General features: G+C 35.3%; 1 pseudogene; it reads left to right on the top strand.

Moving 5' to 3' along the window:
• Positions 1 to 25,356: 25,356 nt before the first annotated feature.
• LOC140502415 (ornithine decarboxylase pseudogene) lies at positions 25,357 to 26,590 on the top strand (annotated as a pseudogene).
• The last annotated feature ends 45,499 nt before the right edge of the window (positions 26,591 to 72,089 follow it).

Consider the following 72,089-nt stretch of genomic DNA (forward strand, 5'->3'; position numbering starts at 1 on the left):
CTAGAACCAGAGGGCAAAATAGAAATTGAAAGAAGCCACTGATCACATCCAGAAAGAGATCCCAAAATGAAAACTGCCAGGAATACTGTTGTCACATTCCAGATGTCCTAAGTCAAATAGAAATACTGGGACCAGCCAGAAAGAACAACTCAAGTATGGTGGAGCCACAGTCAGGATAACGTAAGATTTAGTCTTTTCTATATTAAAGGAAAGGAGGGCTTGCAATATGATATTCTAGACGCCAAAGGAGCTAGAATCAAAGAAGAATCACCTACCCAGCAAGATGTTATGTAATCCTTTGGGGGGGGGGCTGTGGAAATTCATTGAAATAGAGTACTTTCAAGCATTCTTAATGTAAAGACCAGAGTTGAATAAAGAAAAATGATTTTCAAATGTAAGACTCAAGGTCTTGTAAAAGGTAAATAGGAAAAGGGAAATCATAAGGGATTTAATTAGGTTAAACTGTTTATCTTCCTACATGGGGAGATGACATTTGTAACTCATAAGACTTTTGCCATTATGAGAATAGTTAGAAAGAATATATTTGCATATGCATATGTATATATATACATACATATGCATATGCGTATATATGCATATATATACACAATATATATAAAGTATAAATATATATGCAGAAAGTATATACATATATATGTAAAAAGTATATATATATATACAGAAAGTATACATATATATTTTTGTATATATATATGTATATATACATATATATATATACAGAAAATACATGTGTAAGTTGAATAGGAAGGAATGATATCTAAAAAAATAAAATTAGTGCATGAGAGTGGAATATACTGGGAGAAAGAAGAAGCGAGAAGTAATATCAGATAAATTATAACTATAATAAATGGAATAAATTGTAATAAAATAGCAAAAAGGTCAAGAAAAAGCTTTTATAGTTTAGGGAAAGGAGAGGAGGTGAAGGGTACTGAGTGAACCTTAATCTCATCAAAATTGGCTCTGGAGGTAAAAATATACACACACCACTGGATCTAGAAATCTATCTTCTCCTTCAGAAATGTAGGAAGGGAAGGGGTTAAGAGAAGGAAGTGGCTGATAAAAGGGTAGTTTAGGGCAGGGATAGTCAGAAGTACCACACTTTTGAAGAGGAACAGGATGAAAAGAGAAAAAAAGAATAACTAGGGGCATAGGATGGAGGGGAATATAGTTAGCAGTAGTAACTATGAAAAAAAAAATTGTGGCAAGTTTCTTTGGTAAAGGCATCATTTTCAAGCATATATAGAACTGAGTCAAATTTATAAAAATGAGAGTGATTCCCCAACTTACAAGTGATCACAATATAAGGTCAGTTTTCAGGTGAAGTAATCAAAGCTATCTATAGCCATATGAAAAAAATACTCTAACTCACTATTGGTTGCAGAAATGAAAATTAAAAGAATTCTGAGGTACTACCTCATACCTATTAGATTGGCTAATAGGACAGAAAAAGAAAATGACAAATTTTGAAGGGCATGTGAGGAAAATGATACATTAATGCACTTTTGGAGTTGTGAATTGATTCAACCACTCTTTAGAGCAATTTAGAACTATATTCAAACGGCTATAAAGCCAGGTATATCCTTTGACTTACCAATACCATGACGAGACCTGTATCAAAAAAGAGTTAAAAAACAAAAAACAGCAATAAAAAGTATTTATAAATATAAAAACGTTTAAAGCAGGTCATTTCTAGGGACAAAGAATTAGAATTTGAGGGGATGGCCATCAATTAGGGAATGGCTGAACAAGTTATGATATGTGATTATCATGGAATACTATTGCACTATAAGAAATGATGAGCAGAACGCAGTCAGAAAAACCTGGAAAGACTTGAATCAACTGATGCAAAGTTGATTATATATATATATATATATATATATATATATATATATATATATATATATATATGTATATGTATATGTATATACATATATGTATATATATGTATATGTATATACATATATATGTATATATATGTATATGTATATATGTATATATTATATATATACATATATACACATATATACAGGTATGTATGTATGTACAAAGTAACAGCATTATTATAAGTTGATCAGCTGTGAAATTCTTGACTATTCACAGCAATTGTCTCAACAAATAGAATCAAGAAAATTCTGAAGGACTTATAATGAAAAATATGATCCATCTCCAGAGAAAGAACTGATGTTAGAATACAGATTGAAGTATATATTTTAAAATTTTTTTTGAGTTGTTTTCGTCCATGTTTTCTTTCAGAAAATGACTTATGAATATATTTTCTCTGACTACATATGTATAATCTGTATCAAACTGCTCACCTTCTCAATGGGTATGTGTAAGTGTGTGGTGGGGAAGCAGGAAGGGAAAGAATTTGGAGCTCAAAATTTTAATACATTTTTTTATTTTCAATTTTCAACATTCATTTCCACAAAAGTTTGAATTCCAGATTTTCCACATGTCTCCCTCTTCTCCTCACCTGAGGACAGCAGGTATTCTGGTTGCCCTTTTCTCTAATCTGATTTTCTTCTACCACCCCTTTCCCTATTCCCTTCCTGTCTATTTTCCTATAGGGTAAGGAAGATTTCTGTACCCCATTGCTTATATATCTTATTTCCTAGCTCCATGTGGAAACAACCTCAAACATTGATTTTTAAAGCTTTGGGTTCCACATTCTCTCTCTTCCCCCCTCTCCACCAACTCTCACTGAGAAGACCAGAAATTTGATATAGGTTATACATGTGTGGTCATGCAAAAAAACCCTGCATAACAGTAATATTGTGAAAGACTAACTATATTTTCCTTTATCCTGTCCTGTATTCCATTGCCTACTACTGAGAAAGGTCTCATGAGTTACAAATATCACCTTTACATGTAGGAATATAAAGAGTTAAACTTTAATAAGTCTCTTATGGTTTCTCCTTACTGTTTACCATTTTGGGGTTCTCTTGACTCTTGTATTTGAAAGTCAAATTTTCTATTCAGCTCTAGTCTCCTCAGTAAGAATATTTGAAAGTCCCCTATTTCACTGAAGTTCCATTTTTTTCCCCTGAAGTAATAGATTCAGTTTTTCTGGTGGGTGTTTCTTGGCTTTAATCCTATCTCCTTTGACCTATGGAATATGGTGGGCTAAGAGATCACTTAGTATTGAAGCTACTAAATCTTGTGTTATCCTGATTGTTTTTCTATAGTACTTGAATTATTTCTTTCTGGCTGCTTGTAATATTTTCTCCTTGACCTGGAAACCCTGGAATTTGACTACAATATTCCTAGAAGTTTTCCTTTTGGGATCTCTTTCAGGAGGTCATCAGTGGATTCTTTTCATTTTTATTTTACTTTTTCGTTGTAGAATATCAGGGCAATTTTCCTTGGTAATTTCTTGAGAGATGATATCTAGGCTCTTTTTTTTGATCACGGCTTTCAGGTAGTCCAATAATTTTCAAATTATTTCTCCTGGATCCATTTTGATTTTTTAAATTTCTTGATTTCTCATAAAGTTCTTAGTTTTCATTAGCTCCATTGTAATCTTTAAAGAGTTATTTTCTTCAGTGAGCTTGTGGACTTCTTTTTCCATTTGGAGCATTCTGATTTTTAGGGTATTCTCCTCAGTGATTTTTTGGAACTCTTTTCTATGTGGCTTAGTCTAATGTTAAAGGTGTTATTTTCTTCAGAATTTTTTTGGGATTTCCTTTAGCAAGTTATTAATTAATTTCTCATGATTTTCTTGTGTCACTCTCATTTCATTTCCCAATTTTTCCTTTCCTTCTTTTATTTGATTTCCAAAATGCCTTTTGATCTCTCCCATTGCCTGACACCAATTCATATTTTTCTAGAGGCTTTGGATGCAGGAGCTTTTACTTTCTTGTCTTCTTCTGGCTATATGTTTTGATCTTTCTCATTACCAATGACATAAGAAAATGTATCTTCACTGAGAAAGTAATAATCAATAGTCTGTTTCTTTTGCCCCCTGTTTGCTCATTTCCCCAGCCAATTACTTGACTTTTGAGGTTTGTTAAGTGGAGGTCTCCAGAAGCAGCCTCCACTTCAGCAGAGGCTGCAGTTACCCTGGTGCTGGGTCTTTGGCAGACCACAGTCTCCTCTCAGGTAGATGAGAGCTGCTTCCCACTGACATTTGAAGTTATCTTTATTGTTTATGGGTTGACAAATCTGGAATCTGAAGCAGCCACCTGGGATTCAGTCCCCTAAGCTCTGCCTACCTTGGCGCAATCCATGCTGAATTGCGTTCCACTATCAGCTAAGTGTGATAGACCCTTCCTGTCAACCTTCCAGAGCATCTGAGACTGACAATTTGCTTTATCCAGTCATTTTTAAAATTTGTTTATTTATTTATTTAAGTTTTCAACATTCATTTCCACAAAATTTTGAGTTACAAATTTTCTCCCCATCTCTCCCCTCCCCCACTCCAAAATGCCAAGCATTCTAATTACTCCTATCACCAATCTGCTCTCCCTTCTAAGATCCCTCCCTTCCTTTATCCCCATCTTCTCTTTTGTCCTTTAGGGAAAGATAAATTTCTATACAACATTACCTGTACTTCTTATTTCCTAGTTGTATGCAAGAACAATACTCAACAATTGTTCCTAAAATTTTGAGTTCCAACTTCTCTTCCTCCCTCCCTCCCCACCCATCCCCACTGGGAAGGCAAGCAATTCAATATAGGCCATATCTGTGTAGTTTTGCAAATGACTTCCATAATAGTCGTGTAGTGTAAGACTAACTATATTTCCCTCCATTCTATCCTGCCTCCCATTTCCTCTACTCTCTCTTTTGACCCTATCCCTCCCCAAGAGTGTTGATTTCTGTTTGCTCCCTCATCCCATTGCCCTCCCTTCCATCATCCCCCCCCCCACTCTGCTTATCCCCTTCTCCCCCACTTTCCTGTGTTGTAAGATAGGTTTTCATACCAAAAGGAGTGTGTATTTCATTCCTTCCTTTAGTCGAATGTGATGACAGTGAGCTTCATGTTTTTTCTCTCACCTCCCCCCTTTTCCCCTCCACTGAAAAGTCTTTTACTTTCCTCTTTTATGAGAGATAATTTGTCTCATTCCATTTCTCCCTTTCTCCTCCTAATATATTTCTCTCTCACCCCTTAATTTCACTTTTTAAGGTATGATCCCATCCTATTCAACTCTCCCTGTGCTCTCTATCTCTCTGTCTCTCTCTGTCTTTCTTTCTGTTTCTCTGTGTGTGTGTGTGTTTATGTGTGTGAGTGTGTGTAATCCCACCAACTACCCAGATACTGAAAAAAGTTTCAAGAGTTACAAATATTGTCTTTCCATGTAGGAATGTAAACAGTTCAACTTTAGTAATTCCCTTATGATTTCTCTTTCCTGTTTACCTTTTCATGCTTCTCTTGATTCTTGTGTTTGAAGGTCAAATTTTCTTTTCAGCTCTGGTCTTCTCATCAAGAATGCTTGAAAGTCCTCTATTTCATTGAAAGACCATTTTTTTCCCCTGAAGCATTATACTCAGTTTTGCTGGGTAGGTGATTCTTGGTTTTAGTCCTAGTTCCTTTGACTTCTGGAATGTTATATTCCACACCCTTCAATCCCTTAATGTGGAAGCTGCTAGATCTTGTGTTATCCTGATTGTATTTCCACAATACTTGAATTGTTTCTTTCTAACTGCTTGCAATAATTTCTTCTTGACCTGGAAACTCTGGAATTTAGCCACAATGTTCCTAGGAGTGTCTTTTTTTGGATCTCTTTCAGGAGGTGATTGATGGATTCTTTCAATGCCCTCTGGTTCTAGAATATCAGGGCAGTTTTCCTTGATAATTTCATGAAAGATGATATCTAGGCTCTTTTTTTGATCATGGCTGTCAGGTAGTCCCATAATTTTTAAATTGTCACTCCTGAATCTGTTCTCCAAGTCAGTTGTTTTTCCAATGAGATATTTCACACTATCTTCCATTTTTTCATTCTTTTGGTTTTGTGTTGTGATTTCTTGGTTTCTCATAAAGTCATTAGCCTCCATCTGTTCCATTCTAAGTTTTAAAGATCTATTTTCTTCAGTGAGCTTTTGAAACTCCTTTTCCATTTGACTAATTCTGCTTTTTAAAGCATTCTTTTCCTCATTGGCTTTTTGAACCTCTTTTGTCAATTGAGTTATCCTATTTTTAAAGGTATTATTTTCTTCAGCAGTTTTATGGGTCTCTTTTAGCAAGGTGTCTCAGTCCCACCTTTCTTAGAACTTGAGGCTTTGCATATTGTGGCCTCTAGTTCTTTCAGCTAGACGGTAGAATTCATAGCTTACCTGCTGCTGAGCTGGCTCACATGCCAAAGCAGACGCCAGGTGAAGTCTCTCTGCGTTTCCCTGGAGCTACTTGAATTAAGTGTGGGGTAGGAGTGGTCAGGCCACAGGAGGTCTCTTCTTCTGAGCACAGGTAGGCCCAGTGGTTGGTGAACTACTGCTTGGATTAATGTCTTTCCTATTACCCTGGCAGTGCTGAGGCAAGCCTGGGGTCCTGGTGTTGATGATTGCGGGTCTGCAACCCCCTGAGGACCAGGATCTCCTCTCGGTTCTCTTAGGTATGTCTATCTGGGACAACTCCAGTACTGCGCTTGTCCCCTTCAGCCACAACAAGAGGGAACCCCCCTTCCCCCCCTTTGCGATTTTCCTACCCTCATTGTCTAAGAGACTATTTGTCCTTTAGCTGATCCCACTGTCCCAGGATTTTTCTTGGGGAAATATTCTATGGGTTTTTTAAGGTCAACAAGGGGAGGGGTAGAGCATTTATCTATTGCTCTACCACCTTGGCTCCCAGAAGTTCAAGTAGGTGACTTACAGACATTCAGTCTGAGTGCTGATATTCTCAAGAGCAGCTGCTGCAGTTACCTGTGGCTCTGTGACTCTCTCTCCTAAAAATGAATGTTAAAAAAGTTCTTACATTTCACTGGGGAATTTTTTAAAAATAAATAAATAATATATTAGTAAAAAAAAAAAATGAAACTTGATTTCAAGAGCAACATCATTCTGAGGCCATTTAAGGAAGAAAATTGTAGACCAGCAACAAACTGAAGAGACATTGAAATATTTTTGTTTTATAATAAACTTTTTTTCACTGTCAAGAGATGCAAAATCAACACATGTGGAGTGTTATCTCACAGTCCTAGATATGTTTATCAGAAAATGTAAGTGTAAAATAAAGAGAAACGCAGGTGGCACTAGAGAGAGATTAAAAAAAAAAGAAAAACAGCTTGATTAAACCAAGTCAAGATATATGTTATTCACATAGGAAGTCAAACAATTGTGAGGATGGTAAGAGATCCATTCACAGGTTTTCTGAAGGGGAGGAAGAGACCAAAAGTCTGGAAAAACTCAGACTGCATTAATAAGAAAAAGTTTGTGATGAAAACATAAAAAATTACTGACCTACATGACATTTTTATTTATATATTTTTATGGTAATAATTTCACATCTATGTAAGGCATAGTCAATAACAGTATTCAGAGGAAAGTGACAGACTCAGAAATGATATTCCACATTAGATCACATCATTACCATTCTACAGTGGACATTAATATTACATATGTATACCATAAAATATCCCACTGCCCTTGCTGTTTTGAGTATTAAAAAAAAACAAAAATAAAAATTATGCACTTGATTGGGAAGCCAAATTGTCGCCATAAAAGGTTTCTTTTACCAAGACTTCTTTTACCCAACTATAGATTGAATCATTTAACATTTGCCAAAGATGTAAGAAAAGAGATAAACATTAATAATCCCTCAGATCATAATTATCAGGCAAAACATAAAGTAGTGATATGTAATGGATCATGAATAAAGATGTTTACTATGACCTATGGATGGTAAGGTCCTCCAGACAGTCCAATTTTCAGATTATATTAAACTAGTTGCATCAATTCCTGTAACATTAAAGCTCCTGAAGAGGGTTTTAAGTACTCAAAATAATTTGCCCAGATCATTTGCATTTCAAGGAAGAAAAGAAAAAAAAAACAAAGCTAATTAGATAAGGATTGTCTATTATATAGATTATGACATACATTTTAATAGAAAACATAGGGAAAAGAAGGAGGAGAAGAAAAAGAAGATGAAGAAGAAGAGGAGGATAAGGAGAAGGAGGAAAAAGAGGAGACAGATAGCAAATGGGTAACAAATTAACCCAGAAATAGACATGATGAGGAAAGTACATGGTTTGCCTTTAGAAACTGGAATTTCTTTTAATGACTCCAAAGTCTTTCAAAAGTGCACCATTTCTAATCCACTCTACTAGTGGTATTAAAAAACTGACTGATATGGGAGGAAAAGGCTCCAATGAATTTTAAAAAAAGCTTCACACAGGGAAAAACAGAAGGATTCAGGGTGTGCATGGGTTGTTTGCAACCCACAACTATTGATAAATTTCAAAAAAAAAATAAAAATAAAGGGTATCTATACGGAAAGGTATTTTAAAGGAGACAACGGGGTGGTCACATTGTGGTGTTATGTAATAACAGATTAACAAGCTAAGCCCAGCTCCCCATGGTTATTCTCATAATATCAGTAGAGCATTAGGTAGGACTCTGAAGACTGCCTGGATACTCTATAGTAAAGTTATAGGAAGTTATGGACAAGAGTTGAACAGGCATAAATTGGTTAATGACCTGCGTTGCTTAAATAGCAATCAAATAGATTAAATGTGTTGTATATTTGAGAATTAAAGATATCTCATCAGTCAGTCAGTTGTAGGGTAAGGAAATTTTTGGTCCTAGTATTTGACAAAAATCTATTAAGTCATAAAAGGAGTTGTCATCTATATTGTTGGGGGTACCCACAGAGATGACATAAAGAATGCATGATTTATTGTAATATTAAACATATACTGTTAGATTGCACTCCCCCAAAATGGAAGATATCATATTAAAGATATAGAGATAAAACTAATCTTAGAGATCTTCTAGTGCAACTCATATTTTTTATTAATTTATTATTTTTTGGTTTTCAACGTTCATTTTCATAAAATTTTGAGTTTGAAATTTTCTCCCCATCTCTCACTCCCACCTCAAAGACACTGTGCATTTTGATTTCCCCTTCTCCCAATCTGCCCTCCCTTCTATCACACCTATTCCTTCTCTTGTCCTCTTCCCCTCTTGTAGGACAAGATGGATTTTTATACCTCATTGCCTGTATGTCTTATTTCCCAGTTGCATGTAAAAACAATTTTAAACATTCATTTTTAAAACACTGAGTTCCAACTTCTCTCCTTTTCTCCATCCCTACCCATCCCCACTGAGAAGGTGAGCAATTTGACATAGGTTATACATCATGCAAAACAATTGCATAAAAGTCATGAAGTGAAAGAATAGCTATGTTTCCCTTCATCTTATCCTGTCCTCCTTTTATTCTATTCTGTCTTTTGACCCTGTCCCTCCTCATAACCTTCCTTCCCCACTTATCCCCACACTCCTACTTTCCTGTAATGTAAGACAGATTTTTATACCAAATTGAGTGTGCATTTTATTCCCTCCTCAAGCCAAATCTCATAAGAATAAGGTTCACTCTTTCCCTCTCATCTCCCCACTCTTTCCCTCCATTGAAAAAGATTTTTCTTGCCTCTTTTATGTGAGAGATAATTTATGCCATTACATTTCTCCTTTTCTCCTCCTAATATATGCTTCTTTCATCCCTTATTTTGATTTTTTAGATGCCATTCCTTCATATTCAACTCACTCCATGCTCTCTGTCTATATGTCTATAATCTCTCCAACTACCCTAATACTGAGGAAAGTTTCAAGAGTTACAAATATTATCTTCCCATGTTGGAATGTAAACAGCTCAATTTCAGTAAGTCCCTTATGATTTCTCTTTCCTATTTATCTTTTCATGCTTCTCTTATTTCTTGTGTTTGAAAGCCAAATTTTCTGGTCTTTTCATCAAGACTGCCTGAAAGTCCTCTATTTTGTTGAATGACCATTTTTTTTTCTTCTGAAGGATTATATTCAGTTTTGCTGGGTAGGTGATTCTTGATTTTAATTCTAGCTCCTTTGACCTCTGGAATATCATATTTAGAGCCCTGCAATCCCGAAGCTGCAAGTTCTTGTGTTATCCTGATTGATTTTCCGCAATACTCAAATTTCTTTCTGTCTGCTTGCAACATTTTCTCCTGAACCTGGGAGCACTGGAATTTGGCTACAATGTTCCTGGGAGTTTTCCTTTTAGCATCTCTTTCAGGAGATCGTTGGTGGATTTCTTAAATATCTATTTTATCCTCTGGTTCTAGACTATTAGGGTGGTTTTCCTTGCTAATTCCTTGAAAGATGATGTCTATGCTCTTTTTTGATCATGGTTTTCAGGTAGTCCAATAGTTTTTAAGTTGTCTCTCCTGAATCTATTTTCCAAGTCAGTTGTTTTCCCAATGGGATATTTCACATTGTCTGCTTTGTTTCATTCCTTTGACTTTGTTTTATAATTTCTTGATTTTTCAGAAACTCATTAGCTTCCATCTGTTCCATCGTATTCCTTAAGGAATTATTTTCTTCAGTGAGATTTTGGACTTTCTTTTTCCTCTGACTGATTCTGCTTTTTAAGACATTCTTCTCTTCATTGACTTTTTGGATCACTTTTGCCATTGGGTTAGTCTGTTTTTTAAGGTTTTCATGATTTTCTTGTATCACTCTCATTTCTCTTCCCAATTTTTTCTCTACTTCTCTTATTTGATTTTCAAAATCCTTTTTGAGCTCTTCCATGACCTGAAACTAATTCATATTTTTCATGGAGACTTTGGATGCAGGACCTTTGATTTTGTTGTCTTCTTCTGTTAGTATATATTGGTCTTCCTTCCAAAGTAAGATTCTATGGTCTGCTCCTTTTTCTGGTTTTTGCTCATTTCCCCAGCCGTTTAATTGACTTTTAAGTTCTTTGTCAAGGTAGTTCTCTGCTTCCAGGGAGGGTGAGGGGTTATACTGTTAGCTGCTGGTTTCCCCCCACAATCTGTAGCCCTGGAGGTCCAGAAATAGCCACTGTTGCTGCCTCTGCTGTGGCTGCTGAGGGTTCCTCCACCCCCTCCACTGCCCTGGGGATGGGGCCTGATCACTCTACTCTCACTCAGATCTGATATGTTTTTTTCTACTAATTTACCATTTTTCCCTCAGTGTTCTGGGGTTGTGAAGTCTGGAGATTGCCACAGGTCCCACAGATTCAGTCCCACTGAGGCCTGCAGGTCACATCTGTGCTGGTATAGCCCACACAGAACTGTGCTCTCCTCCCAGCACAGTGTGATAGAAACTTCCTATTGACCTTCCAGGCTGTCTTGCTCTAGAGATTTTCTTCACTCCATCATTCTGTGGGTTCTGCAGTTCCCGAATTTGTTTAGAGTCATTTTTACAGGTATTTGACTGTGTTAGAAGGAGAACTCTAGCACATCTGTGCTCCTACTTCACTATCTTTGCTTCCCAGCCCAACTCATACTTTTTAAGGTTGAGGAAACGAAGGCCCAGTACTATAAAACATGGTTCCAAGGTTAGGTTGCAAATTTTCAACAGAGCTATGACTAGAATTCCAGTTTCCCAACTCCCAGGCACTTTCTTTTATACTATTCTTTTGTTTCCTCCCTTCCCTACTGCAGCAAGCTATTATGATATAGAAGCACCTCAGTGATATCTTTGTTTTACAATAAAAATTCTTCTGTAGGAGAATTGAGTATAGCAGGGAATTCTTCCTTCTTTCACAAGGCCCAACTGGAAAACTTATCATAACAATCTTGGCTAGACTCTACTTTTATCCAGTCTAATTCTTTAACTGACCAGAGTTTGAGGTTGTTCACTGGTCCTTGTTTCATGGGTTGTTATGACCCAAAGATTATCAGCAGGTGGCCAACGTTTTGGTGATGAGTCTCTCTAAATAGCTGTTTTTTAAATTAGAACGTAGATCTGGGTATCCATGCAATATTAAAAAATATTTAGGAATATCGCTGGCATATTAGATTGAACTTTGCTGAGGATTCATGATAGAATATGAACATGAAGAGCATGGGATGAAATGATATAGATTAGACAGTTGACTTGCATCAGACAAACCCTGAAATAGGAAGTCTATGAATTTGCAAAATTTGGAAAGTCAAACAGACACAGAAACAGTGTAATAAAAAGGTTCTCTTCAATGATTACTGGAATGAGTCCATGGTTGATTTTGTTTCCTTTTGCTTTGTTTTTCTCTTCTGAAAGTATCTACAGAATCATTGATTATTGCCATGTTATATTCACTCTTGCTTTAATTTAGATTTTTTTTTGTTTTTTAGAGACACTAACGAAATATGTGACACAATCTACAAAGTAACTAGGTGGTATAATGGATAGAGTCTTGGAAATTAAGAAATCTTGTGATCAAATTCTCTCTCAGACATGGGCTGTGTGACCTTGGACAAGCCAGTTCACTTTGCATAGCCTCAGTTTTCTTATCTATGAAATGATAGCATTAGTACCTACTTTGCAGGATTGTTGTAAGGAATAAATGGCTTAATTTATACTTTACAAACTTTATATCATTGTAGAAATGCTAGGTAACTAGTAATACTACTGCTAATTTTCAGATTCTATTCAAATTTACCATCAGAGAGAACTTGTGTTAATAAAAACTAACATTTTTTATTTAAGTGTACTTTTCCAGAATTGTCTGACCTGTGAGAATTATGATTTCCTCTTGGCATTAAACATACCACTTTTTGATTATTTCTGTCATCCTATCAGTCATACTGTGAGATGTATTTTCAGAGAAAGAAAAACTAACTGATCCTTTCAAAGAAAATAACTACCATCAATATCTTTATAAACCCATGACACCAAGCCATAAGTATCAGGTCTAACTAATTACAAAGGGAACAGACCATCATCCTAGGGGAGAAATGCTCACTTGAAGAAAATATTTGTTGAAAAATATTGCAGAAATAAATACATCTTTGTATCCTATAGCATTCACTGTTTGTTGACTGACTGACTTCAATTTCTGTGAAAGAACTGCCCCTCTCTATATCCCAGTATATTCAATAGCCTTTATTTTTTTAAAATTAATTGATTTATTTTTAATTTTCAACACTCACTTTCAAAAGATTTTAAGTTCCAAATTTTCTCCCCATCTCTCCCATCCACCTACCCATTCTGATTACCCCTTCCCCTAATCTGCCCTCCCCTCCATCACAACTCTCCTCACTTTTATTCCCCTCCCCTCCTCATTCTTCTAGGGCAAGATAGATCTCTATACCCCATTGCCTGTATGTCTTATTTCTCAGCTACATGCAAAAATAATTACCAAAATTAGTTTTTTTTAAAATTTAAGTTCCAACCTTTCTCCCTTCCTCTCTCCCCAGTCATCCCCACCAAGAAGACAAAAAAAATTGTTATAGGTTATACATGTGTAGTCATGCAAAACACTTCCATAACAGTCATGTTGTGAAAGACTAACTATATTTCCCTCCATTCTATCCTGTTCCCCATTTATTCTATTGTCTCTTTTGATTCTGTCCCTTCTTATAAGTGTTTACTTCTAATTAACCCATCCTCCCATTTGCCCTCCCTTCTATCATACCCCCATACCTTGCTAATCCCTCCTGCTTTCCTATAGCTTAAGACAGATATTCATACCAAATTGAGTGTGCACTTTATTCCCTCCTTAAGACAAATCTGATGAGAATAAGGTTCACTCTTTCCCTCTCACCTCTCCACTCTTCCCCTCTATTAAAAAAGTTTTTTCTTGCCCCTTTTATGTGAGAGATAATTTACACCATTCTATTTCTCCTTTTCTCCATCTCCTAATATATGCCTCTTACACCTCTTAATTTAATTATTTTAGGTACTATCCCTTCATATTCAACTCACTCTATGCCCTCTGTCTATATATGTATATAATCCCTCCAACTACCTTAATACTGAGAAAATTCTCAAGAGTTAAAAATGTTATCTTTCCATGTAGGAATGTAAACAATTCAACTTTAGTAAATCTCTTATGATTTTTCTTTCTTATTTACTATTTTATGCTTCTCTTGATTCTTGTGTTTGAAAGTCAGATTTTCTATTCAGTTCTGATCTTTTCATCAAGACTGCTTGAAAGTCCTCTATTTCACTGAATGACCATTTTCCCCCTGAAGTATTGTATTCAGTTTTGCTGGGTAGGTGATTCTTAGTTTTAATCGTGGTTCCTTTGACTTCTGGAATATCATATCCTAAACCCTTTAATCCCTAAATGAAGAAGCTACTAGATCTTGTGTTACAGAGTGGCCAGGCCCCATCTCCAGGGTGGTGGAGGGGGAGAGGAGCACTCAGCAGCCACGGCAGCAGCAGGTGAAGCAGTACCTGCTCTAGGCCTACACGTTGCAAGGGGATTGAGTGGCTGACAATATGCCCCCCCTCCCAAACCTCATTGGAAGCAGATAATTATCTTGGCAAAGAGCTTAAAAGTCAAATAATTGCCTTGGGAAATAAGCAAAAACCGGAAAAAAGAATCAGACTATATAAGGTCTTACTTCGGTGACAAGGAAGACCAAAATATACAAACAGAAGACAACAAAGTCAAAACTCCTGTATCTAAAACCTCCAAGAACAATATGAATTGGTCTCAGGTCATGGAAGAGCTCAAAAAGGATTTCTACTTCCACAATACTCGAATTGTTTCTTTCTGGTTGCTTGCAATGTTTTTTCCTTGACTTGGGAACTCTGGAATTTGGCTGCAACATTCCTAGTAGTTTTCTTTTTAGAATCTTTTTCAGGAAGTGATCAATTGATTTTTTCAATGTCTATTTCAATCTCTGGTTCTAGACTATCAGGGTAGTTTTTCTTGACAAATTCTTGAAAGATGATGTCTAGGCTTTTCTTTTCATCATGGCTTTCAGGTAGTCCAATCATTTTTAAATTGTCTCTCCTGAATCTGTTTCCCAGGTCTATGTTTTTTCCCATGAGATATTTCTCATTGCTTGCTGTTTTATCACTCCTTTCGTTTTATTTTGTAATTTCTTGATTTTTTTCCCCTAAAATTATTAGCATCCATCTTCTTCATTCTAATCTTTAAGGAATTATTTTCTTCAGTGAGTGTTTGGACCTCCTTTTCCATCTGACTAATTCTGCTTTTTAAGGCCTTCTTCTCCTCGTAGACTTTTTGGATCTATTTTGCCATTTGAGTTAGTCTATTTTTAAGGTATTATTTTCTTCAACATTTTTGGGTCCCCTTTAGCAAGCAGTGGATTTGTTTTTCATAATTTTCTTGCTCACTCTCATTTCTCTTCCCAATTTTTTCTCTATTCTCCTACTTGATTTGCAAAATCCTTTTTGAGCTCTTCCATGACCTGAGACCAATTCATATTGTTCTTGGAGGCTTTAGATACAGGAGTTTTGACTTTGTTGTCTTCTGTTTGTATATTTTGGTCTTCCTTGTCATCGAAGTAAGACTCTTTATAGTCTGATTCTTTTTTCCAGTTTTTGCTCATTTCCCAAGGTAATTATTTGACTTTTAAGCTCTTTGCCAAGATAATTTTCTGCTTCCAATGAGGTTTGGGAGGGGGGGCATATTGTAGCCACTCAATCCCCTTGCAACGTGTAGGCCTAGAGCAGGTACTGCTTCACTTGCTGCTGCCGTGGCTGCTGAGTGCTCCTCTCCCCCTCCACCACCCTGGAGATGGGGCCTGTCCACTCTATCCTCTCGCACATTTCAGGCAGGTTTTTTCTACTGACCTTCCAATTTGTCCTCAGTGTTGTGAGTTTGTGAAGTTTGGAAACTGCCACAAGTACCAGAGATTCAGTCTCCGCAGGCCTGCTCAGGTCCTGTCTATGGTGGGATGGCCCAACTTGAACTGTGCTCTGCTCCCAGTGCAGCACAATAGACACTTCCCACTCACCTTCCAAGCTGTCTTGGGCTGGAGCATTTCACCATTCCGTGGGTTCTGCAGTCCCAGAATTTTTTTAGAGTCATTTTTTACAGATATTTGACTGGGTTAGAGAGGAGAGTTCTAGCATGTCAGTGCTTTTATTCAACCATCTTGACTCCACCCTCCCTCAACAGCCTTTTCAATGAGTATGTTTGAGCTGAAGATAAACTCTACAAAATCTGGCAAGATCCTTACTGTTTTCAGGCAAATACTAATTGTTAGTATTTATATAACTCTTTAAGGTTTGCATAGTGCTTTCTGTATATGATCTCATTTGATCTGCACAATCATATGTTAAATGCTTTCATTACATACGCTTTACAGATGAAAAACTGAAACTGAGAGTGATCAACTTTTACAAAAGTAGCAAGTTCCTGAGGCTAAATTCAAAATTCAAACCTTCTTGACTCTTTAGTTAGAATTCCATGCAATATATCATTAGTGTTCTCATATCAAGAAATGTTTATAAACTCTCACTAAATAAAATATGTATGGGATGTATTTTATAAGCTATAAAAGAGATGCTGTTGTAATCTTTAAAAATTTTTCACTTTCTAAAGCTGTAACTATGTGCAACTAAAAAGTATACACATACACAACATGTATAGGCATATATATGTGTGTATGCATGTGCATACACACATATATAATTATAGTATGTATGAATATGTGTATATATATATTCACACACATATATACACACATATATACATATATTATATATATATACACACATATGCATACACACTTTTTTTTGGTCTTGATCTTGTGGGACTTGGTTGTTGTACATAATCAATCAGTCTGTCCATCAAATAAACAGCATTTTATTTTTGCTTTTTAATAAAGTGACTAGCATGTGCCTAGCATTGCTATATATAAACCAGGAGATAAAAATGAAATTCAAGTCATAACTCTGATTTTCAAGAAACTTAATAATCCCTATAAGAAAACAAGACAAATTCATATGGAAAGGATTAAGGTGAAATTGAATGTTATAATGTGTTGCAATTGAGTTGAACGTAACAAGGTCAAGTCTTTATTATAGTTAGTAGTACTGCCTGACAGTATAGTAGGGGTTTAGAGAAGAGAGATATTTTTATGGTCCAGAGTAGTTGGAGAATGCTGTGAGAAGGTGACTTTTGATCTAAAACTTAAAAATATTGTTCAGTTTTAAAGTTCGTAATTGTTTATATGGGAAGGTTACTGTTGAGATAGGCTCAGAGTCTAATTATTTAAATCTCTAGGGATTTTAAATGAATGCATTTGTTAAAATTTCAATATCATAATACTATTAATATTTATAAAGAAAACAGGCAAAACAAAGTTATTCAAATCTTGGGGTAAGACTAATATCTTCTTTTCTAAGGCATATAAACTGTGGAACATTAATGTGACATTGTTCTTTGAATTTTATCATTCACAACCACATAATAGCTAAAAGAAAGATAAAATTATATGAGAATTTTTTCTAATTCTAACACTTAACTGATCACATTCTAGTCTTTTTATTATACAATAGAACATTATTGAGGAAAAGAATATTCTTAATGACTGTTTCATTATTGTATCTTTTCATGAAAAAATACTAAAAACCAAACTTACTTTTTTTAAAATTATGTCTTTATTTTCTACATTTTATTATGATGTTCCTCTGAAACACATGATGCTTTTTGCACTCTGAATTATATTGCATGATGTACATATCAACATTTGACTTAAAGGAGAAGCACATGAGAGTAGGATTTTTTTACATGTCCTTGTATTTTCTTTCCAATAAATTAGGACTATACTATGGACTCAGTGAGCACACAAATATTAACTGATGAAAACTGTTATTGACTTTCTTAGTGCTATACTTACTGGTAGACATAGTTGATTTATAATCATAAATAAAGATAAAAGTCACTGGGGACCAAGTCTTACAGAATTCTAAAATTTCAAATCCCAGTTTAAATAATTCATAGTGAAACAGCAAAGGAAGATAAGAGTTTATTAATAATAGATGAACATATTAGAAGAAAAACTGGGAAACATTGAGAATGAACCACTGAATATGTGATTATCTTGAGAAGTTGTACATCTCAGAAATACAAAGTATTACCATAACATAATGAAACTGATTTTTGTGGGTTTACCTTATTCCTTTAGAGTGCTATTTTCTGTTAAATTTAATAAGCATTTACACACATATTTATACATATATATGTATGCACATACACATATGTGAATAAGGCATTTGAAATAGGTCCTTCCAAATTTCCATGATTACATGGGAAGGATGAGGTCTGTTGCTCCTTTTTATTTTTGAGTAAAGATAAAGTTTTGGGTGCCTCTGTTTTAAATAAAAATCTGAAGGTCAAGCCTATCTCTGACTGCCAACCTGTCAGTGACTGTAATGGCAAGCAAAGCAGGATTTTTTGCTGTTTTTGTTTTAGTATAATCAGTTGCCTATGATTGAATCTTGACTTTATCAACCAAGAGTCTTTATTAGGAGTAAAGTAGTTGAGGGAGTGTTGGTGCATGATTTTCTGTTTGCAGATGATTGTGCACTCAATGAAGCCTCTGAACCTGAGATGCAATAAGGTATGCATCAATTCTCTGCTGCCTGTCCTAATTTTGACCTAATAATTAACACCGAGAAAACACAGGAGCTCCATCAGCTACCACCACACCATCCATACATGGAATCATTGGTTACAACAAATGAAGAAGTTTTGAATGCTGTGGATAAGTTAATTTACCTTGGTAGTGTACTTTCCATGGATATACACATTGACAATGAGGTTGATGCACACATTGCCAGAGCTAGCTCAGTATTTGGGAGACTCTGAAGAAAGTTTGGGAGAAAAGAGGTATTAGACTGACTACCAAACTTTAAGTCTACAGAACCATTATGCTGACTTCATTGTTGTATGGCTGTGAAACATGGACAGTCTACCAGCGCCATGCCAGGAAACTGAATCGCTTCCACTTGAACTGTCTTAGACAGATTCTGAGGATCACCTGGCAGGATAAGGTATCAGACAGTGAGGTTCTTGCTCTAATTAAACTGCTAAGCATTCAAACTATGCTTCAGAGAGTGCAACTCTGATGGACTGACCACACTTTTCGAATGCCAAATATACTCTTGCCAAAAAGACTATTTTATGGAGAACTCTCATGGGGCAGGGAAACACATGGTGGTCAGAAGAAGCAATACAAGGACATCCTCAAGGTCTCTCTCAATAACTTTGAATTTGATTTTATGATATGGGAGTCATTGGCATATGACCGCTCGCATGGCATGTCCACATCAGAAAGGGTGCTGTGCTCTATGAGCAAAGCAAAATTGAAATAGCACAAAGTAAACATAGAATGTGCAAATTTGGAGTATCCACCCCAAATATTCACACGGCCTATCTGTGTCCAATCTGTGATAGAGCATTCCAGAACTCATCTTGGTCTGATCAATCATAGTCATACACATTGAAACTTCACTTTATCTTGGTGATGTCATTTTGGTCCTCTTCAAGAAGGAAGAACAACAATCAACCAAACAACCAGGACTAAAGTACATAAACATTGAGCTTATTTAATTAGAAACATTATATGTATTTGTATTGTTAACTATTTTAATGTGTTTAGAGATCTTCCTCAAGCATTAATGGGCCTGGGAAGATTTATTGGAAGGCCCATACCTTTTGTTAATGAGGCACTTGTTCTCAAGGGTCTTGAAGCTCTTTGGCCCTAAAAAGTGTATGAAAACTCTCAGGTGCAGTTTTGCTTTGGGGCTTAGGTTTGGAAGAAGGTTTGTGTGCCAGATGATACTCTGGGAAACTGCTAAGCAGCACCCTGGACTTTGAAAACCGAGAAGTTGGTGCTTCCCTCTCTGGTAACTATGTATGTATGTAATGGTCAGACAATTGGAAGCCTGTCTGTTGGTTTTTATTTCTCCATATTTTCTCTATTTGTGGAATAGGTAGGATACTTGGTAGCGTTGGAAATGTAAAAGATTTGTCTAGAAGCATTTGGTTGAACTAATTAAAGTGATTGTTGACCCTCCAAAAGTTGCCTTTCCTTTTATAAATGCAGATCTAAGAACCTGTCGTAGCACCCTCCCCTCCCCCCGCAACTTACAGGGTTCTTACAGATACAGTGACTCAACTAAAACAAGACTATGTCTTGAGTTCCACTGCCCACCACCAAAAAATAGATATCAATAAGATCCCATGATGATACCTCTCTAAAAGACATAGAAAAAAAATATCCTTTTCTGCACCAGTGTCCTAGGCAAGGCAAACAATATGTATAATGAAAGAATGAGGAATAGATTGTGTTAAGTTATAAGGGTTATCATTTTTTATGTTTTTGATACTGCCAGGCAATCATCATATGAATAAATCAGTGTTTTATTATAAGGTATAATCAGTGTTATTATAAAATATAAGCTTATGTAGGGGAGCCAGAAAAGCGAAAGGTTTATCCAGCAATGAGTAGAACCTGTTTGCTGATTCATTTTTTGTTTTTTCTTTCAGAAGAATTAGAAGATGATGCTTCTGCTGATAGACTGAGTTGTCCTGCCTATGAAATTCTTAAAACAACATCTCAGAAGTCATATACCATTTCCAAGTGAAGTAAGTGATTAAAAGAGGTACCTGATCACTTATAGACCTATGGAGTTATGTGCTTGACATACAGTGGAATTATTGCATTCATCCATCAAACATTCCTAGGGTTCTACTGTCAGAAACCAAATGTTGTGTTCTGTCTATGGCAGATATTTTACTTCAAATCCTTGAGGCATCTTAGGCTTCCTACATTTTATAATCTTCCATTTATTTCATGTATTTTTATATTGACAAATTCAAAGACTTTCTTCATATGATCTTTGTTTTATGAAAACTTAATAGTCATCTTAATGATTGACTGTTCCAGCCCAGTCATTCTACATATGAATAAAATCAGTCCCAGAGAGGGAGAGTTAATGAAAACTTATCAAGTGTTAAGTAGATTCAAACCACAATTGTCTGGCTCCAAATTCAGTACTCTTTTTACTTAAAACATACTGCCCATCTTCTAGGGTACTGAAGGTGTATACCTCACATGGCTTGCTGTATTTCTCTCTAGCTACTTAATACCCTGTATCACTGGTAGCCTTACATTTCTTAGGGATTGAATAGCAGTCAGCATGAATGATTTGTGTGTGACAGAGTAAATATGTCTTCTCCCTTGAACAGGTACTAACCCTAGACCTATTTTCCTTCAGTTATTCTTTGTATAAGATGTAGAAAATCAGGTTTACCACATTACTCACTTTGAGGCCTATAAATCCTCTAGCAGAAGCAAAACTATGGCTTCCATTTGCATTTCTGAGAATGTCCTTGGTTTTATGGCACTTTGCACTTTCCTGCTCCCATGCACAAGGAAGTCTGGAAGGATAGTTGAAAGAGTGTCATATCAACAGATATAAATTTCTCTGCATTTCTAACTACATCTATATCATCTGCAAAAGTAACAAACTCTTCTTTAAAGAACAGCTGCGCAACTGTTCAGAATGCTGTCTTTTCTACTTCTAAATACCTTCAAGCATAACCTGTACTTAGGGTTCTGGATAGTTTATTGTTTTGATTTTTTCCACATGCTTATCAAGTCAAACCCATATTTAGTTCCTTCTGGACTTCTAGGTGACAGAAATTGTATTCACCTTTTCCTTTTGCTGTATTTGGATCCCTGTAGAACATCAGAAATTTTAGTTTTAGACCTGTCACTTCTTTGCTATCTTTGATTTTCATGAATTATGAGAAATATCACTTATCATGGGATTAGAGATTTGGAGTTGGGTGATAACTTAGAGTTTATCTATTCTAACCCCACTACTTTAAAATGATGAAACTGAAGGCCAGAGAGTTAAATATCTTGAATAAGAGAATACAGGTAGCATGTGACAGAATCTAGATTTAGACTTAGATCCTCTAATTCCAAATTCAGAATTCTTTCCAATTTATCTTAGAGAAAGAGCAGCAAAATTTACAAAGATGACATAATTCAAGAAGAAAATAAATTTCATGTTTTAGATAAAATAAAAATTTGAAACATATTTTTGCATTACTATACATACCTACATCTATCTCTATCTATACATAGTAGGAATTGACATCTCAAATATGTCATAAAGGAGAGTCTAAGAATTAGAATGGTTTTAAAAGAAGTTTTATTATATTGCTGAGTCTGGCAGTGGGAAAAGAAAACAGAGCACTCTCTACCAATTTCTGTAATGCTACTTTTAAAAAACTGAGCATGGTTTATGCTCTATTTTCTATACATTGTATTGTAAATGTTTGCATTGCTTCTAGCATTTGTCTTGGTCAAGAAAGTCTAGAGTGATGAAAGGATATTGCCACTGGTGACTAGTGTCTGCAGAGTGCTTTGGCGAGCAGTTGATAAGAAAGACACGGGGCAGCCAGGAATGTAAGAGAGCAATTCATTTATTCATCTGAGAGTCAGGGTATTTAAAGGCTGTAACCACAGTCATGTGTAGGCTGAGCTTATCCCATTACTTCACCATCCCATGACTCATCCACATCCTCCTGCCTTGGGCTAATTCCTGTGTTCCCAGGCCCAATTGCAACTTTCTGCAAGAACATTAGCATCTGCAAGAACATCAGGTTCCAGAGTCATGGAGAATTTTTGCCAGGGTTGTGTAAGCACAAGTCCCAGGGGAGCAGGCTTCACCTATGCTATGGCTTTGATCACAGGATTTGCACTCCCCTTAGCCCTCTACAAGATATAGTGAAGATCTCATTTGGAAGCTGACTTCCCAGAGAAGAGTTCCACTTGCTTTATTAAAGATTATCAGAAAAATCAGATTTCCTGTGAGACTTAGCTTAACTCATCAGATGTTAAGAGGGCCCTTATATTCACACTCTTATATATGCTGCATTTAATGCTGTGGTCTTTGACAATCAAATAGAAACTAAAGATGTGATATCCTGTTCCTTTATCTATGTCTTTCCCTGTATCTCAAATGGAAGGCATTATTTATATTATATTTCATTTTTTAAGCCAAGTTTGTGGACTTGGCTGTTCAAGTGAGAATATAGGAAAAGTTACTACTTACAATTGAGTTGATGCTTTCTGAGTCCTCTTATAGGAACTGAACTCCAGTAATGCACACACTCTTACCCTACTGTCCTGCAAAGCTTGACACATCTCTACAAAGAAATCTATTTCACCTATTTTCCTTGACTAAGCCTATATCCCCACCTCCCCTCCCCCCACCCCCAGATTATTGGGAAATGTATAGTACTGTCATAGGTCACATAGAATTTTAAAACTGAAAGACCAGAAGAGATTTGAACTACCTTAAGAATCACTGTTTCCTAAGTTTGAAAATGTGGTCATAGAGAAATCATTAAAATGATATATTAAAGTTTTCCTTTTTAAGAAAAGAAGAAGAAAGTGAGAAAAACAAAAAAAAAGGAAGGAAGAGAGAGAGAAACCAAGAAAGAAAGAAAGAGAAAAGGAAAGAGAGAAAGAGAGAGAGAGAGAGAGAGGGAGGGAGGGAGACAGAGAAAGAGTAGGGAAAAAATGAGTTAATTTAACAAACTTCTAGTAACCCTGAATTGTTTTAATTTTCTATGAAGGAAAAAAAACAGTTAAAAATAAGATTTCATAATATCTATATAATTGCCTGTGAAAAATTTCATGAGAGTACTTCACAATATTTTATCCATCTGTACCCCATTCCCACACCCCACAAAAAGGCACAAAATGCTTATTACGAAAGTTTGATGTTTTATGGTAACTTTATAATTACCAGAAATGATAAACCATTGAAACTGGCACAATGATTGACTTTCTACATGAGTGTATGTGAGATATCTTGTCTTAGAAAGAAAAATGAATTCTTATTCTCCTTTGCTACTCAAATTTTGCTCAGTTAAACATCTATATTTTCAAGAAAACATAATTTATTTGATATATCATTACTTCAGAAAATAAATTATTTAATCTTAAAATTTTATTACAAACAGAAGTAATCAACAAAACAATCATTTAAATTTAGAAGAACAACATAAAAGGAGGTCATGCATAAAATCAGTTTTTCTATAACTTTATTTTCTCAGGTTTATGTTAACTTCAACAAAATATTAAATTTCTATTTACTTCTCTTTTTCTTCATTGTTTTCATATTTTCTTCTTGCTATTTTTTGTAACCATAAGTAATATATACATTCTTTCTTCATTTTGACTATAATTAATGACTACACCATTTTTTAAAAAAGACTAAAATTTCCTTAAAAAAATTCTAGCTCTTAAAAGTTGACAACTGAGAGAAGATATTTTCCTTTAGGATTACCACATTGTTTTGTCATGAGTTCAAAATAAAAATACCATTTTTCAAATGGAAAATTTAATTTGCCTTTAATGGTTTATTCATATTATTACAATTCTGATTTACATTTCATTTGATTATGTAGGAATGATTATTCATTCATTCTTTATCCTTTAGAAAAGTTAAGTACTATGATTTTTAAGCATGATTTCAATGAGGTAGTAGATTAAGTTCCATGGTAAATACAGATGTTATGTCATACTTTCTTGGCACGCTGTGTCACTTAGATCCTAAATATAATCCTACTTCTACACTTCAAAGACTTTTTTATTTCTTTTGTATGATCCACTATGACAGACTGAAATATCCCTGTATAACTCAGTAGATGGTCTTTCTGAGGTGGTTTGGCTATAGAAATTCATGACCCACTAGCAAAGATTCTAGGGACGAGTCTCTAAGAGCTTAACTGCATTAGTGCTCAGATAAAAGCATGAAGCACATTGTCAGGGCTCTGTCTGCTACACAGATCTGTCAAAATTAATACTCTATTGATATATAGTCTTTGAGAATCCAGGGCCAGTTCATACCATAATGAGGTATCAGATGAGGGGGAAAGGGTAATCCATGAAATTAACATAGAAAGTTACAGTAAGATGTAGCTCACACATGTTTTATTTTCTATCCCTGTGTCAAGTACCCAGGACTCCATGCTTTCAACAGATATAAACAGCAAATGTATGGCAAGGTGAGAAATTAGGCCAGGTCTCATTGAAAGTTAGTAATTCTCAAGCATATGTGACTAGATGAAGCATATAAAGGGAATTTAAAAAGATCATCTGGCTAGGAGGCAGACAAATGAGGGCAGAGTTTGGAGGGGAAAGACACTGTAGCTGTTGAATTCCATTTATCCTGAGCATCTCTAAGGGGTCTATCCATTCTGTCCATGACCTTTAAGAGAATTTCCAGAGCAATAACTGCACCAAAGGCACAATTGTAGCCTTGTATTTGAAAAAAGTTTGTCTTCCTGAAGAACCACCTTAGGTATAAAGCTGGAAATAGCTTGCTTTTAAATTCCATATCAGTTTTCTATTTTGTTGCACTTTAGAGGGACACCAAGAAAAATTTACTGCTAAGGATTCATGAAATTTTTCTTCTAATGATAAAGATGACTTCTATATTGCTGACTTTGGTGATCTCCCAAAGAAGCATCTGATATGGTACAAAGTTTTTCCTCAAGTAACTACTTTTTATACTATTAAATGTAATGATGACAGAGCTATAGTGAAGACACTTGCTGCTAATGGGAGCAGGATTTGATTGCTCTAGCAAGGCTTAATTACAATTAGTACAGAGTCTTGGGGTGCCTCCAGAGAGGATAATCTATGAGAAAACATGTAAACAAGTGTTACAAATTAAGTATGCTGCCAATAATGGTGTACAAATAATGACTTTTGAGAGTAAAATAGAGTTAATGAAAGTTGCAAAAGCTCATTCAAAGGCAAAGCTGGTACTGAGGATTGTCACTGATGACTCCAAAGCTGTCTGCCATCTAAGGATTAAATTTAGTCCATGCTCAAAACTAGTATGCTACTCTTTGAGTGGGCAAAGGAACTGAATATTGGTGTTATTGAAGTCAATTTCCACATGGGAAGTGGTTGTACTGGTCCAGAAACCTTTATCTAATCAGTTTCTGATGCCCAATATGTCTTTCATCTGCAGGTGGATTTTGGTTTCAACATATATCTTCTTGATATTATTGTTGGTAAGAGGTAAAGCTTAAGTTTGAAGAGATCTCAAATGTAACCAAAACAGCACTGGACAAGGATTTTCCTTCTGACTCTGGAGTGAGGATCATAGCTGAACTAAACAAATCCTATGTTGCATAAGCTTTCACACTTGCAATTAACATCATTGCCAAAAATTTTGTATTAAGGGAACAGATAGGTTCTGATGAGGAAGATGAGGCAAATGACCAAAATTTTATGTACTGAATGATGGAGTATAAGGATCGTTTAATTGCATCCTGTTTGAACATACACATGTTAAATGTATTCTCCAAAAGAGACCCGAAGTATCGAGAAGTATTACTTTTCTAGCATATGGAGACCAAAATGATCAAATTGATGAATGCTGGGATTTACAGAGAAAGCATGTGAAAGACATGTATATTGCTGCTTTTCCTTCTACTTTCAATGGATTCCAGAGGCTCGCTATCTATAGTCTGATGTCTGGGCTGGCATGGCAATGCATGCAACAAATCAAGAACCAAGGTTTTCCAGCAGAAGTAGAGGATCAGGATATCAACACTTTGCCGTTGTCTTATGCTTGGGAAAGTGGAATGGAACATATCTTAAGAAACTGTACTTCAGCTAGTATTAATATATAGATGCTATTTGAAGCCATTAATAGCAAGTTTAACTTGAATTAGAGCATTTGGGGAGATCATTAACTTAATTATTGCTAGAGTTTCTAAAAATGTTTTAGGAATAGAGTTAGTTCAAATGCAACAATATGGAAGACTAAGAGATGGGGTCACTCTTACCTGTATTCCTATGGAAACTATTTGAATCTTTGTTTTATATGTACTTTTTTTCACTTTTCAAGTGTACTTCTAAAGATTGCCACTCACTTGCTAAGCAAGCATTTGTAACTTATCCAACTGCACAATAGAGTTGAGGTTAAAGGTATTGTAATCTGTTTTAAAATAAAAGTATATTGAAATAAAAAATGAATTAAAGCCATTTGTTAAGTAGTTACTGTGTGGCAGGCACACAGGTGGTTTTCTTTGCATTAGAAAGAAGAGAATGAATGGTATGGCTAAACCTTCAATCACAGAGATTTTCAAAAAACCTGAAGGTTCTTCAAAAAAGCTGTCAAACTATAAAACTTTCTCATTCATTTTCATGTGCTGTTTTATCATTATGGATAAACTAATACATCATTTTCTCTGTCCATGAATACTTTACTATTTTCTCTGAGGAAAAATCTATTCCCATAAATGTAAGTTTGTCTGATATTATAAAATGATGTCATTTCTAAAGTCCTGTCAAGACAAGGTAAGGTTTCTATTAATCATAACTCAGTTTTTGCTATATTATTTTGTAACTCCATACTTCATGACTAATAAGTTATTATAATTTTTAATCGTGGTATAATATGCAAACAATGTACACAGTAATGATGATCTCACATTATTCCTCCTTTTGGATGACACAGTTTATTCTTTGAAATGACTGAAGACACCATCTCTCTCTGTATTGAATGACAACCTAAAGTTGGCACTGGTGTCTAACCATTGTTTGTATTATGCATCAGACCACTGGTTGGTTGTTCAAACTGTCATTTGCTACAATAAATTTTGTGGGTCTCTCAGATCAAGGAGGTTTTAAAAATATGTAATTCTCAGGTGTACATTGAATCTTCTTTGAGAAGAATATTCAAACCTACTTTAACTAATTGAATGTCTTTTAGAAGCTATTAAACCCAGGAAGTGAATTAGACAGTCTTTCAAATTACCACTGGGAATAATATATTAAAAAAATCTTCTTCTGTGTAGCATTTTGTTTTTCTTTGTTTCAGCTACACTCTCTGCCAAAGGTTCTCATTTATGATGTACCTCGATTTTTGGAATGCCAATGTGCAAGGTTACCCATACTATCTTTGCCCCCATCACTACCTGTCCAAAGCTATATGACAATTCTTGAATTTTCTTGACAGCCTTAACTACACACTTCCTTTGATGCAAGCACTTAAGTGTGACTAACTGTCAGGCTTTTGAACTGAAGTCAAACACTATTTTTTTCCTACTTTGCTTCTGAAAATAAGGTTACTGAAATAGAAGTAAAAGCAGCAGACATATAACAAAGTTGTTTTTGTAAGTAACATAGGTTTAGATTTCCAAAACTGCCATACACAAAACTCTAATGATAACATCAAGATAGGAGTGAAAAAAAAAAAAAGACAAGCCCCAAGTATCTTTCACTGCAGAAAACTGTTTGGTCTTTAGAAAAGAAATAATGACAATTTTTACCCTCAGGATATAAAACATGATTTATATTGCTTTCACAAGTTCCTTTTTTTCAGTTATCTCATCCAACTAATTACAACATATTACATCAAATCCTTAAATCACATTTGACAGTTTAACTTTTTTTAACCCACAAGTTGAACTCTTGGAGGTTAAATATCCTTTATTCTGTTTCATTTTTGCTTGACTATAAGCTCTTTGGGGGCCAGTATTATATTATTTTTCATGAGATACATAGATTTAATGACAGAACAGTCTTAGAGGTCATTGATTCCAACTTCCTCACTTTATAGATGGAGATTTTGTAGTTTTACTGTCTGTTACAGTGAATTGCATAAAAAAGTTTCTTTAAAGAATACATACACACAAACACATACACACACACACACACATAGACACACATGTTTAAATTAAATTGAGTGGAATTTTGTGAGTCATGTATCAGTACAGAATTTAGATGCCTCACTAAGAATTTGCTGTTAAGTTAGCTGACTGAGGCCTAGAATCCTCTTGAATTTTCATTCAAAAAATATGTTTTTAACTATGGGGTGAGACAGGGCTTTCTATTCAGAGGTAGGTGAATATTTTTATGATTTACATATCTGCCAAGAAGATGAACTTTAGATAGTATGAAGACATTATAATAAAATGAACCTACTAGAATACTAATAATTAACCAATGTCTCCTATGTGCTAGGCACTGTACACTGTGTTAGGATAGAGGACAGAATGATCCCTAGTTTTGGATCAGGCAATTTTGGTTAAAAAATTTGCTTCAATACTGGCTATCAGTAAATCTTTCAACAAACTGCTTCACCTCTCTGAGTCTCTGCTCATTTATACAAAGAGGGTGTTGGACAACATAGATGTTAAGATCACTTCGCCTTTCAAATCCTGTGATTCTATAATCCTAGGAAATCAAAACTCATGCTTAGAAAAAAAAATCTAAGTTCTATTTATTGTTATTATTACTACTGATAATCATAATGTACAGAATAGCTCAATTTTTATGCCTTTTTGCATTTTGAATATGTATTGAATTGATTGTGCTCAAATATTCAAACAGATTTTATTTATCTATTTAGATTTTCCCTCCAATATGCAAATTATGTTTTGTTTTTTTTAATCCAATCCTGTGAGACTAAATCATGTCTTCCCAAAAGGTCATCATAAAAGGACCCTTCAGTATTCTTGTGACCTTCTTTCCTTTTTTATGACAGTTTCTTAACAATGAAACACAAGCTATGTGACCAGTCATCTTTTGGATCATTCATTTTCCTGGTGACAGACTTTAGTCTCTTGGTCCTGTCTGCCTGCCTTTCGGGAATCTGTCTCAATGTCCTATTGCTGTATGATCTAAATGCAAAACAATGCCATGATGTGGATATTCTGCCCAGTGATGTGAACATCAAGCAACCTATTCAATCCTGCCTGCTCACTGTCAGCAAATCTTTTCCCTATCTTCTTTCTTGGTCTAACCAAGTTCTTTCAGTTGCTCCACATGACATTGATAATAGCTAACTTATAGACTGTCCATTGGTTATCTCTTGCTCTCCATCAGTGATTGGTTTACTTTTATCTAGTCATATATTTCTCTGATGATATTCTTTAAGATTGCTTTTTTCATAGCTGCTCCTTATTTATGATATAATATTTTCTTAGTAACTTAGGCTGAAATTTATCCCCTTAGTCCTAATCCATTCTTCTCACACTAAAATTTAGGTCATGAAAAAGCTCCCTAGATCTCACTTGTTGTCTTGCACAGTATAAAAATTTGAGGTGTTAGATTCTATATCACAGAGCAAGTAGAAGAAGAAAATACTAAATTTGCAATAGTTTTCTAGTACTGATCAATTGAAAAAGCATGGAAAAAATGTAAATTACAAAATATTCTAAAACATAGAAAGTTTTATTAATTTCAGGTGCATACTGTAATTTGCCTTAGATGAAGTATTTCTAGTAGTTCTGACTCATTAAAGAGATAAGAAAGATACATAAATTAAGAAAGAGTTTATAGTTACATTATAATTACCTTGTTTAAGTGCAAATAAGACTTCTCAAGTCCTTGAAAAGGACTTCTTTTCTCTTCCTAAAATACCATGTAAAAACAATACTTATTTGAATGACCACGAATTTTTGAATTACTAAAATATGAAGGAATAAAATTTTATTCTTTTTAAATGCCCACTGTTTGCCATCCATTGTATTTATGGTTTGAGGAAGATCTAAAGACAAACATGGCATAGTTTCTAGGCCTTAGTTATAGGGGAAGTAAGATTTATATACAGATAAAGATAATCTGTTTTGGGATATAATACATGTATAAGAGGAATGTGTGACAAGATGAGAAGAAATCAATTTTAATCTGGAGAACTATCATTCCTGCTAAATTTCTTTCAAGTTTTAATTGCTCAGTTCTAGTCCTCACTTCTGAATCACAAAATCATGAAAAACAACAAAGACAAAATATTACACAAAAGAGCTAAGTACATTTCTGTTCTCTATTTGAATTGCTTTCCCCCATGAAATTGGAGAAAACCAGTAGTCAGTAGAACATTCATTTATTAAATGTTTATTGATTGAACACCAATTATGCATAAGGTTCTTTGTTAAACCCAGGGACTATACAGTTAAAAATTGTAGCCTTGCCCACAGGGAACTTCTGATCAAATAAGAACTTAAGAAAGTTTTGAACTATTATTCAAGGACAATACACTAAAAGGAAAAGAAATAGTCAAATGAAACTAAATGCAAATGTGACAAGAGAAGGATCACTTTCAACTATAAGAATCTGAGAAGGCACAGAAACAAATATTTAGAGTTGGAAGGAGTCTTTAGCAAGTTAGCTAGTCTAATTGTCTTATTTTGCAGATAAGAAAACTGAGTTCTCAAGAAGTTAATTGACTAAGCCAAGTTACATGGTAGCAGAGCAGAGCAAAGCCTAACCCACAAACTGAAATTTCAGATCCAGAATTCCTTGGTTTTGCAATACTTCATATAGAAGGTGCTACCTCAAATAGTGAAGGGGCAAGATGAGATTAGGATTTATCTACTCATTTGATTTGCCTAAAATATGGACTAATATGAAATAAGACTGGAGAATTCAGTGGAACCAGAATGTTAAGGTATAAAATGTTAGGCTAATGAGCTGATATTTTTTCACTATAGGAAATAAAATGTCATTGAAGGATTTTTTGTGGAGAGATAATGACATAGTGAGATCTTTGCATTTTAGCAAATATTTTTCACTAATTAATAAAACTAATTGATTAATAATTCAGAGTTAGACGATGTCTACTTTATGTCTGACACTATGCTATATGTTGGGAGGAACAAAGAAAGGCAAAGGATATTTCTTGTCCTCAATGAGTTTATAATCTAATCAGAGAAGACAATACATAAAAATTGCTGAAAGAGGGAAAAATAGGGTACTCTGGAGCATGATGGAAATCTTGAATTCCAGGGTGGGAAATGATCTGAAGAGGTGTGAAGTACAGAGCTGATTTTGTCTTGCAGAATGAAGAATTTCTGCAGATCATGATGTCTAGGAGAGTATCTAGGTAAGAAATAATGAACTAGTCCCCTGAGTGCTCTCTCAAATAGAGGATCTAGGAGAAAGTCCCAGAAGTCAACTCTCCTCACCAATTAGCCTCCAACTGCAGAGGAGGTGTTGATGAGGTCTGAGTTTCAGAGATGATTTCATCTTGCAGAGTAATGAATTTCTGGAAATCATGAGAGTGGTCAGATGGGTAATAATGTGTGCAAGAAGTTTATGGGAAAAAGAGATTGTGAGGGCAAAGACTGGAGACATGGTTACCATCAAGGAAGATATTTCAATAGTCTGAATAAGAGATAATGAGTAATTCAAGTGGGTCAAAAAGGTGGTAATTGAAAAGGAAAAAGGAAAGATGTCAAAGATGCAGAGTAGGGAAAATTGTTAAGTACTGGTAACTGAATGGATATGAGGATGAGTTAGACCAGGGCTTCTTTATATTTTGATTCTGTGTATGTCATAGATCTCTTGGGAAGTCTGATGAATCTCTTTTTAAAATATTTTTTAAAAGTTATAATGAAGGAAATGCTTAATTTCAGGTAAAGGTTGATGAAAATAAAGATGCAATTTCCCCCCTCATCCAAATTGTCAGACTTTCTGAAACCCATCCATAAACCTTAGGTTAAGAACCCCTAAGCTATAGGAAAGTCAAACTATGAAGTTTCAAGCCTGAATGATTGGGAGTCCTTCTATCAAAAGAAATAAAGATACTGAGGGAAAAGTCCTTCTATCGAAAGAAATCAACATATTGGGAGAAAAAGGTCTGACTTTGGAGTTACCATAAGTTCAATGTTGGATGTGTTCAATCTGAAATGCTGGTGAGGCATACATTTGAATACATCTAGCAGAAAGAGCTCAGGAGACAAATTGATGTTTGATATGTGTAGGAGTTATTAGCATAGTAATCACTGAAATCATAAAAGTGGATGAGATCATCTAGAAAGAGAAGTTAAAAAGATAAGAAGGTCAAACATGAAGCTTTGGGGTATATCTAGAATTATGGAGTAAGAAAAGGATAATGAATCCCAGCAAGATATTGAGCAGGAGTAAAATAAGTAGGAGGATATTCAGAAGAGAAGCTTGTCAAAGAAGCCAAAGGAGAAGAATACCACACAAAAGGGCATATCAAGTGTCAGATATTATGAGAAGCTCAAGGAAGATGACAGCTGAGAAAAAGACATTAGACTTTATACCCTTAGCAGCCTTGGAAAGAACAGTTTCAACGAAAAGCTAAAAGTGAAGGTCAGAATATATAGGGATAAGGGCTAATGATAAGGGAATGGGTTTAGGGAGCATAGATTACGTTCTCTCAAATTCAGCAATGTAAGGGAATAAGAAATAAAGGTACAATAGCTTGAGAGGTAAAAAAGTAGAGGGTATTTGGAGGAGTTGTATGTAAGTGTACATATTGTTTTTTTTAAAATAGTAATACTTGAGTATACCCAAGGGAAGAGTTAGCAGAAAGGGAAAAGGATTGAATATGAGGAAGAGAGGGCACAGGCAAGAGCATAAAGTACAACCAAAGGAGAAAATACACAATCAAGGGAGTAAATATAGCTCAAGAGGGGAAGGAAAGACACTGCAAGTAGTAAACTTCAGCAAGGAGGGTCAAGTTATCATTTAGACAATAGCAATGAAGAAAGGGTAGAAGAAGGGAGAGAAATGATTTGAGATATGATAGAAAGGGATAGGAGAACATAGGTGGCATAGTGGATAGAATGCCAGGTCTGGAGTTGGAAAAACCTAAGCTCAAGTTTGGACTCAGATACTTACTATGTGACCTTGGACAAATTACTTAACCGTTTACCTCAGTTTCCTCATCTGTAATATGAGTTGGGGAAGGAAATTCAAACTACTCTAGTATCTTTGTCAAGAAAACCACAAATGAGGTCACAAAATGTCATTCATGGCTGAAATGAGTCAACAACAATGGAAGGAGGAATAAATAAGTTTGTAACTGATAAACTTAATTTTTTCATTCAGTTAAAAATTAACATCATCTGTTCAGATAAGAGCATGGGGATAGTACATCAGTCAATCAACAAACATGTTGACTACTACATATCAAACTTTCATTTAAGGTATAAAGAAAGGCAAAAGACCACCCCTGCTCTCAAGGAGCTAACAATCTAATAGTGGAAGACCACACTTAAAAGGAAATAAATAGTGAGGGGAGCAGGTCATTATGAAATCCAGAAGAATGCAGCTTGGTGGGAAATGATTGGAAGGATGGACAAAGGACCCTCCAGAATTCTCCTTTCCACCATCCACCCTCTCCAGTCAGAAGACAGAGAAGAATAGGGGCAAAAGGTACTGTCTATATGGAGGTTCCAGGCTCTGTGTAATCTTGTAAGATGATGAGTTTCCTGACAGCATGATCAAATACAGAGTATAGAAGACATAAAAATGGTTGTCATCCAGTAACTGGTCCAAGTTTTAATAAGCATATTTTTTATAGTTGACTATCAAGTCAGCTTTCTAAACTTCTTTCCATAGGAATAAAAAAGTCGTATGTAGGTTTTAAGTTAAGGTTGAGATTAGTTAGGAAGCAAGAGCAGAAAGATAAGGAAACAAGAGTGAGAGGCAGTGCGAAATTATAATAGGGAATACTGTGGTTAAGGTTATCAATAGAGTGTACCCAAATTGGACTGAGGATGATAAACTTTGAAGACTAAGAAAAGATTAAGAGACAAGAAAAATCAATTAAGTCACAGATGAAATTTAGGAGGGTTACAACAATGGGAAAGGTGAAAAGATAGGTGATTGACATCAAACGAGAGAATTTTAGAGTTTGTATGTATATGATGACTAAAACTGAATAAAGATTCACACTATGCAAATTGGAAGATTGGTCAAATAAAAACAAGAGGGTCATTCATGTGAATATTGATTGAACTCTTTAAAAATAATAACTATTGTTGGATGGATTATGAAATTGTAGGCCAACTGAAATGAATTAAACCTCACATCCTATTGGGAAGAAAGAGCCAAATGATTAGGAAAGATAGAGAGAGAGCTGAAAATTAGCAACAAGGAGAAAAAAAATAGGTAGAATAATTCAAGAATTGATTCTTCTGTGGGTTTGTGGATCAGAATATGTTTGTTTTCTACATTTTAGCATGACAAAGGTGTGTTAACTTCTAAATAAAGACAACTGAGAAGGCCCCACAAATGAGGAAATTTCACTTATGGTGTACCCAATGACGAAATTCTAAATTCTCATTCTTTTTTTTAAAAAATCTATTTATTTATTTTTCATTTTCAACATTCGTTTTTATAAGATTATGAGATCCAAATTTACCCCCTTTCTACTCTACCCCTCTCCAAACAGCATACATTTTGATATAGGCTACACATGTACAATCATATTAGACATATTCCCACATTAGTCATGTTGTAAAAGGAGAATCAGAACAAAAGAGAAAAAAATATGAGGAAGAAAAAGAAAGAGGGCAAGTAGTATACTTTGATCTACATTCAGACTCCATTGTTCTTTCTCTGGATATAGATAGCATTTTCCATCATGAAACTTTAGGAATTGTCTTAGAGCACTGTATTGCCAAGAAGAGCTAAGTCTATAAGTCAGTCATCAAGCAATGTGGCATTACTGTGTACAGTGTTCTCAGCATCAGTTCATGCCAGTCTTGCCGGATTTTTCTGAAGTCTAACTGCTTACCATTTCTTAAGAACTACTATAAATATTTTTGGACATGTGGGTCCTTTTCCCTTTTTTATAATCTCTTTGGGATACAAACCTAGTAATGGTATTGCTGGGTTAAAAAGCATGCACATTACTCTCTAGAGTAGTTGGATCATTTCAAAATTCCACCAACAATGCATTAATATTCCATTTTCCCCACATCTCCAATATTTATAATTTTCCCTTATTGTCATATTAACCAGTCTGATAAGTGGTGCCTCAGAGTTTTTTTTTTTAAATTTGCATTTCTCTAATCAACAATGATTTAGAGAATTTTTTCCCGTGATGATAGATAGCTTTAATTTCTTCATCTGAAAACTGTCTGTTCATATCCTTTAACCACTTATCAATTGAGGAGTGACTTGTATTTTTGTAAGTTTGACTAAGTTCTCCATATATTTTAGAAATGAGTCCTTTATCTGGGATACTGACTAGAGAATTTCTACTTCTCTTATAATCTTGGTTGAATTGACATTGTTTGTGGAAAAACATGTTAATTTAATGTAATCCTAAATTCTCAATTCTATAGTTTACCACAACAGTTAGTCACAAAAATTGTTGAAGAGAGGTACTAAAATGAAGATAACAGTCAAAGAGAAGGTTATCCTCAAACAAGTATGTGATAAAACAGTCCAGATTCAAAAATTTATTGACAAAGTAGAATGATAGAATTTTCTGGATTTTGGGTGCTAGAAGAAGGTCCTCAATCTATGGTTGCCATTTCCTATGTAGGTAATGCACATCTGCTATTGTCTGAAACTTTCAGTATTAAAGAGTTGCCTGGGGCAATAATAGTTTAATTGATTTGCTCCAGGGTAATAGTCAGTACCTATCAGCAGAGAATCCTTTCTCTGAAGTTGATTCCCTATCCATTTCTCCATGTTGCTACAAGCGTCAAAAAGAATAAGAAGTCTAAGAAGAAAAAAAATAAAGTTCTTCACTTTGATTCAAGAAGACAAAATCACAAGTGAAATACAAGATAGAGGTGATATTGTGTCAGGTTAGGTCAACAAATTTCTACTAGGTTCTTGGAGCTATGTTAATTGCTGAGGATACAAATAGAAGAAAGATACTTCAAAACAACAACGTAAAGCTTTCCTACTCTCAAGGGGTTCACAAAATAATGGGAGAGATAAAATGCAAACTATGAAAAACACGTTTATATGTATGATGAGATATTCATGAGATGAAAGGCATTACCATTAAGAAGAACCAAGAAAGGGTATTTGTAGGGGAGAGCTTTGGGTTGGGACTTCAGGGAAATTGAGGAAGCCAGGAAGTATAGGTGAGGAGGGAGAGATTTTCAGGAATAGAAATCATCAATAATTAAAATTTTTAAAGTTGAGAGAGGGAATATAATGTACGAGGAATGAAAGAAAGTCAATATTACTGTTTATCAGAGTATATGATGGGGGAGGAGGGTATAAGATGACTGGGAAAGGGAGGTAAAATCAAGATGGTGGAGCAGGAAGAAGAAGTACAGATTACCACTCTCACCAAAACTCCTCCACAAAGATTTAGTCAATGTACTAGACTGAAATCTAGTCAGAGAAGCCATGAAAACATCACAGCTCATCACTTTTACAGGTCAGAGAGGTAGGGGGAGATAGGTAGAGAATTCTGTAGACACTGGGAGCTGGTTAGGAGAGGACCATACCTCCTACACAATGCTTAGAGACAGAAAGCTAGCCAGCCAAGACTCAGCACCAGGGCAACAAACACATTAATCTGAAGAAATTCTATAGTAAAGGGTGGCTTAGTCACCTACTATCCCATCCCCCGAAGGACTGAAAAGGACATCTTATAAATAAAATTAATAGAGAGAAGCAATTATTAGTAGGCTGTAAAAATGTTATGAGCAAGAAACAAATCTGGAAGTAAACAGTAATTATATGGGTCTGATGTTAACAGCAAAGTATGGACTTGGTTGTAGATTCCAGACCAGAATGGAAGAAAAGCAGGGCAGGAGTCCCAGATCAAAGTTAGCCTGGGTTTCATTTATTCTGAAACTGCAGAATCTTCTAATAGGATAATAGTGACTCAGTCCATTAGCAATCCATTGAAACACATAATGAGAAACAGATGAACAGATTCAGGTGTGGGTCAGAAACTTGCAGATCTTAGACCAGGAGTACAGCAAAGAAATCTCATCCCAATCACATCACTTTGGGAACACTAAAGGCTTTTAGCCTCTTAACCTAAGACGTGAAAAAGATAGAAAGATGTAAAAGGAGAGATGTTCAAGACAGATATTTCTACTAGAAGTACTTGGAGCCTAGCACAAACGTAAGAACTAAAATTAAGAAGTAAATTAGAAAAAAGAACAAATAAAAAGCAATCCCAACATAAATTAGTATTATATTGGCAGATTCTCAAGGTATAAATTCAGAAGAAAAGTATGGCTAGAACACAACTCTAAACAAAGCCTCAAAGGAAAATTTAATTTGAACCCAAGTCCAATAAGAATTCCTGCAAGAGTCAAAGTAAGATTATTTTTTAGTTAGTGAAAAATGTATTTGACAAAAAAAATGAGAGCAGTTCAGAAACAAATGGAAGAAGAAATGGTGGCTACAGAAGAAAATTATTTTTAAAAAGTTAATAGCTTTTAAAAAGTTGTACAAAATCTTTTCCAAAAAAAAATGTCTGAAAATTAGAATGGGCCACATAGAAACTAATGATTTCATGAAATATCAAGTAATTTTAAAACCAAGGCAAAAAATGGAACAAAGAGAAGAAAACGTGAGGTAGTTCATATTAAAAAACAAAAAAAAAACCCTGCTGACCTGTAGAACAGACTTAGAAGAGATGATTTAAAAATCATAACCTGATGGGTATGACCCAAAAAAGGGTCTAGCTATCATTCTTCAAAAAAACAAAGCAAAACAAGGGGCAGAGCCACGATGGTGGAGTAAAAAGACACACATACAAAAGGTCTCCACACACAGCCCAAAAAATACCTGTACAGAGGAACTCTCAACAAATTTTGGAGCAGCAGAAGTGGAAAACAACAGAGTGGAGGAGATTTCCAGCCCAGGGTGACCTGAAAGGCCCACAGGAAACATCTGTTGCACCAGATGCGGAGTGGAGCCTAGCCCAGCCTTAGCGGTGCAGCTCTTGAACAGCCCTTAAGGGTGGAATCTCCACTTGCGGAATCCCCAGTCCCAGTAGCAGCAGTTTGCAGATCCCTCAACCTACAGGTGCCAAGGGTCAGTGATGGGGTTTTTACAGCTGACCAGGAAGGGAGAAGGGCTTTCCATAGCTCCAGCCTAAGGCAGCCACCACAGAGGCCATATAGGCAGGTGGCCACATTGGTAGGCACAGCAACCAGACCATTACTAGAGCATAAAAACCTCTGGGGGCATTGAAGAGCTGAGTCTTGCCTCAGCCCTGTGTGGAGGCCCTAAGGGAGTTGGTCTTTGTCTCACACTGAATGGCAGCCCTGCCCACCTAGTTTATCTGAAAATCAGCCCCCAGTGCTGACTTGGCAAAACTGGAGGCCAGGTGGCTGTGGAGAGGTAACTGCTAAGATTCTGGGCACAAAAATCCCTCTCCACTTCCAGACTAGTACATGCTTGATAGTGCCACCTTGGAGGAACTGAGATTGCACAGATTCCCAGAGTATACCCTACTCTTGACAAAGGACCCAAAAGTCTACTAACTGATTGGGAAAATGCCCAAAATAGGGGAAAAAAATAAGACTATAGAAGGTTACTTTCTTGGTGAACAGATATTTTCTCCCATCTTTTCAGATGAGGAAGAACAATGCTTACCATCAGGGAAAGACATAAAAGTCAAGGCTTCTGTATCCCAAACATCCAAAATAAATATTCAATGGGCTCAGGACATGGAAGAGCTCAAAATGGATTTTGAAAATCAAGTAAGAGAGGAGGAGGAAAAAGAACAGGGAAGAGAAATGAGAGAGATGAAAGAAAAACATGAAAAGCAGGTCAACACCTTGCTAAAGGAGACCCAAAAAAATGCTGAAGGAAATAACACCTTGAAAAATAGGCTAACTCAACTGGCAAAAGAGGTTCCAAAAGCCAATGAGGAGAAGAATGCTTTAAAAAGCAGAATTAACCAAATGGAAAAGGAGGTTCAAAAGCTCACTGAAGAAAATAGTTCTTTCAAAATTAGAATGGAACAGATGGAGGGTAATGACTTTATAAGAAACCAAGAAATCACAAAACAAAACCAAAAGAATGAAAAAATGGAAGATAATGTGAAATATCTCATTGGAAAACCAACTGACCTGGAAAATAGATCCAGGAGAGACAATTTAAAAATTATGGGACTACCTGAAAGCCTTGATCAAAAAAAGACCCTAGGCATCATCTTTCATGAAATTATCAAGGAAAACTGCCCTGATATTCTAGAACCAGGGAGCAAAATAAATATTGAAAGAATCCACCAATCACTGCCTGAAAGAGATCCAAAAAGAGAAACTCCAAGGAACAGTGTGGCCAAATTCCAGAGTTCCCAGGTCAAGGAAAAAGTATTGCAAGCAGTTAGAAAGAAAACAATTCAAGTATGGTGGAAATACAATCAAGATAACACAAGATCTAACAGCTTCTACATTAAGGGATCAAAGGGTGTGGAATATGATATTCCAGAAGTCAAAGGAACTAGGACTAAAACCAAGAATCACTTACCCAGCAAAACTGAGTATAATACTTCAGGGGAAAAAATGGTCTTTCAGTGAAATAGAGGACTTGCAAGCATTCTTGATGAAAAGACCAGAGCTGAAAAGGAAATTTGACTTTGAGACATAAGAATCAAGAGAAGCATCAAAAGGTAAATAGCAAAGAGAAGTCATATGGGACTTACTAAAGTTGAACTATTTACATTCCTATAGGGAAAGACAATATTTGTAACTCTGGAAACTTTTTTCAGTAACTGGGTAGTTGGTGGGATTACACACACACACACACACACACACACATGCACACTCACACACACAGAAAGAGAGACAGAGCACAGGGTGAATTGAATGGGATGGGATCATATCTTAAAATAATGAAATTAAGCAGTGAGAGAGAAATATATTGGGAGGAGAAAGGGAGAAATGGAATGGGGCAAATTACCTCTCATAAAAGAGGTAAGTAAAAGACTTTTCAGTGGAGGGAAAAAGGGGGGAGATGAGAGAGAAAACATGAAGCTTACTCTCATCACATTCAACTAAAGGAAGGAATAAAATGCACACTCATTTTGGTATGAAAACCTATCTGGCAATACAGGATAATGGGGGAGAAGGGGATAAGCAAGGTGGAGGGGATAATGGAAGGGAGGGCAGTGGGAGGAGGGAGCACTCTTGGGGAAGGATAGGATCAAAAGAGAGAATAGAAGAAATGGGGGGCAAGATAGGATGCAGGGAAATATAGTTAGTCTTATACAACAGAACTATTATGGAAGTTATATGCAAAACTACACAGATATGGCCTATATTAAATTGCTTGCCTTCCCAAAGGGAATGGTTGGGGAGGGAGGGATGAAGAGAAGCCAGAACTTAAAGTTTTAGGAACAACTCTTGAGTATTGTTCTTGCAACTAGGAAATAAGAAATACAGGCAATAGAGTATAGAAATTTATCTTGCCCTTCAGGACAAAAGAGAAGATGGGGATAAGGGACAGAAGGGATGTTAGAAGGCAGGATAGGTTGGGGATAGGGGTAATTAGAATGCTGGGCATTGTGGGGTGGGGGGAGGGGAGAAATGGGGAGAAAGTTTGCAACCCAAGATTTTGTGGCAACGAATGTTGAAACTTAAATAAATAAATTTACAAAAAAACAAAAACAAAAACAAAAAAATCCAAACCACAACAAACAAACTATAAAAGGAAATTTATCAAATCTCTCAGAACTGGAGGGCAAAATACAAATTAAAAGAAGAATCCATCATTCATATTGTGAAAGAAGCTCCAAAATGAAAATACCTAATGTTATAGCCAAAATCCAGAGCTCAGAAGGGAAAAAAACCAAACAAACAAACAAAGAAAAATACATTACATGCAGCCTGAAATAAAGAATTCAAGTGCTGAGGAACTGCAGGCAGAATCACACAAGATTTATCAGCCACCATGTTAAAGAAACACAGAGCATGTAATGATATTCCAGAAGGCAAAGGAACTAGACTCAGCAAAGAATAACTTACCCAGTAAAACCGATTAAAATACTAAGGGCTAAGGGGAGGAACAGAAGAAAAAGAGAGAATTGTCAAGTACTCTAGAGGAGAATAAAAGAACTGAGAAGGAAATTTGATATATAAATGGAAGAGTCAAGAGAAGCATAAAAAGAATACAGAGGTAAACACGAGTAAGTAGTCATAAGGAGTCATAAGGAGAAACATTAAGTGTTTCTATTCAAATATAGATAAATGATAGGTGTAGCACCTCAAACTCTATCATCATTAGGAGTTGTACAGAGAGTCTATTTAAACAAAGGATGAGGTAATAATGTTAATGCTTTGGTAATTTTTGAAGAATGAAAAGGGAAGGGAAGAGTAATGTTTTGGGGGAAGGGAGAAGAGAGAGAAAGAATGAAGAAAGTTATCTTACATAAATGGAATGCACAAATAAACAAAAAGGAGGAAGAAGGTAGTGAGGAAGGAAGAGAACCAAATTACCAGTACCAAAAATGCAAATAAAACTTTAAATTCATGACTAATGAATAATTAATAGCAATTTTGAAAGATATTTCACCCAACTAAATACCAACAAAACTTACGATCTAAATGAAATGAATGAATATTTAGAAAAAAAAATCCCTGATAAGAACAGGAAAATGAAGTACCCTTTCTTAGAAAGTAACCCTTTCTGAGAAAAAAAGATTTTGAACAAGCCAGAAGTAAGCTCCCAAAGGGGGAAAAAAGAGAAGCAGATAAATTTACTAGTGAATTCTACCAAACATTTAAAAAAAATTAATTCCAATAGTGCATAAACTTTTTAGTAAAAATTAGAAGAGCGTTGATCCTAGCAAATTCCTTTGATGACTCAAATATGGGTTTGATGTCTCAACCATGGAGGATAAAACAGAAAAAAAAAAAACCAAAACTATACCAAAATCTCTAATGCATATTGATGCAAAAATTTCAAATAAAATGCTAGCAAGCAGACTACAGCAACACATTTCAATGATCATACACTAATAGGATGAATTTATATCAAGAATGCGGGACTCATTCAAAATTAATAAGAACTATAAAAATAATTGAATGCATTACTAATAAAAACAACAAAAACATGATTATGTCAATAGATGCAGTAAAAACTTTTGACATATTAGCTTTGACAAAACCTACGACAATATTAACTTCTTTCAAAAACATTAGAAAGTGCAAGAAGAAACAGAGCTTTACTTAAAATGAGAAGTAGTATATATCTAAAACCAAAAACCAACATTATCTATAATGGATTTAAGCTAGATGACCTTTCAGTAAGATCTGGGGCAAAACAAGAATGTCGTTTATCATTACTAATATGCAATACAGTGCTAGAAATTCTGGTTATAAGATGATTACAAAAATAAACTAGAAGAATAAGTATAGATGAAGAGGAAAAATCCGCATTATTATACCTTGTAGATTATATTATGGTTTGATTTGAGAAACATAGAAAATCAATTAAAAAAAACTAAAAGAAACAAAAATTTCAACAAAGTTTCAGTATATAAAATAAACCAACAGGAATCATCAGCATTTCTGTATGTTACCAAAAAAAATCTAAATGGAGGAGACAGAAAAAGAAATTCCATTTAAAATAACTGTAGATAACATCAAACTACAGATAGTATAAAAAACTTGGGAATCTATTTGCCAAGACATGGACACACAGGAATTATATGAACACAGTTACAGCTCACTTGACATAAAGGCATATAAGTGCTTGGTGAAATATCAATTGTTTATGGATAGCAACAGTTCTGAGATACCACTCCCCACACACCAGATTGGCAAAGTGGACAAAAAAGAAAAATTACAAATGCTGGAGGAGTGGTGGGAAAACATGTACATAAACACATAGTTGGTGGAGCTGTGAACTGGACCAGGCATTCATTCTGGAAAAAAAATTCAGAACTATGCCCTCATATCCATTAAATTGTGCAAACCCTTTGACCCAATAAACCCACTCTTAGGTCTGTACCTCAAAAAGACCAAAGAGGAAAAGGAATTTTATGTATAAAAATGTTTATAATAAGACTTCTCATGGTTTCCAACAATTGGAAACTAATCAAGTGAGGAGTGACTGAATAAGCAACTTTGAATGACAGGAACTCTGATCAAGATAATGATCAACCACGAGTTCAAAGAATCTTGATGAAACATGCTATTATCCTCCAGACAGAGAACTGATGAACTCACATCACAGACTGAAGCATTTTCTTTCTCCTTTTTGGTGACATGTTTGATGCAGGAATTTGTTTCACTTGACTATACATACTTGTAACACATTTCATTTTTTGATTTTCTCAATAATTGAAAGAGGGGGAGGGAAGGAGAGAATTTAAAAGGGAAAATGAAATTGAATGAAAGTACCCTGTCAAGGTAAGAGGGGGCCAGGTTTTGAAGAGCTTTAAAGTCAAATAAAGATACTTTATTTTATCAGTTGGTAGTAGAAAGTCACTAGAGTTTATTAAAAATGGGGTAATATAGTAAGACTTATTCTTGAGAAACATTAATTTCGCCAGGGAATGGAGAATGTACTAGAATGGGAAATATTTGATGTAGGGAGAACAACCAGATTATTGCACTTGTGCAGGTGGAAAGTGATGAGGTAAAGGTATGAGGTAATAGTGTGGGGTTAGTGTCAGAGAATGGAAGATAAAATTGTCAGGACTTGGATGTCAGGCTGTGAGAAAGAATGAAGATTTAAAAATGTGAATCTGGGTGAATGGAAAGCTGTGATGCCCTTACCAGTAGTAATTCATGTGAAATATGGCAGTTTGAATGGACTGAAAACATCAGATTAATTTGTTGTTGTTTGTCTTTTGCGTTTGAAGAGGACCATGACATCAGGGAAATGATAACATGACTTGCAGTTGACTTTGATTTGAGTGAAGGAGGGCTGTGCAAGGTCATTGGCTTTACTTTCTCCTCCAGAGCCATCTGGAACCAGTGACCAGATATTCATCAGGATGACTAGAGATGGTTCAGGATGCAATGGGAGACCCTGGCCTCCCCTTGACTTGGGCTAAGGTCTTTTCAGGTACTCCCACAGAATGAGATAACACCCATTCAGAAAATGGAATTCTTTAAGAAGTGTGTCAAGGAAATGGCCCCTTTAATTAGAACAAAAAAATCAAGTTGGGAGGAGAATACCCTCAGAGTTGCTGTTCTGAAGAGAAACATCTACCATTGACCTTCACTCTAAGCCAGAAGGACCCAAAATACAGTCATTAAGTGGAACTTGGGCAGGGACCAACTGTGGTCCAGTCTATAGGCTTCAGAGTGAACTAGGTTTAAGGTTTTGTGGAAGAAAGAAAGACATAAAGAAAGAAAGATAGAAAGAAAAAAAAATCTAGCCAGTAAACTCCAAGTTAACTGGGCAGGTTCTGGCCATCAAAATTTACCTTCCTTTACCTTATTGAATCAAAGGGTTTGCACAATTTAATGGATATGAGGGCATAGTTCTGAAATTTTTTCCAGAATTAATATCTGGTCCAGTTCATAGCTCCACCAGCTATGTATTTATGTACATGTTTTCCCACCACTCCTCCAGTATTTGTAATTTTCCTTTTTTGTCCATTTTGCCAATCTGATGTGGGGAGTGCTATCTCAGAACTGCTTTAAATTGTTTTGTCTAATTATTAGTGAACTAGAGCATATTTTCATATATCTATTGATAACTGAGTTTTCTTCCTCTGAAAATTGCCTATTCATAACCTTGATCAGTTAGAGAATGATTTATTACAAGTTTGACTCAATTCCCTATCTTATCTTGACTCAGTTCCTTATAACTTAGCAATGAGACTATCAGGACAACTTGCTGTATATGTTTTTTCATCAAGTTTCCTGTGTCTCTTCTAATTTTAGCTGCATTGACTTTATTTATGCAAAAAGCTTTTTTTAATTTTATGCAATCAAAATTGATCATGTTGCCTCCTGTGAACCTTTTTATCTCATGTTTGGTCAAGCAGAAGGAGAGAATGAGCTAAATTACCCAGCTAGCTGAGTCCCCATTCAGGCAACCTGGTCTACTCACAGGTTGTGTTTGTCTCTCATTTTCAAAGAGAATCATGACATCTAGGAAATGATGGCATGACTTGCAGTTGACTTTGATTTGAGTGAGGGACACTTTCCAAAAGTGTACCTGCAAAGGCCTTAGTCTAAAAGGGCCAGGGTCTCCCATTGCATCCTGGGCCATCTCTTGTCATCCTGATGAATATCTCTCTGGTCACTGGAACCAGATGACTTTGGAGGAGAGATTGAGGCTGATGACTTGCACAGCCCTCCCTCACACAAATATGCCGTATGACAGAGCAGTCTAAAAAGCTAATAGTCTACATGGCATTTAGAAAGACAGGATAGCTAGGAAAGGGGAGGATTACATCATTGCTATTAATGACATTTTAAAAATTGATTCTTTCTGTTTTTATATTATATTAATTTCCAGATATTTCTCTTTTCAAGAGTAAGTTGTCTCTTATAACAAAGAATTCAAAAAAAGAAATACAAGCACTTCAACAAAACTAATTAACACATCTACCAACTGTGATAGTATATGTAATGTTCCTCACCCATTGTACCCCACCTCTGTAGAAAGGGGAGGAGAGATTTCCACACCCTCCACTTTTCTCTCACTAGGTATGATATCTTAAAAATATCTTAAAAATCCAGAAAAGGATGATGAGAATGGGGAGAGAAATGAAAGACTGGAGGAGAATTGAGGCTGATGACTGGCATAACCCTCCCTCACTCAAAACAAAGTCAAGTGCAAGTCAAGTCATCATTTCTCTGATGGCATGGTCTTCTTCAGCAATGAAGGATGAACACACAATCCACTCTCAGCAATTGCTAGTAATCCACATTCTGACCTTCCATTTGATTTTTATTGATTCTGCATATAGTTTTCCAAAAATGTGTTATCTTTTCTCATAGCAGACGAGACCCTTGAGAAAAGAAAGTTTCATTATTGTCTTTGTAACCCTAGTGCCTAAGGTACTGTATGTTCTTAATAAATATTTGAGTAATTGAACTAAGTGAATCATCAACTACAGATATTTACAATGGAGAAGAGGAGGTTTAAAGGGGATGTGAGAACTGTTTTTTTTTTCTTCAACATCTGAAAGGCTGTAAGGTGGTAGAAGGACTAGATTTCATTCAAATGTAAGTAACTCCTGGATGAGGAAATTCTATCAATGAAGTTTGGCATTTTTTCTTGCAATTTTTGTTCTGAAAGAGTATTCTATAATGATATGGGATGAATTTATTTGCCTATAATCACCTGGTCATTATGTATCAGGGGTAGGACATGAACCCAAGACTTACTGGCACCAATATAAGTTTTATTTGCCTATGTCATGCTGTCTCTTAGCTATGACTATGATAAAGTGGATGAAAAGGAAGTGGAGAAGAAAGAGGAGGATTTGGGGTGTAATCAAGGGAAAGAAATCCTATATGACTTATCTTGTAAGCTTGCATGACTAAGACAGTTATCTTGCAATGCAGAGAAACCAGGAAGAAGTGCAGTTTGAGAGAAGATAAATGCATTTTGGAAGAAAATTTTAGATTCTAGTATATCACACAAATGACATAAAGCCAAATTTTATTTATTTGTTGCACCTTGAGAGAGAGACAGTACTCAAAAATGCAAAAGGAGTTCCTTAATTTATTTTAGGGGATCAAGTTTTAGATCTATCCATAATTATATATATAACCAACATATTAATTAGAATCTATCTTTATCTACTGTCTTGTGTATGTGACCAACGACTTCTATATGCCAACACTTCAATGATTCTGTTAGAACAACTGATGGTCTTAAAAGTAATATTGCTTGATTTTTTGTAAATATTTTCCAATAATCCTAGATTTCTTCTTAAAATAAACAAAATTAGTGATATTTTTACTTCATGGCTTTTTAAAATTTATAGCTTTTTGTAATTTTACTTTATGGTTTTCTAAAGTAGTTCTACTGTAGTTTTTATAATGACTCTTCAAGGAAAATATACTCATGGCTTCAATTATACACTTATGTCTTTCAACTTTCTTTGTCAGGGGAAGCACTGATGTCATACTTGAGGACTATAAAAGATTCGCAGACTTACTTTTGTGCCAAGGACCTTGATATATTGTGACATAATAATCACATTTCCCTGTATTTCTACATTTCCACTTTTTTCCTAAATCATAGTCAGTGACAGAAGCTTTGGAGAAGGAAAATACCATGGTAGAAGGGCTGATTTGGTCTATCTCAGTCCTTTACACTCTCCAGCCTTACAACTTTAAGGGTTAAGGGTTATGATAGGGGACTTTATCTCCTTTCCATCAGCTACAATATGCTTGTTTCCTTATTGTATGGAAATAAGCAAAACTTGTTTTTAAAAAAAACAATAAGATCAAGGCACTATAAGAAAGAATCACAAGTTATAAGAAATGGGGACCGTTCCTGGTTATTTTTACAAATGTATGAAGTAAACAAAATATACCTGGGTTATAAAATGTGCCATCCAATCAATGTCCATAGGCAGAACCCCAGAATAGAGGGAAGTCACTTCTATAGAGGGTACAGTCACCAAATTGGGTGCAGACTGGTAAGAACAGGATGTACAGAATTTCACTTGGGGTCTGGGAGTCAAACCTTAAGGTACGGAAGAAACAGGCTATCTCGAAGCTTTCTATTTAAATTGTTTTTACTTGCTAAAGAGGTGCTAAGTTCAGGTCTTTTTTTAATGCTTCTGAATGACTGCAAGAGCTATCAACATCCTTTACATTTTGCACCCTGGGAGAAAGTCTCAGTTACTCTGGCCCAGTTACATCTCTGTGGGAAGCTCATAGCACTACAATGTGCCACAGAAAGGAATTAGCTCTTTTAGGACAGCAAAAGTTAATTTCAGTTTGGTCTGGCTGAATTAAGATGTTCTTGATTCCTTGACCATTTACACTGGCTACAATGCAATTAGGTAGGTTGTATCTTGGTTAGATTGCAAATTGCACTCTACTGGGAAGACACGTGACCCCCTCCCCACCCCCAGACACAAACACACACACACACACACACACGCACAGTATAGTTAACTATAAGAGATAGCATTAGGTTTATGGTATTAATTATTTGTCAGATTTTAACTTCCAGTATCATATGATTGTTGAAGTAGAACTCAATGAAACCTTATATTTCCTTTAATTTTTTCTCCCCACCCCCATCTTATAGATAAGGAAACTGAGGTCCAAAGTGTATGAGTTGCTCAAAGGGACACATCTAGCAATTGATAGAGCTGGAATTTGAATCCATATTCTCTGTCTTCAAATCTCTCACTCTTTCCCCTCATTGTTCCCCAACATTGTTTCTCTGGCAGATAAGAAGCTGAATTAGCTTAATTTCAAAAGGATACCTGAATTCTCATGGCAATGTTGAGGGGGTAAAAGGAATGTCAAAAGTGATAACGTTTTAAACTGCTTGATAGAATAGGGACTGACTAGTAATCAATGTGCTGACTATGGACATGTGGAACTTTCAGATTTTTGAAATTATCAGAGGATAATTTAAACTTTGATTTTTACTGTTATCTATATGGTCAATCGGGTTTTAATTTCCAGTTCAATTTACTTTACTTTTTTTCCCCAAAGTAAATCTTTCTAATTTGTGTCATATAAATAGCTTCATATTCCTATGTTCTTTTCACTATACCCTAAGTTAGATTGAACCATTTGCCAAAATGTAAATACTAACGGCCCTTTTGTTGATTAGCCTTTCAGCATAGAAAATGGTTCTATCATCAGAAAGGTAGTGTAGGAAACTGAAAAACAAAGTGTTTTCTCTTTCTTCCATCTGTAGTTGAGAGTGGTGATAGAGGAGTTTTAACTTCTCTCACAACTTGTGAAAATTTGACTTAGGATATTCTTATTTTAACATATTTGCAAACGAACAACCTTCGTAGATGTTGCTTTTGTTATGGGCTACTTTTCTTATAGGACTCAGCTGCTTTCTTATGCTGGATTATAATGTTTAATCTGAAGAAGAGCTAACCAAATAGCTTCCATCAAGTATTGCCACACATGGAAACCAATACAAATGGTAGGGAATCCCAAGAGTTGGGGCAGGTATGTGGTACGTATATTCCCCACTTACCCCCTTGCTGAGGCTGTCCAACTAGCCCACCCATATTTTCTCAAGACCAAGGAAATACTGTTTAGAGTTTAGTAGCCTCCATAGCGCTCTCCTAGGTTGACTTTCTGAAGCCCCTTGGCCTAGGAATTGCAGCATGCTTGTGATCAGCATAGGATCATTTTGTGGAGAGGAATTAATGCATCTGGCTACAATCCCTTTTGCCCATGGCAAACTTTTGATCATATAAAAATAGGGATTATAATACTCTATAGATTACATGATATAGCAGAAAGAGGTTTGAATTTATTCAGAGAAATTTGGTTTAAATTCCTATTTTGTTACTTATCACTTGTATGACCTTAGACGTGTCAATAAAGCTTTCTAGACCTGTTTCCCTGTCTCTAAAAAGAATGGTTTAGATTAGGTGACTCCTAAGGTACCTTTCAACTCTGTCTCTGATCCTATTTTCCCTACCTACCACAGAATGTTAGGGTGACTCTGGACTCAAAAATATACTACCTGCCTTTGATATATACTGTCTGTGACCATGGGCAAATAAGGGAAGGTCTCAGTGCCTTGGGCAATTCTCTTAGACAGATGAGTAGTCTTTGATCTCTAGGGAGTGGTCCCCATGCCTATGAACTCCCTATTCTGAATCAAAAGCTGAGAATGTTTGAAAAAAAGTGCTTTGTAAATGGTAACATATAAATATGAGCTTAATATGTCATGCCCGCATATGGCAAAGCAATATCCTAGAATGGTTTTATTGAATAATACAAGTAGACAAGAGAGAAAAAAGTGGGCTAGAAGGAAAGAGCTTCTCAGTTTCGTAAATATTGGTAATTTTATCATTTTATAGATTTTATCATTTTATAGATGAATCTCTGAGATCAAATATGATCTTTCATTCGAAAATTGAGGATGCTGAAGCTGAGAATGATGGCTTAACTTGTTCAATACCATACAGCTAGTTAAGTCATGTGACTTAGATTCTGAATACACAGAATTTAGCCCTGTCAGAATTTGCCAATCTTTATTGCCTTATCCACAAAGTAATACATTCTTGAGTCGTGTGTTATAGGTAGCATTGCATTCTTTTCCCATGCTTCTCATCTTCATCCCTGTAGTTCCTTCTACTGAATTGTAAACAGTAACAGGTCTTTAAACCTAGTGTACTTTTAATACTTATTTATTTGATTAGTTTAAATGGATGAATAATCAAGTATTGGGAAGCTGAAGGTTGTTTAGCTTTTTCTTTTCCTTTTGGTAATGATTTGGAGGAATATAAAATTTTTAAAAATCTAATTCCACTTTTACCAGGACAGAAATTGAAGTTGACAGAGAAGTGACCAGTCCTAACTATGATACATTATAGAACTGAAATGGTGATTCCTTACTGTGCTATGAAAATCATTAGGGGAAAAAAAAAAACTACTCAGTAAAAGAGACGTATGCTCTCTTTCAGATTTAAAGTTGGTCAGTGTTTTATATTTCTAATTATTTTTCCTTCTTTTTAATTATTTCAATATGATTAATAAAAATTACATCAATGAATTATTAAGAAATTGCAGTAGACTTATTGGAAAAAATGTTGAATATAGTACTTCAAGGATCTATAATTTTACTGATGAAGATCCTACTCCTATTGACTCTGATTATGGCCATTCTCCAATTTACTTAATGGTTTTGGAAAGTTATTTTCCCCTAAAACCTTTATTTCCTGAGATTGATCCGTGAAGACACTCTCAGAATATAGGCTGAATGATCCATGGACAAATGATACTCAGTCTATCACTAAACCATGAGAACAAAGTCCTACAATAATGCTTCATCATTATTCTCAAGAACTCTACCTGCAGAGGGGAGCTTCAAACAGGTCCTACAAAGCTAGAAAGGATTATAAAATGTCATATAATAATTAAAAGAAACAGGGAAGCTAAGTGGCACAGTGGATAGAGTGCTGAGTCTGGAGTCAGGAAGACTCATCTTTCTCAGTTCCAATCTGGCTTCAGACACTTACTAGCTGTGTGACTGCAAGCAATTCATTTAACCCAGTTTCCACATCTGTATAGTAAGATGGAGAAAGAAATGGCAAACTACTCCAGTATCTTTGCCAAGATCAAACCCAAATAGGGTAATCAAGAGGTGGTCATGACTGAAATGACTGAACAACGACAACACAACTGATTAAAAATTATACAGTGCCTGGGGGCCTACAATCTTTAGAATTTATTAGGGCTATCCTTCTGCCACCAAGTAGGACTGAATTTATGCTTTCCCATTATGAAAGGTATCTCTCTTAGCTTCATAGATATGCAGAAAAATAGACTATAGTTTATCTTAGTATCATTCTCTTTAGCACAAAATCAACTATAATTGAAGGGAAAATGAATAAATGAACATTTATTTGGTACTTCTTATGTGCAAAGCACTGGGGAAACAAATACAAAGGTAACTTTTACCAAGTTTGCTTATAGTATGGTAGATGTTGGGGAAGGAAATTGGGCTAGAAGCAATACTATGGGTCTGGGTACAGGGGATACTGTCTTTCCTTGGGCTCCTAGATTTAGTTGCCTGTTGATGGCATTTAGAAGTTTATGGTAGCTAAGAAGATGGATCCTTTCTCCATAGTTATTTTGCCCCTCAGTGATGACTTTTGGAGTCTGGGCTGAAAGTATAACTGTGGGTTTTGTGGATACTATTATTCCTGAGTTTCTTGAGTTCAGGATGCTGAGTTATCACCAGTGGAGTATAAAGGGAAATGAAGGTTGAGGTGGTATTTCCTGACACCTATTATTTCCAGTCTCTTCTAAGAAATCTTTGCTGTTTCAGCTAGACTTACTTGCCTGCTTGACAGGTAGCAGTTGGTTGAGAAGTGATGGGAATGGTTAACCCCTTCTTCAGGAGTTATTTCTTGGGTTGATGACTATGAGGTTAGAATGCAAGAAGGGATGGTGATTTATGAATGCTATTTTAAAAGCTTTTGAATTTGGCACTCCACACTCTCTCCATCTATGTTCTAAGTAGTGGGTGAAGTCATGACTGTAGTCTAGCCTGATTGGGACAAATGTGTGATACCATGGTAAGAGCACTACAAAGAAATAGGGTAATTCTGTGCTTGTGCTAGCAAAGGGAAGTTGGAAAACAAGGAGAAAAAGGAAATATAAAATCCAAGAGAAGAAAGCTGCAGAATGACAGTAAAATTCATTCCATATAATATCAAAGAATAAAAACTCCTTGACAGTAGGGATTAATTCATTCATTCTATTTGTAGCTGCAGTGTCTATCACAGTTCCTGGAACATAATAGGAATTAAATAAATGCTTGTTGATCCATGTTGTCATGATCTCTAGAATTACATACATACATATGCATATTTGCGTGTGTACACATATATAATGTCATTGTTGTTTAGTCAGTTTCAGGCATGTCCAGCTCTTCAGGAGCCCATTTGGGGTTTTGTTGGCTAAGATACAGGAGTGTTTTACTATTTCCTTCTCCAGTCCATTTTACAGATATGGAAATTGAGTCAGATAGGATTAAGTGACTTGACCAGAATTACATAGCTAATGAGTTTCTGAAGACGTATTTGAACTTAGAAAGATCACTTTTCCTAACTGCAGGCCCAGTATTGTATCCACTCTTCCACCTAGTTGCATACACACACACACACACACATTCATATAAAGAGAGCCATACATACATACATACATACATACATACATACATACATATGCGTGTATCCTCCCTCCCCCCAAAAATGAGAGGGAAGTTCAGAAAAGACAGTGACTTGCCCAAGGTCATGTAAGTAGCAAGCACAGCACTGAGATTAAAACCCAGATGCTTTGACTCCATACCAGTATTCTTCTAACTTAACTACACTGCCCTATAGAGGTTAATATTAATGCTTGAGCAGATAGAGCCTCAAGAACGATTTATACTGGACAACAACACTGTAGGGAAAATATAGCATGCTTTCTGATATCTTTACTTGACAGTGTGTAAGGTATATAGCTGTAACACTCAAGGGAAATAAACATGGGCTATTTTTCTTTATGGATAAGAGCATTCCTACTCTTGCAAGCAATAACTAATTAAAAAATATCATAATATAGTACCTGACATAGGAAAAGCATTCCCATACAATGAATAAAGTGAAGAAGATGTATTGTGTCTAAGAGAAAAGAGCAGTCTGTTGCTACAAGCAGAAAACCAAGCTAGTTAGTCTAAGTGTACATTTTGGTTCCAAAGTAAGAAATGAAAATGGTATAATAGTGGGGAGACAGCTGAAATTGATTCTGTTTTCCAGTTTACAAGTACAGTCTTTTGTAACTGTCAGCATAGCACTCACATTCTCCTCAATTAGACACTAGAGAATAATTTGTGATCATTTCAGTGTGCCAATTTTTTTAAAACAAAAATAGACATATCCTGTAAATCTGTTTCTGTGAATACTATTCTACCAGGAAATATGAAAGCAAAAGTACTTCCATTAAATGATATTCTATTACCCAACTCCTTTTAGTTGCAGCATTGCTTGAAGGAGAGTTTGATTTTTGGTGGGGATTGAGGGTGATGGAGGGTTACTTTCCCAACCCCAATCTACTTGTGTTTCAGAAATTTAAGATTCCTTAAGTTGCACACTATTCCAAGCAGACCTGAGTTGCTTCTGTCTGTGCTTGGACTATTATATTAGATTTCTTATTAGTCAACCTACTTTAAATCTCCTGTAATTCTTCCTTGTTAGGGCTGCCTAAATCATACTCATAAGGCACTGGTCTGTTCATGCTATTCCTTTGTTTAATAACTTTCAGTGTCTCCTTATTGCTTCTAGAACTAAATACAAAATCTTCTATTTCACATTTAAATTTCTTGATAACTTTACTCCAACCTACTTTTCAGGAATTGTTATACGTTGCTCCTTTCCATATACTCTCTGGTCCAGCATAACTGACCATCTGACTTTTGCTCATTCATAGTATCCCATATCTAATTCCTGAGCCTTTAAACAGGTTTTCCTCTAAATTTTGAATGTATTCCCTCCCCACCTGTGGATTTTAGAATCACTATCTTCCTTCAAGGATAAACTCAAATGCTTCCTCATACATATATGGCCTTTTCTGATTCCCTCCACTGCTAGTGACTATCACCAAAAATTACTTTATCTTTATTTTGTATATAAATATCTCATATCTCCCTGGAGCTACTCTCAGATCACTTGATCTCATAGTTTGGGGGCCCCACATAGACATTAAATAACTGCACTTTCCGACAAGGCTTCTGTCACCAAGGACTTGATTCTAGACATGCTGCCCTTGATCTCCCTCTGCTACGTTTACAATTGATTATAATCCAATTCTAGTTAACTTTCAGAAATTTATATTTGCTGAAAAGTTATGGCAAAAACAGTAATTACAAAATATTTCCTCCAAACTATGAGTACACTCTAACCTTGTACATATGTGGACAATGGGACAAACTTAAGAAGCAGCTAGGTGGCACAGTGAATAGAATGGTGGATTTGGAGTCACAAAAAATCTGGGTTCAGACCTGCCCTCAGACACTTACTAGTTGTGTGACCTTGAGTAACCCATTTAACCTCTATTTGCCTCACTTTTCTGTAAATTGAAGATAACAATAGCACCTACCTCTCAGTTTTGTTGCAAGGATTAAATATAACAATATTTGCAAATATTTATAAAGTACTTAACACAGTGCCTGGTATATAGTAGATATTAAATATAGTTAACTTTTATAATTATTACTCAAACTAAAAATACAACGGTACTAGGTAGGACTGCACTAGAAAGCGTTTAGCATCTGTGAAAAATAAAGTATGCTAGATACACTTTCAAGTTGAATATGTATTAACTTTTTCTCTATCACTTTGTGAAGTCTATACAATCAGCAAAAGAATAAATCAATCACTGATTTGCAGCATTTGGCAATTTCTGATGTGTAAATACTGAAACTGAAAATTGGATTGTCTACTTTGATGACCTAGAAGCTGGCTACAGCACACTGCTGCTGGTGAGGCATGCGTATGATGGACAGGTATAGCAAAAGAATATACTCATGCCTAGAAATCCTTTTCTTCTATTGGAGTGTTTCTGTCAGTTTCCCTTTAAGTGCAGTCTTCTGGGGGGCTGTGAGAGTCATTGCCTTGGTATATTCATCTTAAGGTTGTTAGTCACCATATCCACCTTCTGTGGCTATTGCTATCAGCTCTGGTAGACTTGGCTACTGAGTACAGTCACTGGTGGGACTGCTGATAGGACATGAAGATGTCCTGCATTCACATAGTCATCTGGTAGGGTACTGGAAGAAAGGGTAAGGAATTCTGTCCATTCCCTACCTGATTCTTTTCAAGGACCTCACTGAAAGTCCTCTACCCTTAGATTGGTCTATTTAAATTCTCAGCAGAACAAAAACAATATAAGTTTTAACAAAACTAGAATAAATTTATTTTTTTACGTTTTTGTCCTCATCTGAATCTCTATGTACTTTAAAAGATTTGTTCTTTTTATTTGGGATGATGTGCTAAAGTCATACTAGATACGTATGTGATTCTTATTATAGTGATTTGTTTTGTGTCGTTTCATATAACATCACATCATTTTGTATTCTTCATACTAACGTTTTTACAATACAAGAGAAAGCCTGAAATTAGTATATAATTATTGATAGAGTTATGTCTCTATAAATGGATCTGAAGCTTGTTTATTACTTTGTTATCACAAATATAGCAGCTGTGAATATTTTCCCCCACCAAATAATATTTAGTATATAGTCCCCCCCAAAATGGTGCTCAGGCAGACCTGGATTTGGGTCCTACCTCTGACATTTGCTAGGTGTGTACGAATAATTTGATGTCTCTGAGCCTTAGCTTCTCACCAGCAAAATGGAGATGAGAGCAACTGCCAATGCTCTTACAGGGTCTTATATAGAATTAGTTTCAGAGTCTGGATGACCTTGATTCACATCCTACCTCTGATACATATTGGCTGCAGGATGCCGGGCAAATCACTTTATCTCTCAGTTCCCCTAGCCAGGGGTGAGGAAACTATAGCCTTGAGGTCACATGTAGCTCTCTAAATCCTTAAAGGAGGTCCTTTGATGGTATCCAAAGTTCATAGAACAAATCTCCTTAATAAAAGGATTTGTTCTGTAAAACTGGGACTCAGTCAAAAGGCAGCAGCCAGAGACATGGAAGGCCACATGTGACTTCTAGGCCACATGTTCCCTATCCCTGCTTGTGGCAATTCCTAAAGACAATAAGTTGAAAAGGAACTATTGATCCACATTTATACAAGGATTTTCTTAACAGGAGTTCCCAATGCCAGTGAAATCACAGGTCTAATGGAGTAACAAGAAAACCACAAAACAAACAAGAACAGCTATGATAACTGTCACAATATTTTTGTGAATTTCAGAAGAAATTACTTTGATTTTCAGATTTTTCTTCTCTATGCATATGAATAAACGTATTCATGTCTCTCCTAAGCTTTAGTCCTGCACCATCAATTTCTTTGTGGATAATTGTATCTAAATATTTCACAGTCATGTCAAATTTTAAAATCCTCAAATCAGTATGTATATATGTATGTATACGTATGCACGTATGTATGCTGTCCAAAAAATATGAACTTCAGAAAATGTTTCAGTACTTCCAAGTCATATCCCTGCAATGCTGAGTCAGAATTGCTGAGGGCTTTGAACTCTGCAATCCTCCTGTGAATGGTATCTAAGACAGCAATTAAAAAGATAGTAGAAATAGGTTTGGCTCTCAAAGGGAGAATTTGACTTTCCTGTTGAATTAGAATTTCTAGTCATAGAGATACCATCTTTGCCTCCTTCCATATCTTATTCTTAGAATTTATTTGTTTTGAACAACTGTAAAAATAGCAATCTTTTTAAAACCAGGAAAGATTTATTTTGTAGAAAATAATTTAACTTAATTCAGTGTGATATCCCTAATAGCATCATAATCTTTCTAACCAAGTTCATGTGATTAATTATAATATTTTGCTATATAACAATAAAAGATGAATTAAAATTTCATGCAATGTGGAAAAACACAATTCATAGTCCTCATGTCTTCTTGAATCATTAAGGAATAGCTAATTCTGTCCTAATAATAAAGCATCTGGATAATGGGTATAAAAGACTTTGCACTACATACCTTACACAGTTATTTTAAGAATTAAATTAGGGTATGCTCATACATATATTTTATATCTGGAAAATGTGTCATTCATTTAATACTAACTTTCTTCTTAAAAAATTTCTCCCCACACATTATTTTATTCACCTTCATAGCACCAATGTAAAATATTAATGAGCATATGGAAATACTGTAAAATAATATGACATTATTTAAAAACACATACTAGGATATACATCTAAATGGACTTTTCATCCCTCAGAATAGTTACTTTTGAAGGTTGAACTTGTGTTCCTGTGATGTTATCATTTCTCATTTATTTTTGGAATTCTACTTCTGAGTTGGCATGAGATCCATGCTTTTGAATATCCTCAAAGTTGGAAGATCTTTGTCTTCTGTATAAGGATATGCTCTTTGGAAATACACAAAATAATTTAGAGTCAAGTTCGCCAAATATTACACTCACTCTGGGTAAGACATTTTTGCTACAAAATCAGATATCATTACACAATAATGATACTGATTTTCTTATACTTACTATGAACAGTTTCTGAAGCTTAAGCCCAAAAGAGTAGTTCCATAAAAATGTTTTGTGTAATGTCAACTTTCTTTGAAAAAAATAATCCTAGCTGATAGTTCATGGTGGATATATAGGAATTCTATAGTTGTGATCTTATTCAATTGTTTCGGCATCTGCTGGAACTCTCTAAAGGGGGCAGCTAACAATTTCTGGACTTGCTTTAATGACAATTTTCTGCCTTTCAAGGTAGAGAAAGAAGTAAGGGGAAATCCCACAATTCTTTTCTAGATTTGTTTCTCAACAAAAGGAAGAAAATGGTTTCTGGCTTGTCAATGATGGGGGTCACTGGGGAGAAAAGGCATTTCCATCTTGACTCTGCTATAAGTGGGCATAATCTGGCAATATGCTATGTTTTGGAATAATGGATATAAAAGAGTTCAGAGGAAGAATAAAAAAAGAATTCAGAGGAAGAATGTGTAGTATCTCACATATTGAAATTCTATAGAACTTAACATAGAAAAGGATGAGAATTCTTAAGACTCAAAAAGAATGAAATGTGATCGTGAAGAAAAATTGCGTTGGGGTGGAGGAAGGGTTGTCTGAAGAGATTTCTGTGCATACACAAAGGACTACACTAACCAGATTAGATTTTTGAAGAGCCAAATTCAAAAAACAGAAATAAATATAAACAAGAGAGAATGAATCACACAGGCAAGAGGGCTGGCAGTCAAGACTCATCTTCCTGAGTTCAAATCTGGTACCAGACATTAATAGCTACTTGACCCTGAATAAATCACTTATACCAGTTTGTCTCAGTGTCCCTATCTGTAAAATGAGAGAAGGAAAAGATAAAGAATTACGGTATCTGTGCTAAGAAAACCTGAAACATGATCATGAAAAGTTGGACATGACAGAAAACAACTGAACAGCAAGACTGAGTTGAGAAGATGAATAGAACAGTGTGCCTACAGACTTGAAAGAATGTCTGGAGGGAAAATGGAAAGATCGAAGTGTGTCTAGTAAAGAAAGCTGAGGAAAGGGATTTTTTAGCAGTTGTAGGGGGAAATCAGGAAATCAAAGAAGTGATTCAACTATTATTCAGGGTGTTTGGAACAAGAAGATCTGAAAACAAAGAGCTAGAAGAATCCTTTGCTTGTTATGTTGCCTCTGTGTTCTCTGATAGTGAGAATAAATATTTTAAAATGGCTTGTTTAATTCAATTCCCCATAATCAAGATCAAAAGGATAGTTAATACAATAAAAACTCCAAAAAATACTTTAGGTTTGAATATTGGGCTTTCACCAAGCAGATGGAATTTACTAGGGATCAATAGGAAGTATTGTGCTTCACTTCAACATATAAGGTATGGTTAGATTATCATTTGTCTTTTTTAAAAAAAAAATCATTGTTTCTGTACTGCCAGTCAATAGTATGATATAGTAATGAAAGAAACTAATATGAATTTACTTTTGCCTTTTGCATCATCCCTAAGAGCAGAGGATGTTTTTTTTTTGTTGTTGTTGTTATTCTTCTACTCCCTATGCATAGGACAGTGTCTGGCATGCTTTAGCTACCTCTTAATACTGTTTTCCATGGACATATGTTTTAACGAGTAGAATTCCTCAAAATACCGGCTAAATATTTTAGGAAATTCTTTAAAATAAAAGTAACTTTTAAAAACTATTCTTCTTGGAGAGAAACCTGAATGTTATTCTTTTAGTCCATACAATTAATTAATGTGTAAGTGCTTGTCAAAATGTTAATATATGCTTTCTTTAAATGAAAAAAATTGACCTAGTGATTTGAGTTTTTACATTACCCATTTCCAACACCCAATATCAGATTAGGACTTCAATCTAAATTGTTTAGAATTTAGAATTAACTGCTAAAGACTGAATAATACATTGAATAATGGCTGTCCTTAATCTCCTTGATTCAGAGTACTTGTAGGAATTTTATGTGTGCCAGAGTGGACTTGGACAAAGTAATTTGTCTGGGTGACTTTGTTGATACTCTGAGGGTTTTCTTTCAATTTCCCTTCCTTTGTGTAAATAATGGCAAAAGCTCAGAGTGTGGAAATATTACTGTACAATTGGTGTTTCAGCATTTGTGTGGGATTGAACGTAAATGTTTGGGAGCAGATGGTCTTTTTTCTCCACAGTGCTAATCAAACTTTGATATATTTGGGCCTGCACGAGGGAAAGGCTGACAAGGCCGACTGAGTGCATCTGCTTAGTTGTTCCTTGCAGTTCTTGAGAAATGAATCGATGTTGAATTCCTGGCTGAAAGACCAAACCTGGAGAGTCAATATGGTGGCAAAAAATTCACAGAATCAATTAGAGCACAGCTAGTTGCCCAGGCTTTTCAAAATTAAGCCCTGGCTGACACTTTTGGCTCTCACATTGATGGGAAGCAATTGTATTCTTCTTAGCTTTTCATTAAAATTCCATTTGTGTCTTTGTATGAAAAAACAGAAAGAAAAATGCAACTTTGTTTAAAATTAGCTTCATAAAGAGTGTCCTTGAGAGGTCATTTTGGGACACATACATAGTTGTCTGTAGTTCATTTTAAAAAGTCATCTGGTGGGAAAAAAACTACAGTATTTTTAAAGTTATTGAGCATCCCATAGACACAAAATATCCAAAGCACCAAAAAAAAAAAATACCTCAACAATAAGCACCGTATTTTAGGAAAGTGAAAATGGAGACATGTCCATTTTAGGATAGCCAAAGTAGTGATACAGCTGTAAACTTTACCATAAAAGATTACTCAAAAAATAGGGGTATTTGAGTTACAGAAGAGAAAATTAAGAAGTAATATTATTTTGTCTTCAAAAATTTTAGGAACTGTGTGGATAAGAGGGATTAGATTTGTTTGTGTTGGATGTTTGGATTTGTTTTGGAGGGCAAAATTAGGAGCAATGTGTGGAAGTTGAAAAAAAATTAACTTATATTTAATGGAAGGAAATACTTACCAACACTGAAAGCTTTCCCAAAGAAGAATCATCTACCTTATAAGATAATGTTTCTTAATAAAATAATGTTTCCCAATGTTGAAATTCTTCATATGGAAGTTGGTTACTATACACTGTGAAAATCATGAAAGAGATTCCTAGAAAGGTACAGCCTCTTAGGTCCTTTCCAACTCTGAACTCTTATGAAATATTATTTTGCTGAAATATTTTCCACTTTTCACCTGGTCATGTTTGTAACTGATACAACTCATGATAGGAGGAATTAAATAAGGAATTAACAATGAAAATGAAGACCAAAATTCACATCAATATCAATTATAACAATCTTACAAAGAAGTTTTTCTGATATAATTCTATTTTTGTGACAAAAAGAGCAAAGATGTCCACAGACAACTTTAGTTTACTTTCTAAGAAGATGCACATGAGAGACAAAGAGGTAACCAGTTTAAAATATAAACATTTTTTGGTAAAATCTCACAGAGAAGGATGTCAGACAATTATAAGCAAATTTGTCTAATGAAGCAGAAACAGAAGTGAGTAAGAATGGTTTAAAGACAGCTTGCAAAGATATTCAATCAAATAAAATAATATCAAGGCTATTTAAGGCATTCAAAGTATACTTTAACAAACTGTTTTCACCATTAAGGACAGCAGAGTTGAGTTACTAGACTTCTACATTCATATTATAGTCCTAGATTCATTTATAGAAAAGAAATGGAACAAAGAAATAAAAACAAGAAAAGAAGCTCCATTAGAACAAGAACAGAATAATTTATCTGAAGGTGCTAAAAGTGACAATTATGAGTGCACTCAGTGATTTGTATTCAAGTCATCTGAAGGAGGAGCAGATACCATAGGGGTAGATTAAATATTATCCTTATTAATATTAAAACGGGGGGAGTCAACTGAGAAAACACCAACAGTCGGTCTACTTTCCCATTTATACAAAGTCTTTATGTGTCTTTACATAAATCCTTGTCATGTTTTATGTGTTATTGAAAAAGTTTGCCTTTGCAAGTGAGAGTAAACACTGCACCAAATCTTTGCCATTTTTCTGTTAACCAATAGTTGGAGAGAATATAAAATTTTTCTTTGCTTATTGCTTGATCATAGGAAAAGCTTTCAATTTGATTGAAACATCACCTTAAGGACTTCTCTCCCACCCCAGAAAAAAAATTGTTCTCATCTATATATCAAAATTCTTCAAAATTTCTTTAAAAATTGAACAATAGAAACAAACTTGTTCAATGAGCCTCTGATTATAAATGTTAGGAAAAATATAAAACAAGAAGGTTTAATCTTGCTTGAGGTAATCACCACTGTGCTGGAGAAGATCCACCACAATCCAAGCTGAAGAGAGACACTTTGTAGATGAAAATATCCTGGGTTATAAATTACACTATTTTGGCAAAAGCAAATCCAAGAATATTTCAGAGTCTCCTGTAATTGTAAATACTCAGAAGAGTTTCATACAATCAATCATAGGGAAAAGACCAAGCAGATGAAGAATATGCATTGCACAGATTAAGATATGTTTTTAATTGACACTGTATATACCTTGTCTATCTGGTACAGGCAATAGAGATGAGGAAATTGATTCCAAGGCTGAACTGGAGGAAGAAAATAACTTGGATTATTACTATTATTAATTTGAGAGGGAGAATAGCTAAACGCTTTATGTTCTCAAACTTCTCCATGAAAATAAAGGAATGTATGCTTGACTGGGAAAAGCTTTTATTAGTGGTTTTCCTCTTTCTTTAATTGTGCATTTCTAGTAACTTGAATTTGTGTTCATTTTTCCTCATTTGAAATGTGTATGCATGTAGAGTACTCAGAGTGGTTAGATTTGGATTAATGTTCTGGGTAAAGGAGATTACTGTTAGAACTTCTATCTGCTGGGTTTGACAAATTTGTAAGTTCCTGCTATATGCTGAGTACAGTCTTGGGCTTAAGAAATTTACCATACAGCATCATGCAAAAAATAGTGTGAAAAGTTCCCATGTACAAGTAACTATGATACAGATAGCCTTAACAGGGAGAGAGAAAAAGTGCAGGTAAGTTTCCATGAGTAATTTGAAAAAGAAAGTAGATAATTTCAAAGGGGAGATGGGAATATGGGTGGCTGCAGGGCAAGGAATGAATAAAAGGTGTCTCTTCTTTAGAAGCCTTAGCTTCAGTGGAGTATCAAAGGAAGGGAATAACTTCAATAGACACAGGTAGGGAGTGAACCAATTCAGAAAAGGTGAAATCAGGCAGATGTTTTATACATAGGAAAGAGACTGGATCTTTTATTGCACAGATATTGGGAACTTCCTGATGAGGTAAATTGTTCTACCAGTTCAAGTTGGCATCTTCTCTACTCAGTGTTCTGTATATCTGAGCCAGAAATTGATGTGAGGTCTTGTTGGTTTTCTCCACTATGCCATATTTCTTCTTTTATCAAAGCATTTAACTATCACTCTTGTATTGTTATGAACAAGAGAGAGGGTCATATGGGCTAGAGTGGTGATATTAATGGTAGGTTCTTTTGGAAATGGATTTAAATTGTGTCAATGTCAGTAATGATGGGTGGTGATGGTGCTTAATCCAGTTATAGATTTTAAGATTGGGACATTAAAAGTCATTTATTGCAATCCTTTCATTTTTACCATATAGGGAACTGAGGTTAAGGGTAGTTAGGTGATATTTGTCATGAAGAACTCAGGTCCTCTGACATCAAACCTAGTACCTTTTCCTCTGTAGTATACTTCCTCTCCCAAATGTGAGTAAATTGTATCAAGGAAGAAGGATATGATATCCTGGGATCCTCAAATGATTAGGAACTAGAGACACCTGATTCTACAGTACATAATAGACTTATACTTTGTAGTTTTTTTCCAGAGAATTATCTAGTTCTTTACACTAAAATAATTGTTTTATACAAAGAGGGGACACAAAATAACCTCTAAGGGCTTCTTCAATCCTGGGATTCTCTAACTCTTTGAAAATAAAAATAAAAAGCATGGTTTTCCTAACTGATATTACTCTGGGAATGTGGAGACTTCAATTTGCTGCTGATATTAAAACTGATGTACTAATCTCTTCTTTCCCTGAATGTCTTTTTTCCACTCTATAGCTGTTATTGGTAGTAGGCAAAATCAATACCACGAAACTGACAAAGCCTTAATGTTCTGTAAAAATAAACAAAACCTTGTGCTTGAATATTTTTAAGTTATGTCTTCAGTAAGACAGTTGAATTTACATTCAATTTGGTCTTTCTGTGTTTGCATTTTTTCCTGTTAAAGAAAGAATATTTTATTCAAGAATCTTCCATGTGAAAAAAAAATCAAATTAAAATGGACCATTTCTTCTCATTTAAAATGTACTGTGGGCGTACAATTCCCAGAGTAAACAATAATAGATAAAACTGCATATTTCTGTCTTATACAAATAGATTTATCTGAATGACAATCATAACACTCTTCTTATTGAGATTAGGAGAAATGATTGACAGTTATCTACCTAGAATTTAAAAGGTTATACAAATATTATTTCTTCATTACAAACTACATGCTTCTTATGAAACTGGCTGCATGAAATTCAATTATTTGTTAGAAATTACACAGCAAACAGAGAAAGAAAAGGTTAGATCAACTGATCAGACAGTACTTGGCGTATAGTAAGCTCTTTTAAATACTTGCTAATTCACTGACTAACTTGCCAGACTGGATTCAGAATCATAGGACTTGGATTTTTCATCCGCTACTTCACTAATAGTTAAAGATCAGCAATCAACATGCCTACAGAGAAGAAAAGTGTATTTAAATATTCATGCTATTTCTTTCTCCCCTTACCATTTAACATTTCATTTTTTCTCATAAGCTTACAATGGTACATTGAAGTATAACTTGATTCAGTGACAGCAACAGCTGCTAAAATTTATGGCTTCAGCACTTATAAGTGAGCTATGATACCATCCATGATTGAAAGGAGGGAAAAAAAGGAGGGAAACAATGAACGGTTGGGTTTTATTTGTGAAAGGAATCTGACTACTTGAGTTTCTTGTTTTGTCTTTAGACCAACTTTTATCATGGGGGTATTCATGTGACACATGCACAAATTTTCAGTTAAAGGACCTTAGAAAGCATCCATAGTCATAGCATACATCTTCTGAATTTGTGTTGCACTTTCTTTGTATTCCGACAATAATTCAGACCAGTCTGATAATAATTTATTAAGTTTCATCTGTAACCAAAACATTCTGCTAAATCAGGATCATAAATTTGGAGTTGGAAGGGGTAATAACAATAATAATAACTAATTTACATTAATGTAGCACTTACCATGTGCTAAGCACTTACAAATTTTTATCTCTTTTGATTCTCATAGCAACCCTGGGAGGTAGGTGCAATTATTTTCCCCATTTTACAGATAAAGAAACTGAGGCAGAGAGTGGTTCAGTGACTTAACAGGGTCACATTGCTAGTATTTATCTGAGACAATATTTGAACTCATGTTTTCTGACTACAAGCCCAGCATTTTCCTCATTGTGCCACCTAGTTGGCCCCAACCCTTTCTTTTTGTAGGTGGACTTGTCACCGAGAGAGATTTTGAGACTCATCCAAGGCTACACACTATAGCCTCTCCCTCCAGCTTGGCACTCAAGCTCCACTCTGGGCCTCAAGACTCTTTATTCATAATTTTTTACCATCATTAGCCTGACCCAGACCACAAATTGCTACTTATTAACTAAGCTCTTGTGTTCCATAGTCCACCACAAATTCAACATTCCAGCTCTATCATGGGTTCCTGGGCTTCTGATTGGTGAATATCCAACTATTATATGTTATCTATCTGTATGTGTGTGTATGTATGTATATGTATACATCCATAAACATGTGTGTGTATGCCTACTCTGAGAAGAGTAATTAAATTATCACTATCATTTCTGGAAAGGTTAGATCAATTTATTGCCCTACTCCTCCACTCATCATCTTTATGAATTTTCTGCCTAAAACACCCCACTTGACCAATATTCCCCAACGTATGCTTTATTCCCTTATTTGGACTTTAAACTCTGTGAGAGCAAAGGTCTGTCTTCCTTTCTATATTTTTATACTTTAAATTTAGCAGCACATTCTTAATAAATTCTGCCCCTTCCACCCCTCCCCCAATATATAGGCAATAACAGGCATGTGTGGATTTTAACTTTGGTCCTCTGAAATCAGCTCCAATAGTCTTTCTCTTCTACCATACTCAGTTCCAAATATAGGATAAGTTCCTGCCCTCATAGAGCTTATGGTCTGGTAGGGAGTTCTAACACATGCATAAATAATGTTAACACAAAAGAATACATGATGATACCTAAACCAACTACAAAGTCTTGTTTAAGGGATTAAATGGATTGTAAAAACAATTTAACAAGAGACAGAATCATAGCAGGGACAGTGAGACGTAGTGGCCTTGGAGGCATAAAGTTCTGATTTCAAGCCTTAAGTCTGAATACTTGCTGGGTGATCCTGGGTATGTCACTTAAGCTTTAATTCTCCCATGACAACTCTTTGATATAATGAAAATCTGGATAGTTTTTGATCTACATTTTAGTAGGAGTTTTCTAGACCAATGAAATCACATATCTGGGTTTGAGGAAGAAAAGATGCCCAAGGTTGGTTTTTCCAAAAGGGTAGTGAGCTTTCTTCAGAGCTGATGTGTTCTCCTTCCTTGTAGTTCCTCAATTAGATTATTAAAGATGATTTGTCAGGAATTTGGTTATTAGGCATTCCGTTCATATTGAGCATATTACTTGTTGCACCAATAAGTACCCCAACATACACAGGAGGGCCTGCTGTCACAGGTTCTTAAATCTGCATTTATAAAGGGAAAGGCAACTTTTGAGAGGTCAACAATCACTTTAATCAAGCGCATGTATCATTCACTTAGGTTAGGAGGAAAAGTCAGCACCCTTAACTTCAGAGTATATACAGAGAAATCAAAATCAACAGACATACTTCCAGATGTCTGACATAAGCAATACATATGTCATAGATCAACAGACAGATCCAACTGTCTGACCATAGTTACCAGAGAGAGAAGCAGCAACATCTGGGTTTTTAAAGCAGAGTAAGGGAGAAGAGAGGCCCTGAACTGTTTCCCAGAATCTCTTCTGGCCAAGCAAACACTTCCAGTCAATAAGCCCCCAAGTAAAACTGCACCTCAGAGTCTTTATACACTTTTTAGAGACAGAGGACATTGCAACCCTTGAAAACCAGTGCCTCATTAGAAACTGAAAAAAAAAAAGATGTCGGCCTTCCTACAAATCTTCCCTAATCAAACCCCCCTTAATGGGCAGACCCATTAATGGGTGGGAAAGATCTTTAATCACATTAAAATAATTGACAATACAAATACACAAACTATTTCTAGTTAAAGAAACTCTTTTTTTCTGTACTTTACTCCTAGTAAAGACTCTTGGTCGATAAAAGCAAGATTCAATGGGAAGCACTTGATCATACTAAAACAAAAACAGCAAAAGATCCTACTTTGCTTGCCAAGACACTTGTTAAGTCATTAGTAGCAGCTGGATTCTGTGATTATTTGTCCTTATCCTAACTTGCTAGAGAAGGCTTTGAATAACATCTAGTCAAACTTCTGCATTTTAGAGATTAGAAAGCTGAGGCTCAGAGAGGTTGTGACTTCCCTAAGATTACCTAGGCTTTAACTGGTGAGAAAAAGGATCCAAATCACTGCCTTTTGACTTCAAATGACCCTCCTTTTCACCGTAGCGTGTTGCCTCTTTTTTAAGTTCATCATTTGAGAAAGAAACAGGAAATTAACAATTAAAAATGAGGCTTTAAAACCATTTCACCATAGAAGAAGTTGAGATATAAATATTCTACATCTGCAATTATCTGTTCAAACAACACTTTCATACCATTCGGCATCGTCTTTGTGAAACAACAAGTTGCAGGTAAAGTCAGGAAACATTTATTAAGCTATGCTTAATAGTCCTATCTAACTACATTTATTTTCCATGTACCTACTTCTGCATTATCTCTAGTATCCTCTGGGAAGAGGCTTGGCACTTTCCTCTCAATGATGAATATTCTCACAGTTGCTCATACTGTACACCTCCTAATGATTCTGAACTCCTGTAGGTCATCATCTGAGTACCATTCCTAAATTCCCTTCCACATGATGATTCTCATGGTCTATATAGCCTCCCCTTCTACAGATAAAAAAATTTGCAACTGTTTGGATTGGGTTCACTACAAATTTGTGGTACACAATTTCAATTGGATTTTCACTGCTACTAGGCATTCCCCACCCTTCATGACTCAATTTCTTATTTCTATTACCTTCAACCTTTCACCCCAAAGTCCCAACCAATTGCTACATACTCCTTCCACTCTTCACTCTGGAATACATGCTTTTCAGGCAACAAACTTTCCTTCATACTAAATCTTTTAATCTCCCACTTCTTCTATCATCTAATGCTCCTTATCCAGTATTAAACAACCACTGAAACTTAGCTCCCCTCATAACAGCCTCTCTGGCTACCCTTTCTAGTACTAGCTGCACTTTTATTCATTATCTGCAGTTCACTGAGTGAATTGGAGGAAGTGGAATATTCCTTGCTCTCTACTGTCACTTTTAGCTTCTCCCCCTATGTCCATCAGTCAGTAACTTCTTCTTTTGAGTTCATGCAATTCAAAGCTACTACTCAATTAAAGTCCATATTGATCTTCACAGACCTCCAGTTTACTCCCCTTCATTCCTCAATAAATTAAGTACCTGGCTTACAGTTTTTCTCTCCTACCAAGCTCATGTCTTCATATTAGGAGACTTTAAAATATGCATTGACTTTCCCTAACAACTAAATATTTTCACCTATTCCCTTCCCATAACCTACTCCTCCTCCCTACATCAATCCAACACAAAGATGATCATGCCCGTGATCTTGCCATCACAAACACACTGCCTCCATGTCCAAAAATGCTGAGAATCCTTTTCCTGACAATAATCTATTGGATTTCTTCTTCTTTCTCTGCCTTACCTTACCAAACTCTACTCTTCATCCATCATGACTTCTAACCTTTAGATCCCTCTAGTCTCTCTCAGGACATCTCCCTTACATGAGTCATTCTTTTCTCTTTTCCCAATCAAGATCCCTTAGTGAACCAATTCAGGTCCACACTGTTGTCTTCTCTCATCATTTGCCTCCTTATTCTATTGCCATTCATACCTTGCCAAGCATTAACACTGGATGATTCCTACAATCTATAGCCTTGCCTCCTACGCAAGTGCTAATGAATGGAACTGGATCCTCACTGCTGCTAGGAAATCCATCCATACCTCTCTTAGCAATTCACTATACCATGATCCACAGTGGGTTATATTTTATTGAAGAAAAATGATGCCATTTGCTGTGAGCTTCCTCTTCTCCTCTCTTTATCATCCTAATTCACTCAAATGAATTCTGCCACTATTTCCTCCTTCACCCTTCTCTTATGAGGAAATGAATTTACTGTATGCTAGTTCTAATCCCTCTACCAGTAGAAGTAATCTCATGCATCCAACTGATTGCTTCTGTTTTCACCACTCTCTTATATTTAATCTCTCTCTGTCTATTGACTACTTTCCACTACTTACAAATATGCTCATATCTTCCCTGTCATGAAAAAAACAAACAAGCCTCATTTAGTCCATAAATTTTGCAGACTGCAATCCTATATCTCTTATATTCCTTGAAAAGGCTATCTGTAAAAAGTGCCTGCACTTTCTCTTTACTTTTATCTTATCCCCTTATAGCTCACTTCTAACATCATTTCAGTGAAGTTGTTTTCTCTTAGATTATCAGTAATCTCCTAATTGCCAAATTCTGTAACCTTTTCTCAGTTCTCATTCTTCTTTATCTCTCTGTGGCCTTTGACACTGTTGATCACCCTCTTTTCCTCAGTACTCTGTTATCTCCTGGTTTTTGGAATGCCACTCTCTCCTAGGTCTCTTTCTGTTTATCTGACCACTCCTTATTCTGCTTTGTTGGATGCTCATTCAGGTCACACTCTCTAACCATAGAATCCCACAGAATTCTGTCCTAAGCTTTCTTCTCTTCTCCCTCTTTACTACTTCACTTGGAGATATCATCAGTTCATATGAATTTAATTAATCTCTCTACACTGATCTAGGCTTAAATCATTAGCACACCTATCCTGCCCTAAACTTCCTCTGAATCTCCAGTCTCACCTATCCAACAGCCTTTCAAAGATCACAAACTGCATGTCCAGCAGACATCTTAAACTCATGTCCAAAATTGAAGCCATTATCTCATTCCCTAATTGTCCAACTTCCCTATTACTATTAAGTTCTACACAATCCTTCCAATCTCTTAGGCTTAATATTTAGGTATCATACTCAATTTTTAACTGTCTATCAAACTTGTTGAATGTTTTCTATATACAAAGCACAAGGTATAGTGCTGGAAATAAAAATTTTTTAAAAGTGTAGTCCCTGATTTCACTAAACTCATATTCTAAAGAAGAAAGGCAATGCATATAGGAGACTTCAGCTATGATTCAAATAGAAAGACCTTGTGGACTTTAGGAAGGATGAACACCCTTAAGCTGTATATTTCACAGATGACACATAATGACTCACACGTGTATTGGACAAAAGAATTTTTTGAATTGCAAAGTTCTAAAAATAAACAAAATATTATTATTAATAGTAGTATCATTGTTCTTATTATCTTGATTCACTTTAATTCTCTTGCAGTCATGTTTTCTGAGCTCTGTTTACTTCTTTCTGCATCAGTTCTCTTAAGTTTTCCATGCTTCCCTGTATTCATCTTATTTATTGTTTCTTATATCATGGTTATATGCCATTAAAGTCATGTAATATAACTTGTTAAGCTATTATCATGGATATCTGTTTTGTTTCCTGGTTTTTTTTTGTTGTTGTCACAAAAAAATGCTGCTATAAATACTTTAGTCTATATTAGATCTTTTTTTAAATTAATGATATCCTTCGGGTATCTGCCTAGAAGTAGAATCATTGACTGAATGGACATGGTCATTTCACATTCTTTAATTGATTAACTCTAAGATGCTTTCAACAAATGCTTGTACCAATTTATAATTCTATCAGTAATGTATTACTGTGCCTATCTTTCTCCAACCCTTTCAACATTGACTAAACTCATCTTTTGTCATCTTTGACAATTGTTTTAGTGACAGTGAAACCTCTGTAGGTCTTGTTTTACTTTTCTTTTGTTACTAGCGTTTTAGAACATTCTTTCATATATTTCTTTTTTAATGTTAGCAAATCTTCTTCTGAAAAATGTTTATCTCTTTTGACCTCTTATCTATTGGGAATGAAGCTTTTAGTTTCATATATTTTTATTAGTTTTTTGTATCTTGGATACCAACCTGTTCTCTGAGAAATTTGATCTGAAATATTTTCCTCCATTCAGCCACTTATCTTGTTATCATTGATGCATTAATCTTGTTTGCATAGTTCCTTAATTTCATATAATAAGAATTGTGTGCTATTATCTATTCTAATTGTCTCTATTGCTTCTTTAGTTAAGATTGTATCTCCTATATATAGTTGTGAATGACAAATAATCTACTTCTTTCTTATAGTATGATCTTTAATGTTATGGTCATATATCCGTTTAGAATGTAATTTGTAAGATGGTATGAGAATTAGACC

This window comes from Notamacropus eugenii, chromosome 4 (assembly GCF_028372415.1).
Source record: "Notamacropus eugenii isolate mMacEug1 chromosome 4, mMacEug1.pri_v2, whole genome shotgun sequence".
In the NCBI taxonomy this organism is placed as follows: domain Eukaryota; kingdom Metazoa; phylum Chordata; class Mammalia; order Diprotodontia; family Macropodidae; genus Notamacropus; species Notamacropus eugenii.